The following is a 72,089-nucleotide window of genomic DNA, read 5'->3' on the forward strand; positions in this document are numbered from 1 at the left end:
AGTCGGCAGTTTCTAGTCCTATTTGGAAGGCAAATAATGCTCTAGGAGTTTTCATGATTTAGTTCAAATACTACATCCTTCAGATTTGGACGCCAAAACTATCTCTCGAAACAGGCACTAAGTACCATGAGCAAGACATGTTTTTCAAGGCGTAGGGTTTATTAATATTTTCATTGTTGAATCGACAGCTATATATCATCGCCATTATTTTTGCAGCTTTGCTGGGAAGCATCGCAAGCTAAAAAGAAATTGACACAGATAATAAATCAATAAATACAGGGCACCTGTCTACTTCATTGTTCAGCCCAGCTACTTCTTTTGTTGCCTTTTTTTCCCAAGTTCAATAGTTACTTTCAACACAACCCTCTATATATAGGTGCCTCTATTTAATCCTCATGTGCTAGTTACCCATGCGTATATGGACGTGTTGTGTCATATAGTCACCTCATATTCTTAGCCTAGCTTGCTTGCAAGAAGTGGAAGAATAACACTTGAATTTTGTTGCATGCAGATCACATGATCAGGTGCTTCCTGATGTTTACAGTACAATATTTATCTCTGAGAGAGCGAGCGACTTAGTAGGATTTGGAGGCAGAGGGAAACTTAACATGTTTTAGCAGATAGTAGCACGAACAATGATAGGGCTATGCACTCCTGGGTCTATGGTTTCAAGGCACTATGCTAGTAGTGCTTAAATCTGATTCAAGGAACTATGCTAGTTGTTTAAACTGGAATGAAAGAGCTTTGGATGAATTTTGGTTCCAACAATTAGTGGAGATACTACTATTCATCACTCTTCAGGAAGATACTACTATTTACTACATGGACTTGGATCAATAACTTCTCACTTACATTTCTGAATTGGCAAATTACATGGTATACATGGACGCAGCAATACAATAATGTATGATCAGCATCCTGGTAGTGGAAAAGAGTAGCTTATTAGTTCCAACTGTCTGCTATGTCACATGTTCTTTTCGGTGAGTGCTGAGACAATTATGCCAATGTTATTCAAATAATACATCATTTCGGAGCAATTGTTGCACCAGCAATGATTGGTTGATCAATCTATGTTTGTTTATTAACCTAACCCAATGCAAACTGGCCATGGATCAAACAGCTTGTTTGGCACTTTGGCCTAAAAGTTGGCAGTTCCAGTCCTGTTTGGAGGGCAACAAAATGGTCAAAGAATTTTCATGATTTAGTTCAAAATTGGTACTAGATCCTAAGTGTTTGGATACCAAAACAATCTTTCGAAACATATATGTTTTTCAGGGGCATATGGTTTATTAATATTTTCAGTGTCGAATTGACAGTTGTCGTCGCATTTAATTTGCAGCTTCACTAGTAAGCATCGCAAGACAAAAAGAAATTAACACAGATAAATCAATAAATACAGTGCACCTGCCTGCTTCATTGTTCAGCCTATTTCTCTTATTGTTTTCTTTTCCTAAGTTTAATAGTTACTTTCAACTCAGCCATCTATATATATAAGTTCCTCTCTTCAATCCTCATGTGCTAGCTCGAAACGCATGCGTATATAGACGTGATGTGTAATAGTCACCTCAGATTTCTCTGTCCTAGCTAGCTTGCAAGAAGTGGAAGCATAACACTCGAATTTTGTTGTATGCAGAACACATGATCAGGTGCTTCCTGATCTTGACAATACAATATTTATCTCTGAGAGAGAGCAACTTAGTAGGATTTGGAGGCACGGTGGAATTTAACATGTTTAGTACGGACAATGATAGGGCTATGCACTCTGGGAAATATGGTTTCAAGGCATTGTGCTAGTAGTGATTGAACCAGAATTGATGAACATCGGATGAATTTCGGTTTCAACACATGAATTTAGTTGCTTCCACTACCAAAGTGTCAATCATCCTTCTCTAGTATCATAGTATCTCATCACTAATTTAGTCTCGCATATTCGTACTACTGTCTACCAGTATTAAAGCATTTGGTTTAATAATCTGTTTGAAGGACCTTAATACTGCTCTAACTTCAAACTATTGGAATTAACTGTATGACAGAGAAATGCAGCCATATTATTCTTATGTAATTTTTTATTAATATAACTAGCCATATGTGATTGTAAGACTAGATTCAGAAAATGTTACACACTTTTTCGATATAACTAGAATCTTAAATGTGATTAATTCAAATATACTTTGTATCTTCAACAGATTTTATTTAGAGCATCAAATGACAACTTTGTTAAAACTATTCACTGTGTCCTAGAATATAGCTATGTCTATCATTTCCATGTTGATTAAGAAGTGTTAAAAGGGCCAAGTGTTTGTACCTAATCCCCTTTATTCGAATCCTTGTCTGACACAGAGTATGCTGGCATGCTGCCATCTTACATGCATAGGAGAGTATATGACAATTCAATGGAAAAGGTGCACGCATCAGTGCGCAACTGCACATGGGTAAATTTGTCATTTCACCTTTCCAATCTCCCTTTAGTAGGAAGTAAGAAGCAGTTATATTTTCAGAAAAAGTTCAAACGCCAAACATAGATCCACTCTGTGATAGACGAATACACCTCTTTTTTTCATTACTGAAGCAGTTTTTTGGTTGATGTGGAATTCAATATTTGGCTGAACTTGTTATGAAATTTTGTCAAACTGTGTGCAGTTTTGGGATGCAACTTTCAGCTCAAAGATGTTACCCCAACATGCCAAACAAGGTGTACAACAAAGCCAAGTCCAATTAATTATTGCACCTCATGTACAAGTTTAAGTTGATCAAGGAATAAGGAGTCCAAATCATTAGTTTTCTTGTCCCAATATTGGCCCTGAAGGCATTGTTTGGATGCTATCTACATGTGTTGAAGTGGATTTAGGTGCAAAATTAACTAATTTCACTCTAATCCACTCCAACACATATAAATACAAATGTATCTAAACAAGCACAAAGGGATGGTATTCCTGCTACAAGGATGGTTAGGACTTGGACATTCGTTGAGCTGCGTATGTGTACCAAGTCAAAACATAACAGGAGTCACATTATAATAGGTTGGCTGGTTGTGGTTCAATCTTTCATATCTCATTAGCTTTGATGAAAAAAAAAACAATTCCGGGAATTTTCTTTTAGGGTGGTGCTGCATGTAAGATGATTTCCGCATCTCATTTCTGTTTCTATTCCTGGGGGCTAGGTACATTCAATCCAGTAATTCCACATATTATCAAACTTCCTTCAAGCTGGAATTGCAATCTGATTTCGCTCATATGAAAAAATAATGAATATAGTAATGTGATTTCTTTCTTCATTGCACCTATGAAATTTGTAACGCGTTCTATAAATACAAACAATGGATCAATTACTTCATTACACATGATATTACCTCATTACACGTGATGAGTGTTCATACAGAAATAGTATTGAATTTTGCGGATCAAGCTAACAACTCCCAGATCTTCAGAAGTACATGCATGTGGGTATACCAAGAGCCGAAGATATGTCAGTTATTTCATTATTTGGTCACTAAGATATCCAACAACTTTGTCAACATAAATTCATTCCAAACTATCCTATAAATTCTCTCCCCGCTTCTCTCCAGCACTACAAAGCTCAGCTGCTTGTTTCCTTTCCATCGTCATCGAATTGGCAGTGCAATTTGATATAGATGTGAAAACATATCCACAGTAGTCTATAGAATGTGCAAACTGGTGGAAGGACATTTTCAAGTCACTTGCAACAAAATTTCAACAAAGGTAAAGGATATTTTCTTGCTTTACTAGCTAACTACTGAAAGTCTCTGATGCACTAGAAACCTCCCTTGATGGGACCCTTGATGGCACCAAAATTGAAACATTGTTAGATTTTTATAGGGCCATCAATTTTGGCATGAGAGGCATCAGCAGTAGCCGCATGATTATTTGAACAATAGCAAGGCTTCCAGCTTATCATCAAGCAGCATGATCCGACAAATGCATACGAATGACGTCAATTGCAAGCAGGGTGCTGAAAAAAGGTTGGGGATGCACCAAGAATTCATAGAGACATTCATGTTCAAATAACAAAAGAAAAAAAATAAAACACTACAAAATTTAACTAAATGCAAGTCATTCGGGGGTGGACAATATATGACATTGGTAGATAGGAAAAGAGTAACTTTTCACCGATTAAAGCTCAGTTGGATCTAGGAACATTATCAAAATTTTAAGAGTTACAAGTATATAACTTGCTGAACACGCAGCAAGCCTTTTGTTGCAGGTGTCAAAGTTTCACAATATAGAAAAACTTATAAAGAAATTAATTATGTTATTCATCAATAAAGAAGTGTTAATAAAGTGAAGAAGCAAGGTACAACAACAAATTAAATAAGCCAAGTTCTTAAGGAAGCATTTAGTACAGATGCTCATGTAACTGCATACAAACGTCTAAGACTTACAGTATGCTACTTGGTGCGCTTCACTGCCTTCTCATACTCTTCCTTCTGGAACTCGTTGAACCCCTGAGTGTCGGCTGTCAACAGCTCTGTGTACTTCTCGTAGAGCATTGTTTCTTTCTTGTCCTTCGCTTCCGACTGCTTTAGCCTGGCCAACTCAAGCTTCTCCTTCGAGAGACGCAATTGTACCTCTGACATCTTCTCACGATCCTTCTGAAGCATGGCCTGCAGATCCATTGCACGTTTAATGTCTTCCTGCACTTCCATCGGAGAAGATGATAAGTTGCCTTTACGTTTCCGTTTGCCCATTGCCACTATGCAACCTCGCTGGGTTGTCTCTTGCTCAGGAACATCACCATTCACTGTTCTTGCATGCTCTACTATGTTGCAACCTTGTGGATGTATTTTATTTTCAGGCATATCTACCCGCACTGCACTTTCATGCTGAAGCTGTAACTCAGTCATCTCCTTTTGATTGTCCTTAAGCAAGTCTTGAGGATCCACTGCACATTGAGTGGCTTCTTGCAACACCAATGAGTGAGACGACGTCTTGCCTTGACCATCCTGTTTCTTAGCAGTCATGCAACCTTGTTGGCTTGCTTCTTTTTCAGCCGCATCTTCGTCATCTTCAGATGATGACGTACAGTCCCCAGACTCAGACAACTTGGTCCTCTTGGAGATGTACCTTAACCATTTGGGTTGGTCCCAAACAGCTTTCCAGAAATGGCTGAAGGCGAAATGATGTTTTGCTTCCTCAAGATACATTTCCCTTGCTTCCTCATAGTACATCGCCCAAGTTTGATCCATAAGTTGCATGCAGTCAGACTGGACCATGGCATATTTTTCCTTGACTCGGCACCAACAGTTATAGAACTGGGCAATCTTCTTATTGGTCTTTGACCAGTGGCTCTTCAAGTGATTTGCTTCCCTCCTCCGATCACTTGGAGTGCTTTTGTTATACGCCTGTGTAACATACCCCCAACACACCTCCTTCCTTTTCAAATTCTTCAGCTTTGGACAGTTTAACCAAGCACTAATCTGCAGTTCCAACACAAATATATAAGAAAGCAATGCAATGTCTAAACAACACTACAAAAACAAAATATGCTTACTAATCTTAAGTCCTCCTCTTCCATCCACATCAATCGCTTAGCAGCCTTATCAGGATCGTTCTCATCATTGTCCCCACTAACAGTGTCTTGTTCATCCGGACCAGTTACGGAATGTGGAGTTCCTGAATCTGGCACTGTCATAAATGGCATCACCCCAGCAGGTCCTGGCACTGTCATAAATGGCATCGCCCCAGCGGGTGGTGGCTGTGGAAGGGCCACTGCTGGTGATGGCATAACTCCAGCAGGTGGAGGTGGTCGTGTTGGCATAATCCCAACTGGTGGATGTGGTGGTTGTGGTAGTGAAAAAGGAGCATATTGTGGTTGGACAACAACATAATGGACATTTTGTGGATATAGGTGTGGCTGTGGAAATTGCTGGTGCAGGAAATTCATGGCATACGATGGATGTGAAAATGAAACATGCTGTGGAAACTGCTGGTGGTGGAAGTTCATAGGATTTAGTATTCCTGGTGGCTCATTTGGATAGCTCTTACAATGCGAGAAATGACTGGGAGGACGAGGATCCATTGTAAATGAAAAGAGCAGTTTGTACTAGCTTTGTGAATTTGGAGTCATCATTATAGGGGAATCCAGAGTAAAATGGTTAGTGAGGAATGTTTGCACCTTGAACTCTGATGATATCTCAATGAAGATATAATGAATATATATGATTTGGCTGCAAATCTGAACAAGTTGTTTTTCACCCCCTAAGTTTTCTTTCACGGCTTTTGGAACCCACCTCAGACTGCCCACAGGAAAAAGTGAATTATCAAACAAAAATGTAGATGTTTGCCTAATGCTTTACTTCGGATGAAGCAGTGTTACATACAGAGTTTGGTACACCTTCCTTTCACAAACCTAACAAATAGCCATCAGGAATAGGATGGCAAATATAGTAAACAAGCAAGGTGAAGCACTGAGGCTTCACTACACTCTTCGGAAATGCATATTTTTTAGGCCAGATTATAGATAAGCTTAGACTTGATTGCAGCTGTTCCAGAAATAACTATGAATTCTAAACAACTACCATTCATTACATTGTAATAATGCAGTCTGCCAGTCTCATTTAGTGCTGTTTTAATATTTCCCAATGAGTTGTATCATTAGCTATGTAGGCTGCAGCATACAAGCTGAAACAAAGAATAGTCTCCTAAGCTAACTCCTCCAGCATAAATCTGACAATAACAACACCAGCTGTACTAAAAAGAGAGGAGAAAGTTCCTCTTTTTTTTTCCTAGTAAAATGTAGCACATAAGTGACTGGCGAACTGCTAGGGAGTGTGGAAAACATGGCAAGTGCTCTATTATTTCAAAAAAAATAAAAATAACATGTTCTATAATTTCAGTAGACAAAAGAGAAACATCAATAGAAGCAGTAGTGCATCCATCTATTGCAGCGGGCTGTTATAGAGGGAATGCTGGGATGGGAAAACACCGAACTAGTCGAGGGGGAAACGAATGGACTGCCCATTCTTGCCTCCAGGTCTCGACTGTTAGGATTGATCTCCCACCACGGCCTAACTGGGCCTTGTCCTCGCGTCCTGATCGGGGGCGCCCAACCCTACATGGTTGGTGGGCCCCTGTCGCACAGCGTTATAGAGGAAAGGTGGGGGCCGGGGCTCGCAGTACGAGGTTCACCGCGCCGCCAGTCACCCCACCGACATCCTAACCCTAGACCCGATCGAAAGTAGGGGCGCTGCCAACGACGGGAAGCACCACCGACGCCGGCAACGCCACCCGACGCACACGCCGCCGCCGAGGACGCCACAGCGCCGACTCCCTCTCCACCGATCGTCACTGCCGGCGCGCAGATGGCGTCCGTCAACGAAACCCCAGCCGGAGCTTCAACAACTACGGCATTTGATGGTTTGCAACCTATCACCCCTCTCTCTCTCTCTCTGTGAAATCCGAATACTCTATTCCTATGCAATACATCCCGATCTGATGAATACACCTAAGAACTCTAACCTAACAATGGTACCGGAGCCACGGTTCGACAAGAAATCAGATGCGGACCGGGAAAGAAAGTAGAAAACCGAACCCTAAGACCTAACCCTAATTCCCAAATCAAATCTGAAGAAGGGATTGAAGAAGGGAAAAGGGGAGGGTCGGATTCTGAGAACCCTAGATGCAAATCCGAAAGAGAGAAAAGAGGAAGAAGAAAGAAGAAGGGTCGAACCCTAACCCTAATCCCATTTTTTTTCCATTCGGATGAATGAAAAGAAAGAAATAAAAAGCAAAGAAAACGAATCGGCAAGAACAAACCCTAACCCGAATCGGCAAGAACAAACCCTAACCCGAAAAGAACAACTCAAAGAAAGAAAGGGGAAAGAAGGGGTAGGGTTAGGGTGCGTCGGATGAACTCTCACCGGCGCGGAAGAAGAAGAGCCGAACCGGTTTTTCGCCGGCGCCGGAGATGAAGCCGAGCCGGGGCGCGGGCTCGCCGGGCTCGGCCAAGGAAGCGCCGTGGCCAGGCCGCTCGACGGCGGCGTGCTCACCCGTTGGGGAGCACGCGCGCCGGCGAGGGGGCCGGCGACGGCGCAAAGGACCGCTCGCTCGTCGCTCCTTCGCTCTCGGTTGCGGCTCGCTGCTGCAGCTGAAGAGAGAAGAGAGAAAGAGCGAAGAGAGAGAAAGGGCGAAGCCGAATGAGCTAGGGTTTTCAGCCTCCCGCGCGGCGTCGGGTTTTATTCGAGCGAAGGAATCGTCCGATCAGATCCAGCGGCCACGGATGCTCGGGCCGTCGCCGGCCCAGGCGGGCGTGAGCACGCGCGGAGCTTTGCCGACCCAGGCCCAGGTTGCGGCCTGGGTGCGGCCTGTGCGCGCGAGGACGAGCTGGGCCGAGCCGTTTTGGGCGAGCTGGGCCGCGCTAGGCTGAAAATGAAAAAAAGAAAAAGAAGAAGATTTTTCTTATTATTTTCCAGGAGCAATTTTAAATGCATATTTTGCTGAATTTGAATGATTTTGATACAATTTTCTGTGCAAATTTTATCCAACGATACTTTGCTCAGAAAACAATGAATTTTTTAGTGCTTCTGGAAAATAATAATATGAAAAGATTATTAATGTTTCCGCTGTGCATGATAATTATTGTTCTCTTTGATTAAATTTGAACCAACGGGATAATTTAATTTTAAGAGAAATGAATTTCTGATAATTTTGATGCGATTATGATACTGTTATTTTCTGACCAACGTTGTTAATAACAATATTATAATTTTTGATCCATGAGAAATTATGCATTAATTTTACTTCTGCCCAACGGTGATGTAAAATGTTTGCATGGATGAATTATAAGTTTTAATTTGACCAACGTTGAGTTAAAGCATAGAATTTTACGTATAAATGTTTCTTACTTACTCTGGTGTGATTTCAGGAAGCAAATGCATTGTGAACATTGCCAACATCCCGACACTCAACGGAACCAATCACCGTGTGTGGCAGGAGAAATATGAATTGGAACTTGCGTTGGGAGAGGTCGATTTTGCCATCACCTCACCGTGTCCTACTGAGCCTGAGGACCCGGTGAAAGGTGACAATGAATCTGACGCTGATTTCGCTTCTCGAAAGCGTGATCATGCTGAAATAAGAATGAAATATGACCTTGAACATAGGCAATGGACTCTCTCCAACCACAAGTGCCTGTTGGTAGCCAAAGCCACCATAGAAGAACAGATAAGGGGCTCAATCCCTGAATGTGCTACTGCCAAAGAATATCTTGAGAAAATCAAGAGTCAGTTTACTGGGTCTACCAAGGCCACAGCAAGTTCACTGATTAAGAAGCTTGTGAATGAGAAATTCACTGGTGGTAGCATAAGAGAGCGCATTTTGAAGATGAACACTACGGCATCCAAGCTAAAAGAAATGAATTTGAAGGAGGAGGATTTCCTGATTCATTTGATTTTTGCTTCTTTGCCGAAAGAATATGACACCTTCATTGTGAACTACAATATGCAGCCTGAAAGATGGGGCATAGAAAGACTCATCTCAATGTGTGCTCAAAAAGAGGAGGATAAAGTCCTCACAAGGTGAATCTGCTCATTTTGTGAAGGACAACAAAAGAAAGAACTTTAATGGCAAGAATTCTAAACCACAAGGGAAACCTAAGTGGGATAAGACCTCTTCCTCCAGTTCACAGGGAAAGAAACCCCAGGATTCTGATAATCAGCAGTATGGTGGAGCAGAAAAAGATCAGTGCAAGCACTGCTTCAAGAAGGGACACTACAAGAGGGATTGTCCAGACTTTCTGAAATCTCTGCTAAAGAAAGGTGATGAATTTATTACATTTGTAGATGAATCCCTGTATTTATGTTATGACAAATCCACTTGGTGGGTTGATTCAGGAGCAACTACTCATGTTGCAAATTCTTTACAGGGGTTAAGTGGGACGAGAACCTTGCAAAGAGGAGAAAGAACGATTAAAGTTGCGAATGGAGTGCAAGCCAATGTTGAAGCCATTGAAGATTTTTCTTTAGAATTGAATAATGGTTTTGTACTTAGACTTAAAGAAGTACTTTATGTTCCCTCTTTGCGTAGAAATTTGATAAGTGTTTCGAAACTTGATGATGATAGAATTGATTGTCATTTTGGTGATGGCAAGTGTAAGATACTGGTTAATAATAAATGTGTTGGTCTTGCCTTCCGATAAGACAAGCTTTATTTATTATCTCTTGCTGAGAATGCGAACAATGTATGCGATGAGAATGTGAATGATTCCCCATCTGCGAATGTAACTAAGAAGCGGAAGAGAATTGATACTATCTCTTCGAAATTATGGCATTGTCGCTTGGGCCATATTTCGAGGGGGAGAATGGAACGATTGATTAAGGAATCAATTCTCCCGCGCTTAGAATTTTCAGATTTAGAACAATGTATTGATTGCATTAAAGGAAAGTATGTCAAGAAAATTAAGAAAGATGCCAAACGAAGCACAGGAATTTTAGAAATAATCCACACAGATATATGTGGTCATTTTCCTGTGAAAAGTGTGGATGGTTATGACTCGTTTATAACATTCACAGACGACTACTCTCATTATGGCAATATTTATCCAATTAAAGAAAGATCGGAAGCATTGGATAAATTCAAAATATTTAAAGCTGAAGTTGAAAATCAGTACAATAAGAAAATCAAGATAGTACGATCAGACCGAGGTGAAGAGTACTATGGGCGACATACCCCATATGGCCAAATTCCTGGACCATTCGCAAGGTTCCTACAGAAAAATGGCATAGTTGCTCAGTACTCCATACCGGGGGAGCCTCAGCAGAATGGAGTGGCTGAAAGACGTAACCGTACCTTAATGGATATGGTAAGAAGCATGATGAGTTACTCCACATTACCGATTAGTTTATGGATGGAGGCACTGAAAACCGCCATTCACATACTTAATCGAGTACCAAGTAAATCGGTGCCTAAAACACCGTATGAATTATGGACAGGAAGGGAACCTTCACTTAACCATTTGCGTGTGTGGGGCTGTCCAGCTGAGGCAAAAGTGTTTAACCCAAACATAGGAAAGTTAGACTCCAAGACAATCAGCTGCCATTTTATTGGCTATCCAGAAAGATCGAAAAGATATCGCTTCTATTGTCCTGACAGACATACGAAGATTGTAGAAACAAGACACGCTGTGTTCTTGGAGGATAACATGATCAGGGGGAGCATGGTAGCACGAGAAATCAGCCTACAGGAGAAGCGGGTACATGTACCCACTCCGATGGTTGAAGAACCATTCTTCACGCTACCTGCTGCTGTTGCACCGACAGTGCAGGACACTGTAGTGCCAACACCTGTTGCAAGTTCTCCCGTGGCGACAATGAATGAACATGAGGAACCTGTCCTTTAGGAACCTATCCTTGAGGAAACTATAGAACCAAATGTTGCACATAAGGAAGAACAACAACAACCCAATGTGGAACAAGTGCTGGAGGCACCTAGAAGGTCTCAAAGAATAAGACGATCAGCTATTACTGATGACTATGAAGTTTATGAAACTAAAGAATGTCAGATGGGGGATGATCCCACCTCATTTGAAGAAGCCATGAGAAGCGACCACTCATCAAAGTGGCTTAAGGCCATGGAAGATGAATTGAAATCAATGAGTACCAATAAAATTTGGGACTTAGAAAATATTCTTAAAGGAGCCAAAACAGTAGGCTGTAAATGGATCTATAAAACGAAATATGACTCCCAAGGGAATATAGAAAGATTTAAAGCGCGACTTGTGGCGAAAGACTTCACACAAAGAGAAGGGATTGATTACAATGAGACGTTTTCTCCAGTCTCATGTAAAGATTCCTTTAGAATAATAATGGCACTTGTAGCCCACTATGATTTGGAGTTACATCAAATGGATGTAAAGACGGCTTTCCTAAACGAGGATTTGGAAGAAAATGTTTATATGGCACAACCGAAAGGTTTTGTCGTAAAAGGAAAGGAAAATATGGGATGCCGCCTGAAGAAATCAATCTACGGATTGAAACAAGCTTCAAGACAGTGGTATTTGAAGTTTGATAGAACGATAAAAGGTTTTGGGTTTAAAAAAAATGTTGAGGACAATTGCGTTTATGCAAAGATCAGGAATGGAAAGTACATATTCCTAATTTTATATGTGGATGATATCTTGCTTGCTAGTAGTGATATCAATCTACTAATGGAAACGAAGAAATTCTTGTCCTCAAACTTTGATATGAAAGATCTCGGTGAGGTCTCGTTCGTTTTGAGAATAGAGATTCACCGAGACAGGAGAAAAGAGGTTCTAGGATTATCGCAAAAGACATACATAGAAAAGGTCCTGAAGAAATTTAGTATGCATGCGTGCAGTCCTTCACCTGCTCCTATAGTCAAGGGCAATAGATTTGGAGAACATCAGTGTCCCAAGAACCAATATGAAATTGACTGAATGAAAACGGTACTGTATGCTTCAGCTGTTGGAAGTTTACAATATGCTCAAGTGTGTACACGCCCTGACTTAGCTTTTGTTACCGGATTACTTGGCAGATATCAAAAGAATCCAGGAATTGAACATTGGAAATTAGTGAAGAAAGTCCTGCGTTATTTGCAGGGTACGAAAGACCTCATGCTTATGTATAGAAGATCTGATTCCCTGCAGATAGAGGGGTATTCAGATTCTGATTATGCGGGAGATGAAAGAAAATCCACGTCATGATATGTATTTACTCTCGCAGGAGGGGCTATATCGTGGAAAAGCTCCAAACAAACCGTAACTACATCCTCGACAATGTATGCCGAGTTTATAGCATGCTATGAGGCAACGGGGCAGGTGAATTGGCTGAATAAATTCATACCCGGATTGAAAGTGATTGATGATATAAATGAACCACTGAGATTGTATTGTGATAACAATCCAGCGGTACAGTACGCTCACAACAATAGGTCAAGTGGTGCTGCCAAACACATTGACATAAAGTACTATGTTGTGAAAGATAAAGTTCGGGATCATATAATAAATCTTGAGCATATAAGTACAGAGAAAATGCTCGCGAATCCGCTTACAAAGGGCTTACCACCCAACGTGTTCAGAGAACACGTAGCCGGCATGGGTTTAAGGGAAAGCCTATGATTCCCGAACATACGAAGGGCCCAAAGAAAGTTTACATTTCAAAACGGAGAAATGTATTGTGGCTGTTAGTCTAACGGCACTAATTGCTGTGACGATGGGACAGTTCTATGCACTAATCTGTGATGAAATAGGATGAAAGCAAGAAAAATATGAATTGAAAGTTTTAAGTATGAAATTAAAGAACGAAGAATAGATGAGAGATCAAGGGGGAGAATGTTAGGATTGATCTCCCACCAGTTAGGCCCAACGGCCTAACTGGGCCTTGTCCTCGCGCCCTGATCGGGGGCGCCCAACCCTACATGGTTGGTGGGCCCCCGTCGCACAGCGCTATAAAGGAAAGGTGGGGGCCGGGGCTCGCAGTACGAGGTTCACCGCGCCGCCAGTCACCCCACCGACATCCTAACCCTAGACCCGATCGAAAGTAGGGGCGCTGCCAGCGACGGGAAGCACCACCGACGCCGCCAACATCACCCGATGCACACGCCGCCGCCGAGGACGCCACAGCGCCGACTCCCTCTCCACCGACCGTCGCTGTCGGCGCGCAGATGGCGTCCGTCAATGAAACCCCGGCCAAAGCTTCAACAACTACGGCATTCGATGGTTTGCAAGCTATCACCCCTCTCTCTCTGTGAAATCCGAATACTCTATTCCTATGCAATACATCCCGATCTGATGAATATACCTGAGAACTCTAACCTAACATCGACACCTCCTGAGGCAAAGTTTTCAACTCCTATAACATTACAACTCACTGGATCAAATAATTGATACTAGTTATGACGAAACAAACAATAGCCCTGGCACAGTTGGCCCCCGATTTCTGCAATCTGGGCGCAAAATCATACAGAAATTCGGCACACGGAAAGAAAACACATCTGGCTTTTTCAACACTGAAACGAGAAACCGAATGGCGAGCTGAAGGCCGTACCGTCACACGGGTGGATAGACGCGGAAGGGGAACCCCGTCCCGGCTCCCCAATTTCGGGAGCGAGCACTGGAGGCAGGGGATCCGATTAGGGAGCCGCGAAAGCAAAGAACAGACGCACAGTGCCTCCGCCGTCGGGTCGGAGAGTGGCCTGCACTCACTCAGCGATGGGTTGCTGGAGACGACGCCGGTGCCGGGAGTGATTTCTTGGTGGTTTCTCCGGTGGATCTTGTTGGGCTGGGCTGGGGTGGTTGCGGTTGCCCAGTGCTGTTTGGGCCGGGATTGGGTCAGGACGTGGTGGTGGCCTGGTGGGGCGATGCTTTTTTTTAATATCTTCTGAATTTCTTTATTTACAGCAATAAATGCCCCTGCAAAAAAAATAGCAAACCTGTACTTACATCGGCCGTCTCATATTTCGGTATTTATGTTTCGCCAAAGAACATTGTAAATCGTCATTTCAAACGGCAAAAATATAAAAAGTCATTTGAATTGGCATTATATAAAGATAGGAGAAGACTGCTTTTAACTATTGCCTAAGTTTATTTTGGATATGTAAAATTTAAAACTAAAAATATTTGACCACCAATCTGTCAGTATCGGACAAATTTGCTAGGTTTCGGACATAGTTTTGCATTTTCTAAAATATGAAACTAGTATTAAATTATAACAAATTCATAACGAATTCATTTTAAATTATACAATATGAAGAGGTATATGCAGGGGTCGGAAGTCACTAAGGATCAAGGTTTTATAATAACAAAAACTGATAAGGAAGAGTATATGCTTATTTAAGGGTAAAAATGATGTAGCTGCTCAATGTTCCAGGCGTTGGTGAAGACCTCGCCGTTGATGGTTTTCAACCTGTAGGCGCCCGGGCGAAGTACTTCCGTGACAATGTAGGGCCCCTCCTAGGGCGGTGAGAGTTTGTGGCGGTCCTTGTTGCTCTGCACAAGGCGGAGGACGAGGTCCCTGATGTTGAAGGCTCGACCCCGCACCCGTCGGCTGTGGTACCATCGCAACGCCTGCTGGTACTTAGCCGAACGGAGGAGGGCGATCTCGCGGGCTTCATCTAGCTGGTCCATGGCGCCTTGGTGAGATGCCTCGGCCCCCTATTCGTCATATGCTCTGATTCTTGGTGCTCCATAGTCGAGGTCCGTTGGGAGAACGGCCTCGAAATCATAGACCATGAAGAAGGGTGTGTAGCCGGTGGCCCGGCTAGGAGTTGTCCTTAGACTCTAGAGCACGGCTGGGAGCTCAGCGAGCCAGCACGCGCCGAACTTGTTCAACTGATTGAAAATTCTGGGCTTGAGGCCTTGAAGGAGCATGCCATTTGCGCGCTCAACCTGCCCATTCGTCCGGGGGTGTGCGACGGCTGCCCAATCGATCTGGATGTGTTGTTCATCGTAGAATCGAACGAATTTCCTACCGGTGAACTGTGTGCCGTTGTCTGTGATGATAGAGTTCGGTACTCCAAAGCGATGGATGATGTCGAGGAAGAATAGCACAGCTTGCTCGGATTTGATCGTGGAGATCGGGCGAGCTTCAATCCATTTTGTAAACTTGTCTATCGTGACAAGTAGGTGGGTGAAGCCCCCGAGCGCCTTTTTGAGTGGCCCAACCAGGTCGAGCCCCCAGACCGCGAAGGGCTAGGTGATGGGGATCATCTGGAGTACCTAGGCCGGGAGGTGAGTTTGTCGAGCGTAGTACTGACACCCTTCGCAGGTGCATACAATTTGCTCGGCATCGGCTACTGCGGTGGGCCAGTAGAAGCCTTGTCGGAATGTATTCCCAACCAAGGTTCTTGGTGCGGCATGATAACCGCAGACTCCACCGTGGATATCGCCCAGCAGGAGTTTTCCCTGTTTGCCAGGGATACAGAGCTGCAGGATCCCAATGTGACTCCGTTTGTAGAGTTCGCCCTCTACAAGAACGAAGGACTTGGCGCGACGTGCGAGCCGTCGGGCTTCTGTCTTGTCCGCTGGTAGTATGTCGCGGAGGAGGTAGTCGAGGTAAAGTATTCTCCAGTCGTCGGGAGGGTCGGACTCTACTGCTGGGTCCTCTTCAAGCTCCATAACCTTAGGGTCGGGCGGAGCAGTTGGTGGATCGACCCTTGGGGTCGGACTAGATGGGCCATCGTCGGCTTGTTTTGACCCCGCGTAGCGTACCGAGGGTTTGTGTTGATCGCTGGCAAAGACGCCTGTCGAGACTGGTTCTCGGTCGGACGCTGCTTTCGCGAGCATGTCGGCTGCTTTGTTAGGGTGCTTTGGGATGTGATTGAGTTCAAGGCCATCGAATCTGTCCTCTAGTCGTTGGACTTCTTGACAGTATGCCTCCATCTTGGCGTCATGACAACATGACTCCTTCATGACCTAGTTGATGACCAGCTGGGAGTCACCCCTGACGTCGAGGCGTCGGATGCCTAGCTCGATGGCGATTCGTAGGCCGTTGATGAGCACTTCGTATTCTGCAGTATTGTTTGATGAGGGGAAATGGAGCCGAACCATGTACCTCATGCGGACCTCGAGGGGAGATACAAAAACTAGTCCTGCTCCGGCGCCCTTCTTCATCAGTGATCCATCGAAGTATATTGTCTAGTACTCTTGATCGACGACTGCTGGTGGCATCTGGACCTTGGTCCACTCCACGATGAAGTCAGCCAGTACCTGGGATTTGATCGCTGTTCGGGGGGCATAAGAAATGCCTTGATCCATTAGCTCGAGTGCCCACTTCACGGTTCTTCCCGTAGCGTCCTGGCTACGGACGACCTCGCCGAGGGGGAATGATGTCACTACTGTCACAGGGTGTGACTCGAAGTAGTGGCGTAGCTTCCTCTTGGTGATGAGGACGGTGTATAGGAGTTTTTGGATTTGGGAGTAGCGGATTTTGGAGTCGGATAATACCTCGCTGATGAAATATATGGGACGCTGTACCTTGAAGGCGTGCCCTTCTTCCTCTTGCTCTACCACTAAGGCGGAGCTGACCACTTGTGTGGTGGCTGATATATACAGTAGGAGGGATTCTTCGTTGCATGGAGGAACTAGGACCGGAGGTTTAGTTAGAAATTGCTTAACCATGTCAAGCGCCTCTTGAGCTTTGGCTGTCCACTCGAAGCGGTCAGATTTCTTCAGGAGTCGATAAAGGGGGAGTCCTCGTTCGCCGAGGCGTGAAATGAATCGGCTGAGGGCGGCAAGGCACCCTGTGATCCGCTGAACCCCCTTTATGTTTTGGATCGGGCCCATCCTTGTGATGGCTGATATCTTCTCTGGGTTGGCTTCGATGCCGCGCTCGAAGATGATAAAGCCGAGTAGCATGCCCCTCGGGACCCCGAAAACACATTTTTCAGGATTGAGTTTGATGCCGTTTGCCCGGAGTTTCGCAAAGGTTTGTTCAAGGTCGGCGACAAGGTGGGTAGCTCACTTGGACTTGACTACGATGTCGTTGACATATGCCTCAACGGTCCGCCCGATGAGGTCCCCAAAGCAACTGAGCATACAGTGCTGGTAAGTTGCCCCAGTGTTATTTAGACCGAACGGCATTGAAATGTAGCAGAACGATCTAAAGGGGGTGATAAAAGACGTCGCGAGCTGGTCGGACTCCTTCATCGCGATCTGGTGGTAACCAGAGTATGCGTCAAGGAAGCAGAGGGTTTCACACCCCGAGGTGGAATCGACTATTTGGTCTATTCGTGGCAAAGGAAACAGATCCTTTAGACACGCCTTGTTGAGGCCTGTGTAATCGACACACATTCTCCATTTCCCGCTCTTTTTTTTGCACAAGAATAGGATTTGCTAACCACTCTGGGTGGTGTACTTCCCTGATGAACCCAGCAGCTAACAATTTTGCTATCTCTTCATCGATGGCTCGGCGTTTTTCCTCGTCAAAGCGGCGCAGGCATTGCTTCACTAGCTTGGAGCCTAGGAGGATCTAGAGAGTATGCTCGGCAACCTCCCTCAGGATGCCCGGCATATCCGAGGGTTTCCACGCAAAGATGTCTTTGTTATCGCGGAGGAAGTCGACGAGCGCGCTTTCCTATTCGGAGGAGAGCGTGGTCCCGATACAGACTTTTTTGCCCTCGGAGTTGCTGGGGTCCAAGGGGACCTCCCTGGAGCCTTCTGCTGATTTGAACGACCCAGTTGATTTCTTGGCGTCGGGTGCTTCTTCAACGACCTCCTCCCTGAGGGTGGCGAGCTCTTCGGAGGCGATGACTGCGGATACATGTCCGCAGCATTCGACTTCGCACTCATAAGCGCACTAGAAGAAGGTGCCGATGGTGATGACCCCGCGAGGGCCCAACATCTTCAGCTTAAGGTACGTATAATTGGGGATGGCCATGAACTTCGCGTAGCATGGTCATCCCAGGATGGCATGGAAAGTCCCCGAGAACCCCACTACATCGAAGGTGAGGATCTCAGTCCGGTAATTGGACCGATCCCCGAAAGTGACGGGCAGATCGATCTGCCCCAGTGGCATGGCTTGCCTACTAGGCACGACACCATGGAAAGGCGCTCGGATGGGACAGAGGTTCGTTCGGTCGACGCCCATCTCATCAAGCGTCTTGGCGTACATGATGTTGAGGCCGCTGTCTCCGTCCATTAGTACTTTCGTGAGCCTCTTTGGACCGACGATCGGATCGACGACAAGTAGGTACCTTCCTGGGTGTGGGACGGCATCCGGATGGTCGGTCCGGTCAAAGGTTATGGTGGATTCCGACCACCGAAGGAAGGCAGGCGTGGCCAGTCTGGCTGTATAGACCTCGCGGAGCGCAACCTTCTGGTGGCGCTTGGAGTCGTAGGCCGTTGATCCTCCAAAGATCATGAGGGCGCTGGTCGGCGTCGGGAAGGCGTCGTCCTTCTCCTCTGCGTCGTCTATGGCAGGAATAAGTTCCTTCCCCTGCTCCCCTTTGTTAAGGCCCCCGGACAAGTATTTGCGCATGAGGCCGCAATCCTTGTATAGATGCTTGGTCGGGAAGGCATGGTTTGGGCATGGCCCCTCGAGCATTTTCTTGAAGTGGTTTGGAGTGCCCTCCACGGGCTTCCGGCCACCTTTGCGGTCGGCAGCGGCCATGAGCGAGTTGTCACGCTGTTGCTTCTTATTTTTCCTTTTGGCGGGACGGTTGGAGGCGCCTTCGCTGGCGTCCTCGTCCTGCCTCGTCTTTCCGTCGGAGCGGTCGAAGATGGCTCTGACCGCCTCCTCTCTAGAGGCGTAACTGGTGGCGATGTCTAGGAGTTCCTTGGTAGTTCGCGGGCCCCTTCGTCCTAGCTTGTGGACTAGGGATTCGCAGGTTGTCTCGGATAGGAAGGCTCCTATCATGTCGGCGTCGGTGACGTTAGGGAGCTCGTTGCACTGCCGAGAGAAGCGCCGGATGTACCCGCGGAGGGTTTCATCGGCCTTCTGGCGATAGTTCTTGAGGTCCCACGGGTTTCCAGGGCATTTGTACGTGCCCTAGAAGTTGCCCACGAAGATCTCCGTCAGATCCGCCCAACTTTGAATGGCGTTGGACGGTAGGTGCTCTAGCCATGCTCGCGCTGAATCGGCCAAGAACAGCGGGAGATTACGAATAATGAAATCGTCATCACTCGCACCACCGACCTGACATGTAAGCCGATAGTCTTCGAGCCAAAGCCCGGGATTTGTTTTACCGGAATATTTAGGGATGTTGGTAGGCGGTCGATACCTTAGTGGGAATGCAGCGTTGAGGATGTGTCGGCCGAAGGCCTGAGGGCCTGGCAGGCCGAGGCTCGGGCTTCGGTCCTCGTTGCTGTCGTAGCGTCCGCCACATCGGGGATGGTAGCCGCGGCGTGCTGCCTCTCCATGGTCGTCGTGGGCACGTTTGCGAGCGTCGATGATGCTGCGTACGTCACAGTCATGGCCGGGGCGTTGAAGCACCGGGACGGCGGAGGGCTACCTGCCGCCTGTCGGTGTTTGGTGAACGGACGCATCCTTGGTGGGACGCACTGAGGGCGTTCGCTGGCTGGTGTTGGGCTCGTGTCGTCGGGACAATGAACTTTCTGCCTGCTACGCCGCCGCTCGCTCGAGTAATGTGTGGATTTCTCGGTGGGCGCGGTGATCCTCAGACGTCGCGGCCTCCGGTAGGCCATGCAGCAAGGCGGTTGCTGTAGCGATGTTTTGGCTTGCTCGGGCGAAGTGAGGAAGGGTCCCATCGTCGGTGAGGATCCTTTGGTGTACGGTGCGGGCCGTGGCGCGCGCGCACCCCCCGTCTTTGCATCGTTCAATCTCATGATTGATGTCCGCATACTCCCGGACGAGCCCTTGCCCAACCTCATCAATCTCTAGCTGACGGGCCCTCAGCTGCTCCATCCTTAGGCGAGATGGGGCTGTCGTCTCTTCCCCAGATCTACCGTCAGGGTTGTTTGTCGGGGTGACCTCTTCCTCGGAGACACTTTCGACGTGCCCCTCAGGGGTCTACGCCATGAAGCATTCCCGGGAAGGGTGGTGGCTCCCCCTACTGGAGTCCGAGTTGGAGAACGATCCTGGCTCCTCATTGAGGAGCCCATAGAGAGTCTTCGTATCATGCTCAATCGTCCCCATGAACTCGCTGTTCGTGGGTGGCTGAACCATACGTAGTGCCAGAAGGTGGCCAGCGGTCGCCGCAGCGTTGTGGAGACCGAACGGAAACGCTATCGGGGCGCTCCGTACGGGGCCTTCCGAAAACAGGGCGACGTTGCGCGAGGCCTCCCTGGATAACTGGGGTCCAAGGGAGTTGCCCGGCGGGCCCTCAAGCCTCGGACGGCTGAGGTTGATGGAAGGGAGAGACTGGGCGGCCGTGTGTCTCAGCGCCAGTTCTCCTCCTAGTGTGACGATGAAATCTAGGTCGCTGAAATGCACGTGTGCGCCCAGGGCCCAGCTGATTGCGTGGGTGGCCATCCAAAGCCTGATTTGGAACGCGCAAGTCCCCTACCTGGCGCGCCAACTGTCGGTGTTTCGTACAAGCATCGGCAAGTAAATTTATAGTAATGTGCATTAGGCTCGGATGGTGCGCTAAAGGACACAAGATTTATACTGGTTCGGGCTGAATATCCATATGTCCAGTTTGTTGCTGCTCGTGTTATTAGCACCGTGAATGGTTCGTAGTAGGGGATACAAACGATCGAGAGAGGGACAGGTCCCAAGTCTCTGATCGAAGGGTCAAAAGGAGGCCAAGAGCTTGGTAGCAGCTTGACTGTGTGTGCGTGTGTCTTGTGTCGTTCCGTCCCCATTTGTTGAAGGAAGTGCATCCCCTTTTATAGATGAAGGGGACGGCTTTACAAGGGTGAGGACTTAGGATGCGTACTCCACCTAGCCTTGTGGCTTACGTCTACCCAGCTCGGTTACCTATTCTGATGGGTGTGAAAGGATGATAAGCGCCTATAATATTATCGATGCCCCTATAGAATGTTAGGATGTTTGCAGAATACTGCCCTGCGCAGGGTATGGGCTGCAGTACAGTGGTTTTGACTTATGAATCTTGCCCAGCCTTGCTCCGCACGCCTTCTGGCTCCTATGAGTCTCTGTCGGAGGGACGCGGGGTCGGGGTCCGGAGTAGCGCTGTGGGCAAGGTCCTTTGATTTGGTGGACCCGAGGGGTCGGGAAGTGGGTGCCACTCCCTTGGGTCCATAACGTGGTGACGGCATGTCTTCCCTTCGTGGAGATCACAAATCCTTTTCTGGAGTGTAGTGGTTGTCGTATATCTTCGTCGGGTTCCATGTCCCAGAGCTGAAGGCGGCGCCTACAACTCTACAGTGCTAGGAGCACGCGCCTGCAATACCTTTTGGGCTCTGCGGCGTCCGGAAGGGTCTAAAGCACCCGTCCAGTCGTTCCCTGGCAGTACCTTTCCTGCCGGGACGCAGGGTATGGTCCTTGAAGCCATGGTTGACCCGAACGTCTTGTCTTGCTCTGTACCCATCATCATGAGGGAACGAAGGAGAAGTTATCAGGTAAGATGAAACCAGTCTTTGGACATCGAACGGGGCGAGGTTCGTCCTCGGTCGTCGGGCGAGACAGAGTCCAGTCCTTATCCCTTGGGTGTGACTGAGCCCACCCCTCGGGGGTCGGGCGAGGCAACCCTCGGGCGAGGCGGAGCTGTCCCGATGGCGTCGGGTGAGGCGGAGACTAGCCTTCAACCCTCGGGCGAGGCGGAGCTGTCCCAAAGGCGTCGGGTGAGGCGGAGACTAGCCTTCAGCCCTTGGGCGAGGCGGAGCTGTCCCGAAGGCGTCGGGCGGAACGGAGGCCAGCCCTTAGCCCTCGGGCGAGGCGAGGCTGACCCAAAGACGTCAGGTGAGGCGGAGACTAGCCCTTAGCCCTCGGGCGAGGCGGGGCTAGCCTAAAGGCGTTGGACGAAACGGAACCAAACTTCCGTCATTCGGGCAAGGAACGTAGCGGCGCCCTTGTCCATCCAGAAGTTTTTAACGCTCGATGGTTATTGATTCCACCTCCTGGGGTACCCCAGTATTAGGTCCCCGACAGTCATGCGTAGAAATATGTGCTAAAACAATACTCTATTGGAGCAAAATTAAAGGAAACCTTCATAACACACACCCCAGACCAAGAAGACTTCCAAGCTGGGTATGAAAGAAAAAAAATATAGTAGTAGTGCAGTACGAACATAAGAACAAATTAAAAGCGTGTAGGTTCCCAGAATAATTGGGTTTGACCTAATTCATTATCATAACACCATTGCTAATAAGTGGGCACCAATGAAGTACATTACATAGAGATTATCAGTGTTCTTTACGGAACATTGTAAAATGACCTGATCTAATTACAATGTGTAATACACATTTAACATATTTATATTGTATTATTTGCAATATCTCTGACGACCATGAAGCAGAATGTTTTTTATCACTGCCACTATTCGGCCGTTGCTAATAAGTGGATATGGATTGTTTTATTTATTGGTGGCAAGCATCATGGCTGCTACCCATACTAACGATAATTAATCTGTTTCATGACAACAAAGAATCATGCATGTGCACAAGCAAAAGAAAACAAAAATCATCCGCTGCAGTAGTTTGATCTATTACATTGATATAGTATAATGGTCAGGCAATGTTATCTATCCATACTAGCTAACTCAGTTGACTGGCAGCATGACTCTACCTTCTGGTATATATAGGATCACATCAATGTGCATCTACGAAGTATCAATCTTCCTTTTGCACAACCTTTGCCCCCTTCCCAGTCACTTCTTATATTGGGCCAGCTCAACTAACCCAGCCAGTGGTGCTTGGTTAAGTCCATGCATGAGGCAAGCTTTGGCCTACTTCTTTAGTTCTTTATATATAGGCATATAGCTCCGATCCGCATCATGCCATCCCCTGCTCTCTCTCTCTCTATATATATATATCTATATATCTATATATATATATATATATATATATATAAAACAGCTTCATTTTTACTATACGAGCTCTTACTATCGAGAGGATGATATAATTAAAAGGTTAAGGGATCAATATCATTTGAATCCGTTTGCTGATGCGGTATTTATTGATCATCATGATGATCAGATATAATAAGTCAAAGCAGTGAAGTACAGCACTGTTGAGTAGCATTATTGGACTGGGAGACATCAGCAAATAGCGGATCGCCGATGTAGGGCATCAACTTGCTACTTTCTGGCCAAAGTGCACATAGAGCCATAGAGGATCCACATGATTATCAGTCGGAGTTTTCAGAAGGCCAAACTAAGCTTTGCTAGAATGGTCTCTGCCGAATAGTCTCTGCCGAAGGTTTGGTTGATAAATTGCAGCACTCGCTGAGCACAGATGATGTCACTTATGAGCTTCTTGTGTTATGATCGATCTGCTTCAGCCCTGCTAATGAACTCCTTGACTCTTCTTTAAGTCATGATGACATAGATGGCCTTCATGACCCAATGTCCTAAATAGCCCTTTGAAGTTCAACATAAAGTCTTGTATAAAAACTCCTATGGCTCTTTGAAGATGCAGCTAACTTGTCATTCGAAGGGTAGTTTGTTGTAAGAAATTCCAGTTGACCTTGTCATAATCTTTCTCGAAATCAATCTTAAAAATTATCCCATTTCTTTGTATGGAGCTCATGTATAGTTTCATGTAAAATAACCGCTCCTTCCATGATACTTCTCTCAACGATAAAGGCGGTTTGTGGTGGTTTAATAATCCTATGTGCTATTTTAACTAGTATATTACCTGTGCTAACGCTACGGTAACATTTAGGGTAACATAATTAAACAACTAAAATGGTGTATATGCTTTGGTGATTTTGAAAAATCATCGATCACATATTATAATATTAGATAGAATAAAAAAACATGATTCCGATGACAACTTGATACCAAATAAAGATTACTTGCATGACAAAAATGATATCAGAATATTGTGGATCCATACACAACCTTCCATTTTTTTACAAACAACAAAAATAGTTTGGCAAACATCGAGAATTTACATGTGTAGCCTGAGTGACAGGTAACCTCGATGGTGCTTTAGATTTTACTCCGCACTTGACAATCAAAATTCCACTTCACGAACAAATAAGCAAAAAGAACATTCCAAGGCTTGTAATTAATCCCAAGGGCTTGCAAAACTACCTGGATGATGAAATGACCTTGGATAGACTTTGCACGGAAGATATCTACCCCTTGACCACATTCTCTGCACAGATCTGTCTCACGTTCTAACAGTTCCATATCCTTTGATATTTTCAAATATTGCCAGCTCATGCAATCATACTCCATTTGATGTGATATGTTATCATACCTACTGGCAATGTAACAAAGTAGGGTCAAGTTCTAGCCTGGCATATTAGATACACAATTTGAAAAATACCGTGCATTCTCACCAACACACATGATCTTAGAAGCAGAAATTAGCATCCTTGTAGTTCAGGCACATGATAATTTATTTTTGATAAAAAATATGTTCAATCTGTTGGGAGTTTTTTCTTGCCATAGCAAGAGATACAGGAATCAGTTCACATTACCTGAAGATTATTTGTGCAGCCCACAATTTCACGATGGTCATCCTTGCACAAGAAGGTTCCAGCAGTGAACCAAGGTCGAGTGAATATACCAGGCTATTTGCTCGGAGCTTCAGATGAAACAAAGAAAGAAAACCATTTAATAAATGATGAAGGTTTCTTCTATATTAGTATCAGAGAGAAATTAAATAAGTCAATGAGTGCTTACAGATTTAGCAGACCATGTCCTACTACAAGATGTGATATCCCACAAGTTCACTTCATGGCCTAACTAACAGGGATAATATATAAGTAAAAAAATAGCACTGGGAATTGAAGGTACCTCTAGGAGTACCCCAATTCTGCATTAGGAGTTCCAGGTTCAGAGAATATCTGCTAGCCTATCGTGATGAGAGCACTCTTCTCCAACTCACAACAACAGTTATGTGGTTGTGATACTTCCATTACTGGCTTCCTGGTGCCGGCAATCCATCAAACACCTTAGGAGCATGGATGTCTCCATGTATAGAACACATAAGCATCAGTGTAGTTTGTACTCCGGCGCTCAGAACGGATCAAGTGTGTGTTTGTTTTCGCTCTGTTGTCTCCTCCTAGGCAGGGCATAGCCTGTCCACACTGCAAATTGGAGAAGCATCATGATTGGATGGGGCAATTTTAGTCAAGAAAGGGGAACAGTTCATATCCATAGTGGAACGAGCAACACAAAGCCTATAGAACAATGCAAAAATCAAGTAGAGAACAATGGTACAATTTGGGATAGAAGAAAATTAGTTGAAACAGAATAAATGAATTAAAAATCTGGAGCTTCTAGTGATGGTCTCTACCTGCTGCCGACGCCGCCTGGGTCAGTCGACACTTAACTCAGAGTCCTCCACATCTGCTGCGCCTCTGCATTCAACGACCTCAACATAGCCGCATCTGCTGCGCCTGCGCATCCTATGCATTCAACGGCCTCAAGGTTGCCGCATCTGCTGCGCCTGCGCCTCCGTCCATGGGAGCAAGAAGTCGAGCTCACGGCGCAAGCAAGGGAACTGCGCGGCAGGCATTGTGGCGAATCGAGCGAGAGTGGCCGCAGGGGAGGGAGGGTTGCGAGCCCAGATCCGGGGCCTAGGCAGATCGCACCTCAGGAGACATTGGTGGTCCTATCCTTGATGACGGTGACCTCGTCGATGGTGGCGACCTCGTGAGCGCAGGTCCGCCTTGGTCATGTGGTGTCCATGGGCGCCGGCTTGCGGGCCGATGCGCCGCCTCGCCGGTGGCGGCCACTGTCAGGCCCCGCCGCCGCCCTCATCCACGCGTTGGATTAGATCAGAGAGAGAAGGGGCACACACCAATGGCAGAAGAGGAGGAGACGCAACTGCAGGGGAGGGCGCGGGCGATTGGAATGTTTCAACGTCGAACGGCGCGGGGGTGGCTTGGAAGGTTTTGAACGCGTTTTTTTTATTCGATGATGATTGGCTTTGAGCGTTAAATCGCAGTCGCGGCGGGTCGCGGCGTGCAGCGTGCGAGGAGGGCGTGGGGGTGAGAAGCCTGGCATCCCACATCTAATCGTGGTCATCGGATTTAGTTTAGGTGTCTTATTAGCCTTGATTTTAATGTAGATGAATTACTATGTGCATTTTCCTGGGTGCACAATGGTTGGAGGCGGGGGACTTTTTCCTAGGGAGACCTAGTACAATTTTGATTGATCCGTTATAGTAGAGATAATTATGTTGGCGGACCTTTGTGAAGATTTTAAAACTAAATTTTAGCAAATAGATTTGTCTGTATTGCTTTTTTTGCATCAATCTTCTTTGAAGTCCCAAAGTTGAGGCAAGACCCTTCACGGAACTCCATTAACATGGCCATTAGGTCGTCCTTTACTATATTCCAAAAGACCTGATAAACTTCAGGTGGGAAATCATCTTGACACGATACCATGTTACGTTTCATTCTAAAAATTGCTTTTGTAACATCCTCTTTAGAGAGAGGTGAAACAAGGATTTCATTTTCATGGGCAAATACTTGATGGATATCATCATGGTGTGATTCATCCAAAGACAACAAGTTATTCTCTGATGGCCCAAACAAATACTTGTAATACTTGGTGATGTATTTCTTAAGTTCTACATCACCACATATTACATCCTCCTCCTGCTCCAACTTGAACGTAAGTGTTTTCCTATGTTTCCCATTGGCCACCAGTTGAAAATACTTGGTATTAACATCACCTTTATTTTAATGATTTTATACCTTTGCTCTTTGATACCATTTTAATTCCTCTTTTCTCAGCAATTGAGCTAGTCTATCATTCAAAACATGCTTTAAATTTAATTCATTATCCTTAACTGTGACAATTAAGCCATTTTATCTAATTCATCTAACTTGTTCAATATTATCTATATATTTCTCTCTTTTGTAAACACCGCTTACATTTTAAGCCTACCCCCTTAGGTATTGGCGCAAGCATCTAATTTTTACCTGCCACCTTTCTAACGGTGTGTGGCCTTCATGCACATCCATCCAAAATTCTTTAACAAGATAAAAAAACCATCACGCAGCCATCCCAATTCAAACTTGAAGGGAGCACTATATAACATAGCAGGCTCACTCTTATTAAGAAAAGAGGAGTGTGATCTAAATCTCTCTGGATAGTGCTTGTACCGTGGTTCGCAGGAATTTTAACTCCCAATCTATTGTACAAAGGACCCTGTCTAACTTTTCATAGGGACTTGAAAATTATTAGCCTAAGTAAAATGTCTCCCAAAGAGTTCAAGTTTCTCAGGTTTGCTGTATCTATTATCACATTATATAGGAATGGCCAATGGTCATTATAATTAGCACTATTCTTCTCCACCGCTCTAGCCTATCTGCACTCCGACACTCACTCTACCCCGACGCCGCACTCCGCCTCCACATGAGCAACTGGACCAGCTCCGCATTGAGGATGGCGTTGCTCTAGCCCGACGGTGCTTCCAACCTCCGCATCAGGGGACGGCACCGGCTCTGATGTAGACTAGGCCCGATCTTCCAAAAGGTATGATAGCGTCGATTGGTGGAGACTCAACGTTCACGATCTAGGCTTTGAACCAAGACTGATTCGGACCCCGCAACCGTTACACCACTGCTCCGTTGGTTATCAACCACGCGGACGCGATTGACCTCGCCGAGAAGGCTTTCCTGTAAGCGAATCGAGAACACAAGCAAGAACGAGATAAACGCAATATAAAATTGCAAATAAATATGAGGCTTATGATAATGAGAAAGAGTTCAAGTCTTTATTCAAAAGGACTAATCGCCACAGGCGAATAAGATCAAGAACTGGGGCCCTGGTTCACAGCAAGCGGCCTTGGCAGCGACAGTTGCAGCAAAACAACGTCTGTTTCACTAGGAAATCAAGAACTAAACAAAACCCAAACCATAAGGAGAGTGACGACTGGCATTTATAGAGTCTTGGGCGTCACCCCCCTAGACACGATACACAGTTCAACGGACCAAAAGACGATACACGGTCCAACGGACTAAAAGACGGTGTCGCAGCACCCTGATAGATTCTGGACGCTGACTTGTTTCGACGATTCCCATTGATTCCGAAGGTCTTTTGACGTGAAACCACTTGGATTGGTTTCCTTATCAAATTAGCTTTCCATCCATATGTGGAGCGTCGAAAATGGAGTCCGGATGCATCCTGGGTGACCAGTTTAAGGCAGACTGGTCCTAGAGGCCGAGGCAGACTCGAACTTGAGTTGCTTTGGGCCTCTACCTCGGGGATTCGAACCGAATTAGCCTCGGACCTCCTTCTTGACTTGGACACCCTGCTGGCCTCCTACCCCTCCATACCATGTGCCAAACATGGTCATATGCGTGGGTGTCATGGCCTCATCATCCTCCCCTTCTTAACAAAAAGCTGTCCTCAGCGTCGATTGTGCTTGAAACTGATCCTGCACAACATAAAGGAGAACGGGGTTACGAAAACAAAGGGAACTAAAATAATTGTGAGAAGGAACATGATCATGTTTTCAAGTTTGTAGCATGTCATCTCGCATAAAAATTTCAGCAAGCATGTAGACTCCATGATCCTAACGCACACGATATATGTCAACACTATCCTACAAAAGATTAGAACTAACCAAAGACAATACAGGAATAGATGATCTAGCAGACATAGATGGCAACCAACAATGCTCCCCTTCTTGGAAGTGAACTTGTTTCTTTGAGGAACATAAGAAAATGTTTGTATTTTTATGGCTAACCTCTAAACGATCATAATCTTATACAACAAAAAGAGAATTCATATTACTGCGAATGTATACGCGATGTATCATATATTGTCCCTTGTTATTATATTTGTCAATAACATGATATGTATGTTTAGAAAACCAAGGCAAATCAACATATTTAAATAGGCTCTCCTCCAAATAATCTAGGTTACACAAAACATCAAATTCAATGTAACCCAAAGTATGTAAATAAGACAACAGTTTGAACTCATCAATTTTAGTAGCAATATGAATAACATGTTTATTTTCAGCGCAAGTGGTTGGTTCCAAAACATGTAAAACTGAAGCATCATCAACCAATTCATCTTTATCACAAGGAACATCAAGCAAATCATCATGGGACAAAGATAAATCAAAAGAGGGTTTCACTAACAATTGCTCTATGATAGCATGGTGTGTGGAAGAATTTAGTATATTAAAACAATTCTCACCTTCTGTGAGTATAGCACCATGGGCATTACCTGTGTTTTCAGCAGGAGTAATAGGTGCATTGTGAAGTGATGGTTCTGAATTTGCATATGAGGTTGTGAGCTCCTCATTTTCTTCCATGTCATCCTCTCGCTTATGTACATTATCCTGCAGAAGGTTAGTCATAGCAAGAAGAATAACAATAGACTCTTTATCTAAATGGTACACCTCATCATATGAAGTCAAAACAGGAGTTGGATTAACAAAGATTTCTCGCATAAGAAATTTCATATCATTCAAAGTTTGAGGTTTATTAGAAGAATCTAAAGACTCCCACCAAGATTAAGCAGAATGTCATAAAACACTAGCTGTATTTTTTTTACCTTCCTCCTTGGACACATAAAGCGAGTAACAAAAATGTTATCAATGACAATTTTCCACTCCATGTACTCATCAGCACCTATACCATCATAAGTCGGTGGATACGAACAACTTATCATTGTTAGAAGACAGCAAAAGATAACACAAAAGTATTATCCCTACCAACTACTTAGGTTGTGGACAAGGAAAAACAGGGCACTCAACTCTCAAGCGTCTTACCATAGTCTTACAAGTGTTCTTACCAAAGCAACAGGCGGTGCAATCGGTCGATGACTGTGATACCGTTGTAGCTTGAGTGTAACAGTTGCAAGGCGAACCTGTACTTAGTTAGAAGAAAGTGGAGCTTGGACAGGCACAATATAGTAGCAAGGAATAACAAAATTCGCAACTGAATACCAAAGCTGAATAAGTATCCCAAGTACTTGTCTTAGTTGCTGGCCTACTCACGTTCTAAGTACCAGATGTATCAAGTGATGTGAACAGCAAGAATATGATTAGAAACAAGGTAGAAATCAGCACACACAAACACAGCTCAAATGACGCTCTCTATGTGCTCCTCTAGATATTGTTCCTCTTTTGCCCCTCTTTTTTTCTCTATTTTTGGGCTGTCGTTGCTTTTTTGAGAAATTTTGACTTTTTCTTTTTTTTTGATATTTTTTCTTCACTTAGGAGCACAAAAGAAGTAACCACAGAAAATATGAGCTTAAACAAGTGAAAGACGTGGCCTGTGGAATTTCCAGAAGACGTGCTCGAAATCAACAAAAACCTTGTGACCACGAAAATAGGATCTTGTGACCACTTTTTTGACCAAAATAAAAATCTCCGACCCCAGCAAAGCTAGGGATGGACGGATCCGAATTTTTTTCTGATCGATTTTGATATATGGAACGTCGAAATCCGAGTTCGTATGCGAAAACTAGACCAGTTTTAAGAACGGACTCCGAATTAGAGGACAAAACGGAAACAATGTGCGCAAAATTGGTCACGGCAGCAAGGATTTGATGAAAACAGTGAAGACAAGTGTAACAAATAAGCTGGCGTGGACTAGGGTTTGATGGATACAAAGGAAACTCAACAAGACTTAGAGATGTTCACGGATTAGGATGAAAAACAAAGAGAAAAACACAAACTAGACTAAAAAATGATCTAAAACCAGCAACCAGAACTTGATCTAGGGCACAAACTCAACAACGTGAAACAGAGACGAAATTGCACGGCACAATGAGGCTATAGGACAGGGAATATGTGACGATGTATATTTTTTTGCCTTTTTGTGGACTATAGGTAATGCAAAAATAGTAACAATCTAAAGGGGAAAACAAAGTTATACCTAACGGGCAACAAGGTCTCTGATACCACTTGATGTAGACTAGGTCCGATCTTCTGAAATGTATGATAGCGTCGATTAGTGGAGACTCGACGTTCACGATCTAGGCTTCGAACCAAGACTGATTCGGACCCCCGCAACTGTTACACCATTGCTCCGTTGGTTATCAACCACGCGAACGTGATTGACCTCGTCGAGAAGGCTTTCCTGCAAGCGAATCGAGAACACAAGCAAGAACGAGATAAACGCAATTTGAAATTGCAAATAAATATGAGGCTTATGATAATGAGAAAGAGTTCAAGTCTTTATTCGAAATGACTAATCGCCACAGGCGAACAAGATCAAGAACTGGGGCCCTGGTTCACAGCAAGCGGCCTTGGCGGCGACAGTTACAGCAAAACAATATCTGTTTCACGAGGAAATCAAGAACTAAACAAAACCCAAACCCTAAGGAGAGCGACGACTGGTATTTATAGAGTTTTGGGCGTCACCCCCCTGGACACGCCCCCTAATGGGCTCAAACACGATACACGGTCCAACGGACCAAAAGACGGTGTCGCAGCACCCTGACAGATTCTGGACGCTGACTTGTTTCAACGATTTCTGTTGATTCCGAAGGTCTTTTGACGTGAAACCACTTAGATTGGCTTCCTTATTAAATTAGCTTTCCAACCATATGTGGATTGTCGAAAACGGAGTCCGGATGCGTCCTGGGTGACCAGTTTAAGATAGACTGGTCCTGTAGGCCGAGGCAGACTCGAACTTGAGTTGCTTTGGGCCTCCAAGAGTATTTGTAGATGTGGAACCCTTCAAGAGGGAGGTCTGGAGGTATCTTAGTAGGGGTTAGAAATGAATGGTATGATGTAGGTTCCTTCAAACAAGGTGATTACATGTTGCAGTTGAACTTATGGGATAAAATCCTTAAAGTCAAGTGGAACCTTTTGGTGGTTTATGGTGCTGCTCAAGAAGAGCATAAATCTGCCTTCTTAGATGACTTGTCTAGTTTCTGTTCCACAAATTCTGAGCCTATTTTGATTGGTGGTGATTTCAATATAATTAGATTTGCTAACGAAACGAATAAAGTAGATGGGGTTCACAGACATATATCTCTGTTTAATTCTTTGATACAGTTCTATGAGCTTAAAGAAATTGTTTTGTGTGGTGGCCTATACACTTGGTCAAATAATCAAGAAAATCCCACTTTGGTTAAATTGGATAGAGTTTTGGTTTCTCAAGATTGGGAAGATCTTTTTCCTCAAGTTGTAGTTAATAGACTTCCTAGAGAAGTTTCTGATCACAATCCTTTGTTTATTACTGTTAACAAAAGCACTGCCTTACCTTTTATTCAATTCAAATTTGATCTTGGCTGGTTAAAAAATCCTGATTTCTTTAAGGAAGTTGAGAGAATTTGGTTGCAACCTTGTAGAGCTAAATCTGCTTTGGATAAAATTCAACAGAAACTTAAACTTGTTAAGCAATTGTTTAAGCGCTGGGGGTTCAATTTGCAAGGAGAGCTGAGAAAACAGAGGAAAATTAATTCTGAGAAACTTTCTGAACTGGAGAGAATTGAGGAAGTTTGGGGTTTAGATGCTGATCAATCTATGAGAAAATATGGTTGTTATGTGAAAATTATAAGAGTTTAGGACAAGAGGAATTACATTGGTTTGAGAGGAGTCATGAATCATGGTTACTGAAAGGTGATCTTAATACAAATTTTTTTCACAAATATGCAAGTGGTAGAAAAAAGAAAAACACTATTCTAAACCTTGAAAAAGATGGAGTTATGATTGAAGGGGAAGAAAATTTACTTAAACATGCTTCAGAGTATTATGCTGATTTGTTTGGTCCTACACAAGAGTTTGGAGTCAACTCCGCCTATGGTGGGGCGCCTTTGGTGTCCCAGCATAGCAGGTCCCAAGCCCTGGTAAAGGAGGAGGGTTGTGTTAGGTGTGGCGAGCCAATGTAAAAACCTAGCCACTTAAATGGAGATGAAACCCGAAAGAAAATCGTTGGGGCGTAACCCTCTTAGCGACGCGCCATATCGGAACCCGGGTATGGTGTTAAATGGGCAAGGGCCGGGTCGTCACCCCCGTGACGCGCCGTGTCGTGATCTGGGCATGGTGTCAAGTAACCAAGGATCGGGTCGTCGCTTCCTTAGTGGCGCGCTACATCGGCGCCCGGGTGTAGTGAAAAATGAGCAAGGGTCTTTGCATCAGAGTCGACGGGTGCGAAGGGTAAGGAAGCTAGTCGAACCAACTAGGATCCGTTTAGGTAGTTGGAATGTAGGGTCACTTACAGGTAAGTTAAGAGAATTAGTTGATACCGCGACTAGGAGGCGTGTAAATATATTATGCGTTCAAGAGACTAAATGGAAGGGTCAGAAGGTGAAGGAGGTGGACAATACAGGTTTCAAGCTTTGGTACACAGGGACAGTTGCGAATAGAAATGGAGTAGGAGTTTTGATTGATAAGAGCCTCAAGAATGGTGTGGTGGGAGTGAGAAGGCAAGGAGATAGGATTATCTTAGTCAAGCTTGTCGTTGGTGATATGGTCTTGAACATAATTAGTGCGTATGCCCCCCAAGTAGGCCTCGACGAGAGTGCTAAGATACAGTTCTGGGAAGACTTAGATGGTCTGGTTAGAGCTATACCTAGTAGTGAGAAGCTTTTTATAGGAGGAGATCTTAATGGGCATGTAGGTACTACAAGCATAGGTTTCGAGGCAGTTCATGGAGGTTTTGGGTATGGTAGTAGGAATCAGGAGGGGGAGGAAGTTCTGGACTTCGCGGTAGCTTTTGACTTGATGATAGCCAACACTTTCTTTAGAAAGAGAGAATCTCATCTAGTGACCTTCAGTAGCGGACAACACTGTAGCCAGATTGACTTTGTCCTCGCAAGAAGAAAGGACAAACGAGCATGCTTGGATTGCAAGGTGATACCAGGGGAGTGTGTTGTTTCTCAACATAAGCTTTTGGTGGCAGATTTTTGTTTTCAGGTGCGTGCCCGTAGGGATAAACAAGCTAAGATTGAAAGAACAAAGTGGTGGAAACTGAAAGGGGAGACGTCAGAGGTATTTAGGGAAAGGGTTATCAAAGAGGGCTCTTGGAAGGAAGAAGACGACATAAACAATATGTGGGACAAGATGGCAACCAACATTCGGAAGGTAGCCTCAGAGGTGTGTGGAGTAACCAAAGGAAGGGGACGCGAGGCTAAAGATACTTGGTGGTGGAACGAGGAAGTCCAAAGGGCTATTAAGGAGAAGAAAGAATGCTATAGACGCTTGTACCATGACAGGAGTGTGGACAACATAGAGAAGTACAAGGTGGCAAAGAAGACTACAAAGCGAGCTGTAAGTGTGGCAAAGGGTAGAGTGTACGAGGATCTTTACCAACATTTGAGTACGAAGGAAGGAGAGAAGGACATTTATAGGATGGCTAGGGTTCGTGAGAGAAAGACACGGGACTTCAACCAAGTTAAGTGCATTAAGGATGAAAGGGAGCATCTCTTGGTAAAGGAGGATGAGATCCGACATCGATGGCAAGAGTATTTTGACAAATTGTTCAATGGTGAGAATATGGACACAACCTTTCAGTTGGATGACTCTTTTGATGACACCAATAGGCGCTTTGTGCGGAGAATCCAAGAATCTGAGGTCAGAGAGGTGTTGAAAAGGATGAAAGGAGGTAAGGCGATGGGACCGGATGGTATCCCAATCGAGGTGTGGAGATGCCTCGGGGACATAGCTGTAGTATGGTTAACCAAGCTGTTCAACCATATTTTTCGATCGCACAAGATGCCTGATGAGTGGAGGAGAAGTATATTGGTACCGATCTACAAGAATAAAGGAGATATTCAAAGTTGTACAAATTACCGGGGAATTAAGTTGATGAGCCATACTATGAAGCTATGGGAGAGAATTATCGAGCATCGCTTAAGAGCAATAACGCGGGTCTCTATGAACCAATTTGGTTTCATGCCCGGAAGGTCAACCATGGAAGCCATTTTCTTAATAAGACAAGTTATGGAGCGGTATAGGGAGAAGAAGAAGGACCTACATATGGTTTTTATTGACTTGGAGAAGGCTTATGATAAAATACCAAGGAATGTTATGTGGTGGGCTTTGGACAAACATAAAGTCCCAACGAAGTACGTCGGGCTCATTAAGGACATGTACAGCAATGTTGTGACTAGAGTTCGAACAAGCGATGGAGACACGGATGACTTCCCGATTAAGATAGGACTACATCAAGGGTCAGCTTTGAGCCCTTATTTGTTTGCTTTAGTGATGGATGAGGTCACAAGGGACATACAAGGGGACATCCCTTGGTGTATGCTTTTCGCGGACGATGTAGTGCTAGTTGATGAAAGCCGGACAGGAGTGAATCAGAAACTGGAGTTATGGCGGGAGACCTTGGAGTCCAAAGGTTTTAGACTTAGTAGAACTAAAACTGAGTATATGAGATGTGACTTCGGCACTACTACTCGGGAGGAGGAAGATGTTAGTTTGGAAGGTCAAGTAGTGCCTAGGAAGGATACCTTTCGATATTTAGGATCAATGCTACAGAGGGACAGAGATATTGATGAAGATGTTAGCCATAGAATCAAAGCAGGGTGGATGAAGTGGCGGCAAGCGTCTGGTGTCCTATGTGACAAAAGGGTACCACAGAAGCTAAAAGGCAAGTTTTATAGGACGGCGATTAGACCTGCTATGTTGTATGGTGCAGAATGTTGGCCTACGAAAAGACGACATATTCAACAGCTAAGTGTCGTGGAAATGCGTATGTTGCGTTGGATTTGCGGTTATACAAGAAGGGATCGAGTTTGGAACGATGATATACGTGAGAGATTAGGGGTAGCACCAATTGAAGAAAAGCTTGTCCAACACCAGTTGAGATGGTTTGGACATGTGCAACGGAGATCTCCAGATGCACCGGTGCGTAGTGGAATCCTAAGTCAGGATAGTAACGTGAAGAGAGGCAGAGGAAGACCGAAGTTGACTTGGGTAGAGGCAATAAAAGGAGACTTAAAAGGATGGAATATACCCAAAGACTTAGCCTTAGATAGGAGTGCTTGGAAGACAGCTATTCACGTGCCTGAACCTTGATTGCTTCTGTTGGGTTTCAACTCTAGCCTACCCCAACTTGTTTGGGACTTAAAGGCTTTGTTGTTGTTGTTGTTGTTGTTGCTGCACAAGAGTTTGGAGTTCAGATGGATCCTAGTGTTTGGGATAGTTTGCCCCAACTATCAGATGAACAAAATGATATGTTATGTAGTCCTTTTACTAAAACAGAAATCAGGGATGCTTTATTTCAGATGGAAAAGAACAAGGCTACAGGGCCTGATAAAATCCCCATTGAATTCTATCAAAGTTGTTGGAATATAGTTAAAAATGATATAGTTCAATTCTTTGATGATTTTCACAAGAATAGAGTGGACATTAGTAGAATAAATTATGGTATTATTACTTTGCTGCCAAAAATCAAAGAAGCCAGTAGAATACAACAGTTCAGACCCATATGCCTTTTGAATTGTTTGTACAAGTTAGTTACCAAGACTCTGACCATTAGGATTGAGAAGGTGGCAGATATGTTAATACATAACACCCAGACTGCTTTCATGAAAGGCAGGAATATCATGTCTGGCATTTTGTGCCTACATGAAATCTTGCATGAAACAAAGAGAAGAAAAGAAGTTGGAGTCATTTTAAAATTGGATTTTGAAAAAGCATATGACAAGGTGAACTGGAAATTGTTATTTGAGTGCTTGGAAAAAAAGAGGTTTCAGGAATCAATGGTGTGAGTGGATTAGACAAGTGGTAACTGGTGGGACCATTAGTGTTAAACTAAATAATAGTATTGGTCCTTATATCAAGAGTTACAAAGGGGTGAGACAAGGTGATCCTCTATAACCCATCCTTTTTAATTTAGTTGCGGATTGCTTAACTAGAATGGTTCACACTGCTCAACAGAATAAACTTGTAGTAGGCCTAATTGATCATGTCATTCCAAATGGAGTGGCAATATTACAGTATGCCGATGATACCATTGTGTGCTTAAAAAATGATGTTCAAGGTGCTCTACACATGAAGTTTGTTCTATTTTTGTATGAAATGTTGGTTGGATTGAAAATCAACTTCAGTAAAAGCGAAATCTTGATGATAAATGATGAAGAAAGTTTGGGTCAGACCTTTGCAGAAATTTTTAACTATCAGATTTCCACTTAAATACTTCGGTGTTCTTGTGAGTCCCAGCAGATTTCATATTTGTGATTGGGCTCCTTTGATTGAAAAAAGCAGCAAAAAGTTGGATGTGTGGAAGGGAGGTAACATGTCAATAGCTGGGAGGACCACTTTAATTGGTGCTAGTCTTAATAACTCTCCTATATATCATATGTCTGTGTACTTACTGCAAGAAACAACAATTCAGTGTCTAGATAAGATTAGAAGAAGATTTTTTTGGCAGGGAGGGGGTACTAAGAAAAAGTACCATCTTATTAGATGGGAGAAAATTTGTAAAAGCAAGAAAAAAGGTGGCTTAGGCATTAAACATTTGAGGAAAATGAATATAAGTTTGCTTTGTAAGTGGTGGTGGAAGTTAGAAAAAGAAGACGGTTTATGGCAAAAGATTGTTAAATATAAGTACTTGAGAACCAACACTGTCCACACTGTTAGTCATAAATTGAATGATTCTCATATGTGGTATGATTTGTTAAAAATTAAGCACATTTATATGCAAGGTAGAACTGTTTCTATCAAAAATGGTGAGAATGTAAGATTTTGGTTGGATCCTTGGTTATATGACATTTCTCTCAAAGAATGTGCTCCTGTTTTGTTTGAGCTTAGTGAAAATAAGAATGTATTTGTGGCACAAGTTAAGAATGGTGTCATTTAACTACAATTTAGAAGATGGTTACATGGTGACCTGGCTCTATGTTGGGATAAAATCTGGAGTAATGTGGAAAATTTTTCTTTAACAAATGATTCAGATTGCATTTCGTGGAAATTGGAAAAAAATGGAAAATTTTTGGTTAAATCTTTATACAATGGTTTGACTAGGAATGAATCAGGTTTGTATCATAAAAGAATATGGAAGGGGAAGATTCCTCCCAAGATCAAGATTTTCTTGTTGTTACTGACAAATGATGCTATCTTGACTAGAGATAATTTGATCAGAAGAAAATGGAATGGGGATCCCAAATGCTTGTTCTGTGATGCTGATGAAATCATTACACACCTTTTCTTTCAATGCCCTATGGCCAAAGTCATTTGGTCTGTTGTAGCGGTTTGCTTAGGTGCCAACAATATCTCAAGTAATTTAGATCAATGCTGGAAATGGTGTGAATCATGGCTGCCATATGGTAAAAAGTTTCACCCTTGGGGGTTGTTGCCTTCTGCGATCTGGAAGAAACGTAATAAAGCATGTTTTGAAGGGAAAATTATCAAGAATCCTTTAGAGATATTTTGTTATGCCTGCGCCCTTATGAATTTCTGGGCAGGTCTGCTTGCTGATAGTGAGAAGAAGCAGTTGGAAGACGGTGTCACTACTATGCTGAAGATTGCAAACGAGTTACTGGCTGTTCAGCGGGGGAGTGAAGACCTCAGGGTCGTCCTCAACCCAACCGCCCTGGTCATCCGCGTTGCGACCGTGTTCCCCGCGCCGACCAACCCAAACGGCGACGGGCACTATTTCGTCACCGCCATCACCCTCGGTCCGCACAAGGCCGCGGTGTGGCAGCCTAGAATGGAGCGGTGAATTCCACCGGAGGCGGACCAAGACTTATTGTTCAGTGCAGCCTTGGAGGGGGACGAGAACCTGGTCATGTTCGAAGAGTTGGAGGACGTGTATGGTTTTAAATATCCGGCTATAGCCTGTTATAGCTGTTTGAGGATGATCAAGCTATTTGTGCTTACGTACAACTTAGCGGCTATAGCCCGCTATAACTCATTTAGCCTCCGCTATAGCTGTTTTATGGGCCATCCGCTAGATACCTTTAGTCGGAGATTTAAAACCAGCTGCGAGGTGCACGAGGGCTTCTTCTTCCTCACGTCGGAGGAGCACCTCATGGTGTTCGACCCGGGGAACGAGGACGGCCACATCACCGGCGACTTGGACGACTACCTCTTCCCCGACGAAACTATGGCCTCGCCCCCGGAAGCCGGCCATGTGGTCGCCGCCCGCTACCTCGTCGAATCGGAGGGGAGGCTGCTCATAGTTAAGATGTTCGTCTCTCTAGAGCAGGGGCAACAGGGCACGGTGTCTTTCCAGGTCTTCACGCTCGAGTGGGATGGCGAAACCCCTCGCTGGGAGAGCTCCTCCCCCTCCTCCGCCGCCCTGATCGGGAAAATGCTCTTCATTGGGCGAGGCTGCTCCAGGGCCATCCGAACCGGACGTTCTGGCCCGGCCTTCATCTACTTCTTGGACGACTGAAAGGTCCTAATGGCTAGAGGGGGGGGGGTGAATAGCCTATTAAAAATTTCTACAACAACACTTAACAAACCGGTTAGACAATTATGAGGCGAAGTAAGTGTTGCGCTAGCCTACTAAAAAGCAAGCCACATACCACAATTCTAGTTTATATAGTGTTGGGTACCACGAGAAGGGGTCCCCTAAGCAACAATCGAAAAAATCGCTTAGACCTCGTCAAAGTCAAAGCCAAGGGACAACTATCGGCCAAACCCCGGCCATGTCCGAAGCCACCTACTCTCTGCCTCGCTAGAGGCCTCGCACGTACAGCCTCGGACGGCCTACCGAATCTCCGCCTCGCTAGAGGCCTCACACGGAAGGCCTCGGATGGCCTACCGATTTTCCGCCTCGCTCGAGGCCTCGCGCGAAAGGCCTTGGCCGGGGAACCGATTCTCCGTCTCGCCCGAGGCCCCGCGCGTACAGCCTCAGACGAGACGCTGATTCTCCGCCCCGCTCAAGGCTGGCTCGGTAAGGCAACCCTGCCGCCCCCGCCTTGACCAACTTCTCGGACAAGATGTCACGTCCGCCCGGCACGTACGACCGCTCCCGCGATATCAGCCGAACGATGGCTCGACACAGCGGCGTGGCCGACTAGACGCCAGTCACATCGAAGCCATGCCGTCCAGGACAGGACAGGGCGGGGGTTACCGGCCACTATGCTCGGTGCTATGCCCACGACCGGCGCCCGTACTGCGCTGTGCTACCTAACTCCTGCTCCAGGGACAACGCAGCGTGCAGAGTCAGGTCCAGGTTACTATAGCCTCGGAATCAATGTACAAGACCAACTGCTCCCTCCATGCCTCGGCAGTCTACTTTAGGGTCTCGACAACCTCGGGATTCATGTCCGCTGAGCCACCCATGATGGCTCGGCCTCGGCACCAACTGAGCCTCGTCTCTTTTCACTATCAGCACACAGCAACCGACACATCATCCACCATGCCCTATGTCAGGCTATCACTGGAGCTCCCACGTCGCATAGGATCGGGCGTGGCCGGCGCGTTGCTCCAGTGCATCAAGGACAGGACTGCTCCGTCAACCATACCGCCACAGTAATAGGCTACAGGGCTCAGACATGCCGCCTCTATTCATAGGACGCCACATAGCGAACGCATGTATCACCCCTGACCCCCCTTCAACTATAAAAGGGAGGGACCGGGGCCGTTTCGAAAAAGAGTTCGGGACCCGAGCGCACGAGGTAGACAAACACACACTCAAGACTCTGTAACACGCACGTTTCCCCGCCACCTGAGATCAACATCTCAAGCAATCCATGCCGCTCCACGCAGAGACCTGAGGCTAGCTCCCTCTCTCACCTTGCTTGTAACCCCCTACTACGAGTATTTTGGTGCAAGGACTATAAGATCGATCTCTCAGACTGGACGTAGGGCACCCATTGCCCGAACCAGTATAAACCTTATGTCTCTTTGCATCACCATCCAAGATTAGGGGCACGCAGTACATTTTTACTAGTTGGTTAATGGCCCGCCGGTCCGAAACACCGACATATAGTTTCTATCCACACAATAGTTATGACACTACACTAAGTTAGTGTGCTCTCAAAAGTTAACTAAAGAGCCACACTAACCAAACTAACAAGCTCTCACAACTAGCTACACTAAAGAGCTTGACAACTAGTTTGCGGTAAAGTAAAGAGAGTGAGCAAGAAGGTTATACCGCCATGTCGAGGAAGGAGCCAATCAATCACAAGAATGAATAACAATGAAGACCAATCACCTCGGAATCAAATGATGACACAATGATTTTTTACCAAGGTTTACTTGCTTGCCGGTAAGCTAGTCCTCGTTGTGGCGATTCACTCACTTGGAGGTTCACGCACTAATTGGCATCACACGCCAAACCCTCAATAGGGTGCCACATAACCAACATAAGATGAGGATCACACAAGCCACGAGCAATCCACTAGAGTACCTTTTAGCTCTCCGCCAGGGGAAGGTCAAGAACCCCTCATAATCACCACAATCGGAGCCGGAGACAATCACCACCCTCCGCTCGATGATCCTTACTGCTCCAAGCCGTCTAGGTGGCAGCAACCACCAAGAGTGACAAGCGAATCCCGCAGCAAAACACGAACACCAAGTACCTCTAGATGCAAATACTCAAGCAATGCACTTAGATTCACTCCCAATCTCACAAAGATGAATCAATGATGGAGATGAGTGGGAGGGCTTTGGCTAAGCTCACAAGGTTGCTATGTCAATGCAAATGGCCAAGAGAGTGAGCTAGAGCCGGCCATGGGGCTTAAATAGAAGCCCCCACGAAATAGAGCCGTTGTGCCCCTTCACTGGGCACAACACGGGGTGACCAGTCGCTCCGGTCATATCGACCGGACGCAGGACCCCAGCGTCCGGTCGTGCAATGCACGCCACGTGTCCCCTCTCTTCAAATACTGAGCGCCTGATCCCAACGGAAGTGACCGGACGCGCTGCTGTGAAGTGACCGAACGCTGAGCCTCGGCGTCCGGTTGTTTCCAGTAAGCATCCAGAAACGAAAAATCATGACCGGACGTGCTCGATCGGACACACCCAACGTCTGGTCACTCGACGTCTCCTCTGTGCGTTGCCTCGTCAGCAGGACTAGATGCACCCCGTCAGTGTCCGGTCGAAGACCGACGCCAGCATCTTCACACTACCACTGACCGGACGCGCCGGTCCTACCGAGGCCAACGGCCGGTCACTTACAGTGACCTTCGTCTTTTCTATATAGGGCGCCGGTGGCACCGTCGGTCTGTCCGTACTCTACGGGTGGACACTCCACCGGTGAAATTCCTAACCCTTGCTCAAATGTGCCAACCACCAAGTGTATCACCTTGTGCACATGTGTTAGCATATTTTCACAAAACATTTTCAAGGGTGTTAGCACTCCACTAGATCCTAAATGCTTATGCAATGAGTTAGAGCATCTAGTGGTACTCTGATAACCGCATTTCGATACGAGTTTCACCCCTCTTAATAGTATGGCTATCGAACCTAAATATGATCACACTCTCTAAGTGTCTTGATCACCAAAATAAAATAGCTCCTACCATTTATACCTTTGCCTTGAGCCTTTTATTTTTCTCTTTCTTCTTTTCAAGTCCAAGCGCTTGGTCATCACCATGGCATCACCATCATCATGATCTCCACAATTGCTTCATCACTTGGAGTAGTGCCACCTATCTCATAATCACTTTGATAAACTAGGTTAGCACTTAGGGTTTCATCAATTCACCAAAACCAAACTAGAGCTTTCAACGACGCAGATGGTTCCCCTGAGGAGTTGCTGTCCATTATTGTCAGCACCGACAAGGAGTACCGCTGCAACGACATCGACTGGTGCCGCTACAACCCGCAGTACGTTGGAAAGAATTGGCGCCAAGGGTCCCTGGCAAACTGCTCGCCATGGATTTGGCTCTACCATTGATCGCTATCCATTTTGTTGGAGCAAATTTTGTCTGATGCAAATATGCAATGTAAGTGACACATGCACTTTCTTAGTTCCTTTCGTTGTCTGAAACTAATTGGAAATGTTGATGTTGAGGGACAAATGATTCGGACCTGCTACTGGTAAGGTGGGTGCATGGAGCTTTAATTGGTACTGACTACTGAGTACTCTACTTACTGAATTTGTAATAGCTGCCTTGCTGAAAATGGAATGGGTGTGAAAAGTATCTGGTCTGCACTTTGTTTTGGCACTGGATGAGATCTCCGTGTGGCACTTCAGTGTTTCCCTGATTCATTAGCTAATGTTCTGTTTTAATGTTTGCGGACTAGTAACAGTTCCGACTGTCATTGTAGTAAATAGTTCAATAACAGTATGTCACTATTGTGTGCTTAGTGATTCAAGTTTCAATGTTCTTTTTCAATTGTTGCTGCCACACATTGTCTAATTTGAGAAATGCTGCTGCCACAACTGCATGATGTTAATTCAGACCTGAACATAGATAGTATGTATGACTGAAGAATTCCACATATAACAGGAGTGGCCATCTTTCGATGTTTTTCGATTGCTCACAAGAAAATGAGTCATATGTTATCTTGTGCTATATTGTACATAGGAATCCACCTTCAGTCATATTTGATTATTTGAGTTTTGATGAATTTGACCTTGAGATTGTGTCAAATCTTACTGGAAAATAGTTATATGAGTTGTTTGATGGAGTACTAGTGGACGGAAATGGATGGTCTGCTGCCGATTTTTTATCAACTAACAGTAGATTTTCAGTTTAATTATATACATGCATCTGAGTAGATGATTTGTTGTGATGTCATGATACTCTCTTATTGAGCTTCTTTGCTAGTAGAATTTTCATGTCAATAAATATGGTGTGAAGAACTTTTGTACCTAGTACTGAAATTGAAGATAGACCTTGTATTGAGAGTATCATGCATGTGCCTGTGATATCAGTTTGCAGTAGATACCGCTAACTACTAGAACGGTATATCCGTTTTTGTTGGAGCATTTTTTTTCTGATGTAATGTAAGTGACGCATGCACTTCCTTCTTCCATAGTCTGAAACTAGTAGGAAATGTTAATGTTGAGGCACGAATGATTCGAACCTGCTACTGGTAAGGTGGGTGCATGAAACTTTAATTGGTACTGAGTACACTACTCACTGAATTTGTAATTGCTGCCTTGCTGAAAATGGAATGGGTGTGAGAAGTCTCTGGTCTGAATTTCGTTTTGGCACTGGATGAGATCCCCCTATGGCACTTCAGTGTTTTTTTTTATTTATTAGCTAATGCTCTGTTTTAAAGTTTGCGGACTATTAGCTGCTTTGACTGTCAATGTAGTAAATAGTTCAATAATTAACAATACATGACTATTGATCCAGTTTCAATGTTTTTGTTCGATTGTTGCTACCGCACATTGTCTAATTTGAGAAATACTGCTGCCACAACTTGCATGCTGTTAACTCAGAGCTGAACATAGCTAGACAGTATCTATGACTGAAGAAATTCCACATTTATCCATATTCCAAATTGCCCAGGTTTTCGACTGCTCACAAGAAAATGAGTCATATATATTGTGCTATATTATATTGTAATCAGGAATCCAGTTTGAGTCACATTTCACTATTTGAGTTGTCATGAGTTTGATCTTGGGATTGCGTCAAATCTTACTGGAAAACAGAAATATGAATTGTTTGAGACTAATGGGCTGAAATGAATTGTCGGCCCAATTGTTTATTGACTAACAGTAGTACATTTTCAGTCTATATACATGCAGTTGAGTAGATGATTTGTTATGATGTCATGGTAACTCTCTTACCTGAGCTGCTTTGCTAGTACATCAAATTTTCATGTCAATATGGTGTGAATAATTCTGCACCTAGTAATGAATATTGAAGATAGACCTTGTATTGATAGCATCATGCATGTGCCTGTGATATCAGTTTGCAGTAGATACTGCTAACTGCTAGAACGGTATAACCTTCAACAGGATTAGCTCTGAATATTTGATGCCTTGTTCCCTTTTAGTTCTTGTGTGCGCCTAAGACATTCCAAATGATGAAATAACAATAATGCTGGCTAGGTTTATCAGTAAGAAATTTCTAACCACGTACAACTAGTGTGTTGGTGTCTGTGCTTTACTTTTTGCCTGATAACTTTTTCAGGCCGTGAAGCTAACATGTTTGCTTTCAAGTTTCCTTGTGCCGTCACATAATCTGACATGATTGTTTCAACTTCTGTTTCACCCTAATAGCATATAAATTCTTCTTAGGATTGGCTGCACAATAAGTTACTAATTTCGTTCCTGTACTGTACATTTTTTTAAAAAAATTGGCAGGCTGCCCTTCCATTAAGATTGGGAATAGAAAAGGTGTTTATATACATCAGAAACAAACAGCCCATCCGGGGCAGCAGCGAAATGGAACACAAAGCAATAAATACCCCCCTATCGAAACGCTCTCCTTCTTTGCTCTATGTCATCTTTAATTCTCGCAGCCACCTACATCATCATTTCATATGTGTTGCTGAAGATTCTTCTGTTCCTCTCTTTCTAGAGGTTCTAGAAGATATAAATGACCATGCCATTGAACCGTCTTCGTTCCGGGCGAGGCACTTTGCTTGAGGCGTTCTCCCACCACTGCCTAATATTTGAGGGGGTCCTTCTGTTGCTGTCCTATTAGTCCGTCGAAATGTTCCCAAGCTAGAATTTGACTCCAAACCGCCTTAGCAAATGGGCAGCATAAGCATAGGTGCAGCCCGGTCTCCAAGAGTCCATTGCATAGCACACAATGTTCCTGGTATGGCCAACCCCTTTTTTCCAAATTGTCTGCCATTAGTAGTTTCCTGTGTATTAGGATCCAGCCGAAGACCTTGCACTTATTTTCTGTAAGTGCTCTCCAAATGAGGCCCCTTCGAAATTTTATGAAAGAGCCTCTGAATTGGGGGTATGCTGAGCAGGTGGAGTAATTACCGTCTGGCGTCCATTTCCAGGTGATGGAGTCTTTGACACCTTGGGTGAGATGCACATCCTAGATTCAGATCCAGAGGGAGACAAATTCCTCAATATGGGTGGCGGTGGTGATATGACGCAGCAGGGAGTGCATCCAATTGTCGCTATGGAGTTCCCGCTGAACTGTTCTATTCTTCCTCGTGGCTAATTGGAAGAGATTTGGAGCCTGATACTTGGGTGCTTCTCCCTCAAGCCAATTGTTGTGCCACAAGCGAGCCTTTGCACCGTCTCCTATGGTGACTATGGTTGAGGCATTGAACAATAGCCGATCAGCATCATTGCAAGGAAGGTCCATCCCAATCCATGGTTTGGAGTCTTCCGTCCAATCCTGCGACAACCAATGAAGTCGGAGTGCACGGCCAAATCTCTCTAGGTCAGGTACCCCTAGCCTTCCCAAATCCTTTGGCCGGGTGACCGTTGGCCAATTCATCAAATAGTGTCCTCCATTTGCATTTTTCTCCCCTTTCCATAAGAAAGATCTCCTAATTTTGTCAATTCTCTTTTTTTGCCCAAGCCGCCAAGGGAAATACTATGAGGTGATAAGTTGGCATGGCCGAGAGAACTGAAGAGACAAGCGTTAGGCGCCCACCCTGTTAAGCCATCTTCCTTTCCATCTAGGTAGTTGTTGCCCAATACGCTCAATGAGCGGTTGTACGTGGATTTTCTGTAGTGACCTGATATGCAGCTGTAGGCCTAGGTATTTGCATGGGAAGGTGCCTCTGGTACCTATGAACGGGGACAACACCGAGTCAAGATCAACTTCTTCACATCTGATCGGGTGGATGGAGCTTTTTTGTAAGTTTATATGGAGACCTGAGAAATTTCCAAATGCTTCAAGGATTGTTTTGATCGCATCGACATCATCTCTTAGCGGGTTGATGAAAATTGCCACGTCATGTGCATACATGGAGGTTCTCCATTTAGATGCTACCGAAGGCAGGGGGTTATGATTCCTTGCTGGGTTGCCAAGTCAGGTAGGCGCTGCAAGGGATCCATGGCCAAGATAAAAAGCATGGGTGAGAGGGTCCCCTTGACGGACGCCTCTGGCATGGCTAAAGCAGAGCCCTTTTTGACCATTAAGTAGTGTGCACGAGGAGGCCGTTTGGAAGAGGATAGAGACCCATTCGCGCCAGCGCGGCCCAAAACCAAGAGCTTGCAGTATCTCCAACAAGTAGCCCCAACTAACAGTATCAAATGCCTTGTGGATGTCCAGCTTCATGAATGGAGTCGGCAACTTCAGCTTGTGAAATCCACGCACTGCGCCTTGGACATATAAGAAATTGTCGTGGATGCTTCTCCTTTTGATGAATGCACTTTGGCGGTTGGAGACCATGGAGTTCAAATGTGGGGCTAATCTGTTGACCAGCAACTTTGAGAAGATTTTCGCAATGCTATGTATGAGGTTGATAGGTCTGAAGTCAGTGACCCTTGACGCTTCCAATTTTTTTGGTAGCATGACGATATTTGCCGAATTCAACGGCCCCGTTCGGTTTACCCCATATTCGGTTTGTTTGGCTTCTTTTTTCAGCCGGAACAGTATTTTTCTCTCACAACAATTCAGTCAGAATAGTGTTTTTCAGCCAGTTTCAGCCAAAATTCTGCCAGCCGAACGGGGCCAACATCTCAAATCCTTGAGAGTTTAGTGTGAACAGGCCATGCAAGGCGGCCATAACATCCTCTTTTATGATCCCCAGCATGCCTTGAAGAAAGCACCCGTGAAGCCATCCGGACCTGGGGTTATCTGGCGGCATGGATTTAATAGTACATCAAGGTAGCCTGGTAGTAGTCATGGCATCGTGATATGTTACCACAATATATACATCAAGGTAGTCATGGCAGTATGCTAATGACGAGTGGGTGACTGTAATAAGGAGAGAGCAATGGCGTGCAGCACCCGCCACTGCCGCAAATGCACACATGGAATGGAATTAGTGGATCTGGTTCCATTTATTAAGGTCTCAGATTTTTTTGGGTCTTTAGGCATAGGCTTGTCATAGCGTAGGAAAGGATTAGGTAAACAATTTTGCACAGCATATCCATTAGTAGCAACATTTATGAATGCAAAATGCACTAAAGTAACCCAGCTACTTCTGTTAAACTTTCAATTGCGGTGCTCAAATCTCTGAGATCTTGTTTCCACTATTTACTGTATTGTCAGCATGTTGGAATGCGTATTTGATATTTGATTAAAACTCAAGCAGAAAATAAGATTTGAAAACATATATTGAATGAATATTATCAAAACACAACAAATTAAAACTCATTAAAGTTCGGTTCAACAACTCACCCACTGTCGTCGTTAACACTGGTGTGTGGTTTTGATGCAGGTGTAGCAAAATATTCCCACGATAATATTTATGAGGCAAACATGAGGAAATGAAAATGGATCCCATAGACTTAATTACTCAACAATTCTTGATTAATTATTACATGCTCACTTGATGACTCAAATAATCGAACGTCCAGTTTTGGCATGGGAGGAACCTGGAAACACTATGTCGCAGTAGGTAGAGGCGTAGAGCCAATGGTGGTGCAGTTTCAGATCATGGGCAAAGGACATGCTTTATTTGCATATACTTCTCTCTGTTGTAATCAGCAAGGGCATGAGCCATAGCTCACCACCAGCTCGACATGCCATCCGATTTTATACTCCTAGAAGGCTAGAAGTTTTGTTGTTGAGAACCCAATTACTAGCTTGTCCTAGCTTTAGCTTGAATAGTACAATTAAACTAAGATACCTCCATCCTTTGCTACCATTTGTCTAATAACCACATTGCTCCCTTAGCCTATGAACATTTTTTATTAAAAGAACTCCTTGTTGGTTATATAGGACAAGGTGGAAACAAGGGTTTTTGGTATTCCTAACTTCTCAACCAGGCAGGCAGGGTATATATGGTGTTCAGTTTTCTCCTCTCTCTCTCTCTCTCTCTCTCTCTCTCTCTCTCTCTCTCTCTCTCTCTCCACTTGCATAATGTACACTCCGGCTGATTGTTACTGCAAATGAATACACGAACTGGATTATAGATGGGAGTTTCCAGACCAAAAACGAAGGGAAGCCTATGAATTATCAACCTACAAAATAAAAACGAAGCTCCTCTCATCAAACACATCTGCACAAATTTTAGAATGAACTGCATCTGCATGCCTTGGCTCAAGCTCAAGCTGATTCGGTATGTTCATTATCCAGAATTCCAGATGGCCCAAATACCCCATGCATCCTCTGAAAGAGAGGCCTTTTTAGGCGGCATGCCACATGACAACATTGACCACTTCAAAAGAATTGCATGTTGTAAAGTGGGAGATGGATCAACTGTTTTTTCTCCGGTCTCCAGAATGGTGTGTGGAATGACAATTATGTCACTGATCAATTGCCAACATTATCCTTTCCAACGAATGAAAGCATCTCACTGCCAGAAACACATGCAAGATGACTTAGTTCACAGAAATATTTACATTCCCTTAACAGAAACAAGCTTCTCAACAGTCAAGTGATTTTTATCTTTGCCTATGTACATTGTTTTCACCTCTGTCTATATATTTATTATACCACAGCAGGGGTTTCCTGTACCCTTGCCTCATTTCTAGCACTAATGTTCAAGGGCAAAATGCATAGGTCAGTAGTTTTGTATAAATCGTCAAATATAGGTAGATGATGGAGCATTTCCATATGGCATGCAACAAGACCATCGTCAGTTTCCTCTGTTGAACAAGTACTTTATGCATAAATGTTGGCCAGGTAACACACAAACTGGATTCAGATTTGATCTGCCAGAGGGCAGCTTGGTCTTAGCTGCTTATTCTCATTATATAGAGAGAGCAAACTTGAGATACAAGGAAGTTCCCAACCACTACAGCATAATCTAACTGCATAAAGCAGATGCTACTTAGATGCTTAAGTAACCAGCTGAAAACAGCATTACTAGGAATAGTAAATAGCTAAGTAATTAACTAGATACATATAGCAGCACTAGGCTTAACTCTCAATAAAAACATCCCAACCACTATATCCAATACCAATTCATTCCTAACCGATTTCCTTTTTCCTCTATGCTTCCCTTCCCTCGGCTACTTGATCTCTTTATCATCGATAAAGCTCTCTTTCTTAGGTCTTTTACTTTTGGCTCCACTGTCACCAATCTTGGTATTCAACTTTCGGTACAGATGTAGTAAGCCTACAATTCCACTATAACGTTTCAATCGACAGTTTGAAGATAAGATGCTGTTGTATTCTATAGGGCCATAAATTTTGGCATGAGATGCACCAGTAATGACTGCGTGGTTGATTGATCTGTGGAGATGCTTTCTGTTCATGGTCAGGAAATAAGAATTAACTGGCAGCTTTCAGATTAAACAGGATGAACACCTGTACTATGAAGCACCGTACCTCCTCTTGCCACTTATTATGTACAGAACTAGTGTTTCAGAACATATGACAAGTATCTTTAAACCCACGTTTTCCTTTTCCACTCTCGTGTTTCGCATAGATTTATTTGTTCTCAACTCCATTACAGATTAGCAAACAGGTAGACATATGAAGACATTACCAGAAGCAATTCGATCCATTTTTCTGAAAGTGAACACGTACAGTTATAGCTGTCAAAGCCGTTTATCGCACAGATAGAAACTAACTGTAGCACACTGTTAACCAAGAAGATAGGTTCTAAGGATAGCACCTCAGTAAAAGTTATCAACGAAACTGACAAGTATAAGCACCAATAGTACATTTCGAGCGTTCACTATATACAAAAGGAGGTGCCCTACTAAAAGAAACTTACTTACCATCTTTACCAAATAGCATCACACCCATGCACTTCACTGCCTTTTGATGCTCTTCCTTCTGAAAATCGTTGAACCTCCGAGTGTCAGCCATCAATAGCTCGGTGTACTTCTCATAGAGTGTTGTTTCCTTCTTTTCCTTTGCTTCCTCGTGCTTTAGTCTTGCCATCTCAAGCTTCTCTTTTGAGAGTTGGATTTGTACCTCCGACATCTTCTCACGATCCTTCTGAAGCATTCTCTGTAGATCCATTGCACGTTTAATGTCTTCCTGCACCTCCGAGGAAGGACATGATAAGTTCCCTTTACGTTTCCGCTTGGCCTTTTCCATCTTGGAACTTTGTGGGTCTGTTTCTTTTTCTGGAGCACATCTCACCGTCATTGCATGTTCCAGTCCTTTGCAATCTTGTGGATGTCTTCCCTTTTCAGGCACGTCTTCCCTAACTGAATTTCCATGGTGAAGTTCATTGAAACTCAAAGTGCCAGCCATCAATTTCTCCTTCTCGGGCTGAAACTCACAGAGCCTCGAAGTGTCTGCCACTAAATTATTCTTCTCAAGCACGTTTTGAGGACCCACTGAGCTTTGAATGCCTTGTTGCAACTGTATTGAAGGAGATGACATTTTGCTTTTGCCTTCCCGTTTCTTCTTTGCAGACATGCTATCTTTGTCATCCATTTCTTTTTCTGATACATCATTGGCATCTTCAGAGGATGACGTGCAGTCCCCCGACTCAGATAATTTGGTACCCTTGGAATATAATGAAGAGATGTAGCTTTTCCACTTGGGTTGGTCCCAGACAGCTTTCCAAAGATGGCCCAACGTGAAATGATGTTTTGCTTCCTCAAGGTACATCGCCCTTGCTTCCTCGTCATACTTTACCCATGTTTTGTCCATCAGTTGCATTTTATCAGATTGCACGCTCGAATATTTCTTCTCGATTTGGCACCAACAGTCATAGAAGTGGGCCATCTTCATGGTAATCTTGTGCCAGTGGAGCTTCAATTGATTTCGTGGCCTTCTCCGATCTTTTGGAGTGCTGCTATTGTACAGCTTTGTGACATTTCCCCAGTGCACACCATTCTTCCTGGAACTATTCAGCTTGAAACTATTCAACCAAGCGTTAATCTGCAGTTCCAACACAAACATGTAAGAGAAAAGAAATGCAGAGCCCTAACATCATGAAATGAGTAAAAAAATCTCACCAGTCTTAAAGACTCCAATTCTTTCCAATTCAATCGCAATCGCCTAGAAGTCCTATCAGGTTGAGCATTCTCTTCATTGTCTACACTAACAGTGTCTTGTAAATCTGGACCAGTTACAGAGTGTGGGGTGCCTGAGTATGACACAGACATAAATGGCACTGCTCCAGCAATTGGAGGTTGAAGTGGCAGTGCAGGCAGTGGCATAGTTCCAGCTGATGCAGGCGGTGGCATTGACATAGTCCCAGCAGGTTGAGGTGGTAGTTGTGGCAGTGAGAATGGAGCATATTGTGGTTGAACAACAACATACTGGACATTTTGTGGATATAGGTGTTGCTGGGGAAATTGCTGGTGGGGAGCACTCATGGTATACGATGGATGCGAAAATGAGATTTGCTGTGGAAACTGCGAATGCAAATTCACCGGATTGGGCTTTCCCGGTGGTTCACTTGGACAACTCTTACCATTTGAGAACCCAATGGGAGGACGGGGATCCATTGGAACCAAATAGAAATGACACGTTGGGAGGAACTTGGTGTGATCAAATGGTACAGCAATCCAGGATAAATAAGGAAGATAAGATTATTTGCATCTTAGATTCTGTGGATCTTTCTATAACAAGATATAAATGAAATGTTACAAATTGCATTTTTCAAGGGAGGGTTTTCACTTCCATATTTCCTGTTTGTGACATTGAACCCCACAATAAGACTGTCAACAATTCCATAATTGATGTTCCGCTAAACCAAAGGAGCTCGAGCTAACAGTACTATTGCTAGTAACTGTGTGTTGGTAGATGTTACCCTCCTGAGAGAAAATAAATTGTCAAACAAGGATGTTGAATTTTGTAACAATATTGGATTGGTTAGTAGGAGATAGCAAAGAAGTTGTATCACAATAACTTGAAAAAGCTCTTCTGAGATATAAAAAACTAGATTGACAAATTACGACTCATCTTTTGGATTAGTATTCCTAGAGCTGTTTGAAGTTAGGCAACATACTAAATTAAACATGTTTTCTTGGACAACCACTGACCTCAAAATTTCCCAGCAAAATGGAGCAACACAGAGCACTAAAATAAATTATCTCAGATCTAGGGGATGGAAAATTAATACAATAAGAATGGACCTAATCACATTTTTTTACTTTTTTCATATTTGTGAAAGATTTACCAAATCCTTTAATTTGAGCAGTATCATTGTATGCCACAGATGCTGGTATAGCTTTCTGGGACAAAGCCAACTAACATGCATTATTAAGGAATGACAAGTGGTAAAAGAAGGTAGACAATCATAGTGTACTTCTGAAGCTTCATTATATCTTTGCTAATGCCTTTCTAAGATCAGAAGAACTGATTTGAAGCTGGTGCTGCAGAACTAATGGTTTTGAAGAACAGTAGCCCAATTAGAGCAGTCTCTTTTAGCCGTGTTGTAAAAAAAAAATCAATATCAGGTTCTTGCAGAACATTTCTGAAGCATTTTAATCTAATCATTGATATAGTAAAATAATATGGGGTTAACAACAAAAAACAAGATCTAGGTCAACTACTTTGAAGAACATAACGAGTAAAGGTAACTGGTTCCTCATGTCATAGCACTATACATGTTACATGCAATGCAAATAATCATCTCATAAACTAGATTTTTCAAATCTAAATGTGGCCACATTAGATCAGATATAAAGGACCGATGAGAAGCATCATCTGTTCTAATTAGTTGGAGAAAGCCAGCAGTAAAGCTTCAAATTCTAAAAATGATTGGCAGTGTGACCATATCTGCATCATTGAATCAATTCAGTTGAACATTGTCCAATATATCTATGAATGGCTAGTCTGCTTTTACCCTTCATGTCAACACATCATTAAGGATAGTGCAAGTCCAACAGCATGGTAAATGCTACTCCCTCCATCTCCATTTCAAATTGTGAGTAGTTCTGGCTTTTCTACATATCTAGACATAATGTATATCTAGGTGCGTAGAAAAACCAGAAGGACTTACAATTTGGAACTGAGGGAGTGCCATTTTCACTGAAGTGCGAGATAAGAGAGCCAAGATTGCAGGGTACAACTGTAGAACATGTACAGTCTCCAAGCATCCGAACAGGAGGGACGAAACTTTCCTAGTGACTCCTACAAGATCGTTTGCTCAAGGTAATGGGTCGATGTCTAATAACACTGCGATTCCTACTGTACAAATTCATCCACGCGCCTGCAATTCCCGAATACAATTTCTCCCCAATTCCTCCAATCCGGAGATCCCGGAAAGCCTAATGGTATTAGGATACCAACATTCAACAGAGCGGTTCTGTTTATTCCAACTTCTAAAGGTAAATCAAATCAAGTAAATTGGTATGCGCAGGCTGGGTCAACAGCCAAGAATCGTACCGCAGCCGGGATGTTGCGAGGGGGAATGCCGCGACCGGAGAAGCAGGGCACCGTGCCAGCGGCGGCAGTTTGCGCTGCGTCGCCAGACTGTGAGAGGCCTGCGCGAGCGGCGCGGTCAAGGCGGTTGGGCCGGAGGAGGGTCGGTCCGGTGCTGGCGGAGGGCGGCGGCGAGGGTTTGGGGGTGGGGGTGGGGGGTGGGGGGGGGGGGGGGGGGGGGGGGGGGGTGTTTGGCTGTTTGGGGTGAGAAGGGGATGGCGGAATGCGTGGGCGCGACACCGTGGCAAGTAATAAAGAGAGAGAGAGAGAAAAAAAGAAATCGTTTATTCCTGATAAACCATTTTGGCCCGACGTTTTTGTCGTTGGAGGCGTAGGTGGTTTCCACCGATGCGTAGGTGCGGATAAAGACCGAGCCAAGCGCGTGGTTAGTTCTAACCCCAGTCTTAAAAAGTGTTATAGTACCTGTCACATTGAATCTTACGATACGTGCATAAAACATTAAATATAGACGAAAAAAAATTAATTGCACAGTTTGGTTGGAAATTACGATATGAATGTTTTGAGCCTAATTAGTCCATGATTGAACACTAATTGCCAAATAAAAACGAAAATATCACAGTAGCCCAAATTCTCAAATTCACCAAACTAAACATGCGCCAACTCTACTTTTTTCTTCGATTTTTCTGTAAAATTGATATAATCTCATTTATTAGGGTCTCTTGAGTTATTTGAGATCCAAAACTTCATAACGAGCTGAGCCAAATGAACAGTCGAAAGTCACGCAAAATCAACTCATTTTTATTAAAAAAAAAGTTTCGGAATGAGCCATTGAGCCAGCTCAACAAGCTTTTTTGTCCGACCCTGTCGATATGTTTTGTGCAGCCCACGCATTCTTCTGAACCAACACTCATGTACTATGACATTGCACATTCGCCACAACCGTTCACTGGCGATGGGCCCCATCTAGTTGCGCCTCTGTCCATGGTCGCCCCCCCCCCCCCCCCGCATCTACATCGGTAGCTTTCCCTAGCTTGTGCTACGAGTTGAGCTTGGTTCATCAAGGCAGGCAGCAACGCCACCTTCCCCACGGACCACCGCAGGGCGGCTATTCCTCCTTCGCATGAGTTGGTCAGCCGCTCCTTATAACTGCCACTAGCCATGGTTCTTTCTCCGCATGAGCTGGTTGTTGACGCCGAGCTTTGCTCCGCCAATGCTCGTGGTGCACCTTCACACTGCTGGTGCCTATATTGTAGTCATGAAGGGACGCCACCTTTTGTCACATCTTCGTATACCTAATAGATTGGATCGGAATATGGGTTGTTGTGTTGGTTCCGGACAAGACTCTTGTAGGTACCTTCGGTCGCACTTACCCGACAGTGTGAAGGCTCATGGTCGGCGAAGGCACCATTGCTGAAGGACTGGAGCACACTGAAGCGTGATGCGCAGTGGGTGTCATGGAGACCAGTGGGGGGAATGCACGACGGTTCAACATGGGAATCAGTGAAGTCCGGCGGAGGTCAAGCCTTCGCCGCTCGAAGACAAGGCTCTCAAAGAAGGCACGCTCCACGTGCGTGTTGGGCCTCCAGCGGGCTAAGGGCAAGGCCCATGAAGTAATGCAGTTAGAAGGGAGAAGGCCTAAGATACCCCTGAAGGGTTGTAGTTGTACGGGTATATCCTCAGAATATGCTCCGTCGGTTGGAGGGCATAGATGTAAAGAACTTTGCATTATACAGTGACCTATAAAAGGGGGAAGCAAACCACATGTAAGAGATAGACCAATGAATGAATGAAACCCTAATTGAGCTTTGTGTCTTCCTGTTTACATGTAGCCTTCGCCTGAGCAGAGACCCTTAAGTACTTAGTCTGCTTGGATACTGCTTTCCCAACAAAATCTGCAGACGCTTTAGCGGCCTATGGGTTTAGAAGGTCTAGTGGTTCCTAGGTCTTGTGGGATGATGTGCCTCAATTCATAGAGGCTTCGTTGATCAACAATTTAGCTGAATCAGATGAGTAATGAAATCTGGATTACTTCAACAAATTTGAAAACCAACATTGCTAGATTAAAAATTGGCCTCGGCAATTTCTTTGCAAAAGCTACTAACTCGGTTGTTTCTCTTCCTCTAAACTTGATGAGCCAAGATTAGTGGTTGGAGGCTGTTGCTTATTCATGTAATCCTAGATACTAAATTGATAAGGGTATTCAACGATGACATTCAAATTAATATATTTTGGTCAATAATGATTTTATCGACTTATTCCCGAGTACTTGCTTTTGAGATGCTTGAATTCAAGATGCCAGTAACTATTTGATGCTCGCTATTTTAAGAAGTTGATGGTAGCTATCTATGGAGTTAGCCGACTGAGAGCTTGGCCCTTGTGATGGCTTCCTTGCGAGGGGCTCCAACGAGGACTAGAGTGAAGCTTGCACGCTTCTCGATGATTCAACCTCTCGCCGACCCTCAACTGATGTTTATCATGTGGATCATGTTTTAGAAACTAAATACAACCATATAATTTGGGGCAATACCACCAATGTATTGCGATGAAATTCAAGATTATCACAAGGCATAAACATACATGACAATAATATCAACTTATAACAACCATTTTAACAATGGTGGCAATTACACCGACCTCTTGTAAAGAAATTTAAGATTATCTCAACGCAAGAAATTAGTGGCAACAATGTTGACATAGCGCAATGTTTTTTTCTGTCAAAAAAAAGCGCAATGTTTTTTTTTTGCAAACTATGGAAATAACACCAACCTATTACCACAAATTTAATGCAATTGCAATGCGCTCCGTGACATTAGGGTCATTTTCCCGTAGTGGTCATTTGGACTCAAAACTAGATCATCCACTTGTCTAGCTGGACTATATCGACCAATGCTTTGTGACAGTGAAGTCCATTCTGTCAATGGAGCCACACCTTCAAAACCATAGTCTGTTTTCTGGAAATGCTCAAATGAAACGTACACCATGTAAATACAATAAAATATCTAACTTGTCACTAGTGTTGACACTTGTCGAGGTTATAACCCTGGGGTGTCTCAAGACACAGATTAAGTAGTAGGCTGAGCGGCCCATGACACATCAACTAGCGAAAGCCCGAACAACCGAGGCCTAGCTAGGCAAAATGAACCAGACCAGACGCTAAGGCTAAAGACAGCCATGACACTTTCCTCTTTGTAAGGAAAATAGACCCTAGGCCCATTTATTTTAGATTTTGGTATTTAATGACCAACACAATCAAATTGGACTAATGAATTTGCAAGTGATTGTTTTGTAGTTCAATAGGATGCAAGACATGACTTGGACGAAGGCGACGTGATGATCCAATGATCAACACCATAAGCAAGACCCTAAGAGCACAAGAGAAGACCCAAGATATCAAGCAAAGTCCAAGCACGAAGATAGAAACCAAGCCATACGCAAGATCGCGAAGAAATGAGTTCACAGAGGTGACCGGACGCTTCGATCAAGAGGCTCGGCAACAGGCATGACCGGACGCCGACGGCAGATCGACCGGACATAGAACAATAGAGTCTGGTCGAGTACAGAGAGGTTCCAGAGCGATGAAACTACGACCGGACGCGTCCGGTGGTAGGTGACCAGACGCTGGCAGCGTCCGATTAGTTGTTCGTGGCTTCAACGGTCAGGACGACCGGACATGTCCGGTCAGGACGTGATCAGCGTCCGGCCATTTGAGTATAGTGGAGCTAAGGAAACATACCAAGGGTGTTGATAAATCATTTTAGTGATCTCCACTTGCATAGTGCTTAATGATTCATTAGGTGATTAGTGTAGGTGATTAGTGTAGGTGCTTTGCAAAGTGCTTAGGTTGATTAAACCACCGCTTATGCGCTTGCTCTAGGTTTAGGCCTAGTGTTTAGTGAGGTTTGCATACCTCTTACCACTCGATACTTGCGTGCACTATTGTTGTACATCAAAGGGGCTTATAGTCTTGTGAGATCACACCAACCGTGGCTGTGGTGTGGTCGCCACCGTGTACCGGAGGGAACAAGGTCAGCGGCGTTTTGGCCAGAAGCTTGATAGTGAAGACGACGGGGAGCATCTGGGAGAGGCTTGCCAGAAGGCACATCAAAGACCCACTTGGGTGTGGGGAAGGCCCGAGGCTATCCACGGAGTTACCCGACCGAGAGCTTGGCCCTTGCGAGGGGCTCCAACAAGGACTAGGGGGAAGCTTGCGCGCTTCTCGATACCTTAGTAAAAATACCGGAGCCGTCGATGGGAGTTTGCATATCTCTACCTTGCTCTTTAGCTTCCGCATTTACATTGATTGTATTACTATTTTTGCAGTAGAGATAGCAACACACTAGCAAAATCGTAGTTGCACATTTAGATAGTTTATCTTTTGCATAGGTTTTGCTAAGGTTAGAAAAAGAGGCCATAATTTAGAGTTAGAATTTTAAGTTGCCTAATTCACCCCCTCTTAGGCGTCACGGTCCCCTTTCACTCCTGCCTTAGCCGAACGGCGCTCGGGAGATGCACGACCTCTCCACCGTCACGACCCCTAGGAGGAACGGGGAGAGGTCGAGCCCAGTCAAGTTTGCCTACTTTGACAAGAACAAGCACGCCACACTGACCCTATAAGGACCGAGGGGACTGCAGTCACCTTAGTCTAGTTAAATACCATCCCTATGCCACGTAGCTCAGACAAGACAATACTACCCAAGGCGGTGATGGCTAGTATAGAGCCCACCAGCCAGATATGACCCAACAAGATGCATGTACAATTCTACCCACTACAGGATGGGATCCATGACGAGGACCTTGACTTAGAGGCCATTCAGTCTAGCGGGAGCTAGACCCCATCGATCGGGATGGTGTCCCTCAACTCCTCAAGCCAGCACGACAACCGATGACCCAGGGGTGGCTACCAACTCCTATACAACGCCCTAGGAAACTAGGAGGTGATGACGAAGACCACAATAGAGATCACATCACGTAGGATGGCTGGCGAACCACCATCGTGCCTACAGTGCCGCCACGGCCGACATAGTAGCACCATGTCACACCAATCCATGATGTGGACCATGACGACAACCACGCCCAAATGTGCACCACATGATGGCGTAGCTTGTAAGCCAAGTTAGCTAGGACCTCCCTCAGGCTCATGACTCTTCGATCAGGAGAACCTTCTTCTTTGTATACGCCCTGGCCCCAAACTCTATATAAGGGCAGCTGGGGCACCCATTTTGAGGATCCAAACTGATTCTCTCATTCTTACTCCATAGTAGGGCTCCTGAAGCTTCCCTTCGAGCAACCCATCTCATAGATCTAGCTCTCCTACCTCTTCCACCATTCTTGCACCCCATTGTAAGAACTTCAGAGCATTCAAGTGAGGAACATGCACTTGATCATCTCTAAGACTAGACATAGGGCTCTGACCTGAACTAGAATAAATCCTTGTGTTTTTTGGATGCTACCATCGTCTTCCTAGAGCAGCACGATAATCGTATAAGTTTACTAGTTCGGTTTATGAAACACCGATAGTTGGCACGCTAGGTAGGGGACAGTCATGCACTCTCAATTGTTGAGAAGGAAGCGATGGCTCCTCACACCATCGGTGAACTCGCTCATGGAATGGCCCATGACTGCCACATTCGCCACAAGAACTATGAGTTCATTAGTGTCAAAGGGCTAGTGCCCGCGTCCACCTTTAGCCATGGCCTAGACCTCCACCCTAGAGATCTAGATCCCATGGCTCACGATGGACACACTCTCAGAACTACCCCTAGTGGCAGCATCCTAGAGTTCACCTACATAAAGGGGCTTGTACCCTCTCTCGTCACCAGTTATGGCCAAGTCTTCCACCTAGGACGCTAGAGGTCCATGGCTCATGGTGGACTCACCCAAGGAATGGCCTCAATCGGTCACATCCTTCTGGGAAATCATGAGACTATCCATATCGATGGGTCAACGCCCATCACCAACTTCTACCTTGTTTAGGCTGATCACGTGGGAAGCCTGGGTCTGGTAGCAGAACCATGCCCCGAGCAGCGTCTCTGCTACCAGCGGAATGTAGCATGTCAGGACATGCATGAATGACGAAATCCCTCACCGCCATGCTACATTGTCGTTAGCAATTAGGTGGCTACCCGGCATCATGCCTCACATGATCAAGCCTAGAACCAGGGCTTGGTCTTGCTTAGCGAATGAGCCGCCCGTCCCATCTCAGTGGACTATTAGCCATCACTCGAAGGCGCGTGCATCTGAGAAAGTGGGCTCCCTGCATGCACCGCATGTCGCATTGAGCAGGCCAAACCGCGTTGCAGTCAGAACCTACTTCCACAGCAATAGGGCGCGCTGACTCTTCATCGAGAGTGGCAATCGCGCCCAGAGATGGGGATGCGACGACCACAGTGTCGTCGCGCCACAAAGGCTCAAGCATCAGAATACACAGGCCTACCCGGCTAGAAGCTACAATAGGTCAAATGCAAATAAATCATCCCTAGAGGCTCACAAGTCCGCCGAGGGCATCAAACCAGCAAAGATCGACCCAGAGCCATCTAAGAGGTTGATCTGCACCAGTTGCGACCATCCCAAGCACTGAAGAAATGCCCTCATCAGCTTGTGGCTCGAAGACCGTAATGGCTTCATCATGAGAAGATGCTCAGGGGCTCACCGCACCCCAAGCAATGGCAACTAGTCCCACGACAACTTCTGGTACATCGGTTAGTCATATCCACTTTGACCCTAGCTTCTATGCCTAAACACGTCCACATACACGTACAAGTCTACCAACAATTGTAGAAACTCAGGGCCGACCCATAGACCAAACCAGATAGCATGAAGCCCATACATTTTGTCCTAGTAGTGCTTAACTTCCGAGTGACTCGATCCAACTCACGCTCGCGTGAAAGCTCTAGTTTGGTTTTGGTGAATTTGATGAGACCCTAAGTGCTAACCTAGTTTATCAAAGTGACCATGAGATAGGTAGCACTATTCCAAGTGGTAGAGCTATGGTGAAGATCATGATGATGCTGTGACCATGGAGTTGATCAAGTGCTCGGCTTGGTAAAGAAGAAAGAGAAAAACAAAAGGCTCAAGGCAAAGGTGAAACTTGATATGAGCTTTTTATTTTGGTGATTGAGACACTTAGCGAGTGTGATCACATTTAGGATCGATAACCGTACTATTAAGAGGGGTGAAACTCATATCGAAATGTGGTTATCAAAGTGCCACTAGATGTTCTAACTCATTGTATATGCATTTAGATTCTAGTGAGTGCAAACACCCTTGAAAATGTTTGTGAAAATATGCTAATACACGTGCACAAGGTGATACACTTGGTGGTTGGCATATTTGATCAAGGGTGGCGAAGTTGGTCAAGTCGGGGAGCTCACTAGAGCTGACTGGATGAAGGATCAGACGTAGGACCTACATGTTTGGTTAGTGGTGGCTCAGTGGTGCTGCTCTTGACCTATGACCGAACTCAGGCAAGGGCAAGCGATTGGACATGACGGTCTTTCAAAGTTGACATATGGTGACGTAAGTGCTGAGAAGAGGAAGGATTGAGCGAACGCTGGCGTGGGTCTGGTCTCATTGACTAGGCACATGAGGTCACGAAAATCCCACTCGAGGAGCTTACTGGAAATGACCTGAAGCGCGTTGGTGCAACATTAGGTGATCCAACAGCACGTTCGATCAGGTGCTCGTGCATGCATGTGACCTGACGCCAGGTTGGTGTGTCTGATCGGCACATGGAGCGTCCAGTCATGGATTAAGTAGGGGCGTGAGTGAGTTGACCGTTGAAGATCTATGGCTCATGTTTGAAGGTGGGGCCACGTGGCGCTCATCGGGCAACTAGATGCTAGTGGCATGCGTCCGGTCACCTCTAACTGGCATGTGCGATCATCCCGCAATGACTTGCTCGTGGTGCCCAATGGCTCTATTTCATGGGGGCTCCTATTTAAACCCCATGGCTGGCTCAAGTTCACTCTCTTGGCCATTTGCATTGACATAGCAACCTTGTGAGCTTAGCCAAAGCCCTCCCACTCATCTCCATCATAGATTCTTCATCTTTGTGAGATTGGGAGTGAATCCAAGTGCATTGCTTGAGTGATTGCATCTAGATGCACTTGGTGTTCGTGTTTCACTACAGGATTCACTTGTTACTCTTGGTGGTTGCTGCCACCTAGACGGCTTGGTGCTGTGAGGATCATCGAGCGGAGGTTGGTGATTGTCTCTGGCTCCGATCATGGTGATTGTGAGTGGTTCTTGACCTTTCCCCAGCGAAGAGCCAAAAGGTACTCTAGTGGATTGCTCATGGCTTGTGTGATCCTCATCTTGTGTTGGTTGTGCGGCACCCAGTTGCGGGTTTGGCGTGTGATGCCAATTAGTGCATGAACCTCCAAGTAAGTGAATCACCACAATGAGGACTAGCTTACCGGCAAGCAAGTGAACCTTAGTAAAAAATGTTATGTCATCATTGTCCGAGGATTTCTTGGTATTCATTGTGATTGGTTGTGATCATATTATGATTGGCTCAATTCCTCGACACAGCGGTATAACCATCACATCCCCTCTCTTTCATTTACTTTTCTAGTGTTGCTTCGCTCTTTAGTGTAATTAGTTTTGAGAGCAAGCTTGTGTTGAGTCTAGTGGTTAGTGAAGCTCTTTAGTTAGTCTTTGAGAGCACACTAACTTAGTGTAGTGACATAGCCTTTGTGTGCTTAGAGATCATAGTCACTAGAATTATAGTAGGTGGCTTGTATTTTTAGTAGGCTAGCGCAACACTTGCTTCACCATTTAATTGTCTAACATCTTTGCTAAGTGTTGTTGTAGAAATTTTCAAAAGGCTATTCACCCCCTCTAGTCATTAGGACCTTTCATCACGGCCAGACATGACTCACTCGTGGGGGCTACACACATAGGTACATACACACGTTCCATAGTGTAGCACTACTTGTCATTGTCCCACTGATCGATTCGTTCTCGAGTTCTTTCCGATTGTGCCTCGAAGAACTAGCGACCCAAATCCTGATTTCTTGCTCGCACCAAAAGGGTCACTCAGCCAAGCCTCATGGACTAGCTCTAGGGCAAGGCTAGGCACCTACGCATGGGTTTGAAAGGAAACGGGGAACCCATTCGCTCTAAGGAGATAGGAACAAAAGGAAAAGAAAACTCTAGTTGCTCTCTCGTTTGCTTTCTTCTTGCATCGCACTAGATCTACGATGTTTCCCGACATCTTGCCACGCAATCGGGTCACACACCTTTCAGCCCCGTGGGCCAACCCACAGGATAAAACACACCCACATGCATAGGATGGAGGGGATCGCATACATTCCTAGCTCGAATAAGAAAAAAATGAGGAAATGATAAAATGGCAAATGAATGCGCCGATCACATGCCATACACACATAAACATGACCATCATAGCCAGATCATCCATACAACACCAGACATCCACATCAAAAACTCAAATGTCGAAAGACCGGCACTAGCGGCGAATGCTGGCAGCTGATATCTTGCTTGCAAGGACCTCCACACCTCAAGCAGCGATGCTGCTAATGGCGAGAACATCATTCTCGAACTCTCCGATGTGCATCCTTGTCCAACAGCGTCAAAATTGATGCTACCATAGTGCGAGCCGATCGACGTTAGGGCGATGAGAGCACCACGATGAACTCCCTCAGAAAGCAGGGAGTCCATGTGGAGGCGGGCCTCATCAAGGCGAGGCGTCAGCTGGGCACTACCCTAGCTGGCGCCGAGCACGATGTCACAAAGAGCCTGTTCAGAGGAGGTTAGCTCTACCAGTAGGGTGTCCATCTTCAACACCTTCTGGCTCATGGCCGCCTTCTCCTCTTGATTCAAGAGTGCCCTTGTGTGCAACCCTATAAAGAAATAGCGGGTTCGTGACCAAATGCAATGGCAGAACAGAGACATAATGCAAAATCGATGAAAACTCATGGTTACAGGCGGAGCGTGGTTTCTTAGATTCAGCTTTGAGGCGCTAATGCCCCTCCTCGGCCGAGATGAGCTCTGTCTCTTAGGTGGCCATCAAGTCCTTGAGGCTGGTCATCTAGGAGCCTCAATTTGGGACTAAGCTTGCGCCTCCCAGTGGGTTAGCTCATCCCTTGACCTCTGGGAAGATTCCAACTCCTCATGCAAGCGCTACGCCTCCTGGTCGGTGGCACCCCCTATGTGCACCTAATAAGCTAGACACAGGAACCGAGACTTCTCCTCTAAAATCTTCATCAACCCCTGTAGAAAGGAGGAACACTTAAATGATCGCAACAAGAACAAAACGAGTACTGTGGAATCAGAAGGATGGAAAGTCCACCTACGCCTAGACCACCACGTCGTCAGTCATCAGACGACAAGCCTCAGCTCTAGATGGGTGACCATGGTGATTGCATAACCCATCCTAGCCAAGGCTGTCTGGACCCCCTCGCAGATCTAGGAGGCAACCTTCCTCGTGGCTTGCTTAGCCACATCATCCACCACGAATAGCGCCACGTTGGGGCGCATGGGATGGGGCCACCCAAAGGAGTCCTTGCCCAGGTCAAGCAACTCCTCAAGGGGTGAAAGCAGGGCCACAATAGAAAGGAGCCTGGCCATCATCCCTAGGGCAATGCTATCGCCCAACAACTCTAGCCGCATAGAAGGGCATGCACCGCTCCCCGAAGGCCTCATGACTGAAGTTCCTGGGATGGGTTCTCTGCACCACAAAGACCGGTGAAGATCAGACAACCAAGTATTATCAACAAGCACAATGAGGAAGAGAGCGAAGAATGGCGTACCTAGTTGAGCGTTCCATAAAAGTCACGATGATTTGCCTTTCCATGAGCAACTCAGCAGAAAAGGTCACGGACGAAAGAGCCAATGTCGATGCCTCCGGACTAGAGGCCGATGACGCATCCTCGATAGCATTGGCGGCACTAGTATCCTCTATGCCACAATCCCCACCGACCCCCACATACCTAGGCTCAGACCCTATGAGAAGTGCTGGGGACGCAGGGTTCCCAACCACCATGTCGACAAGAAGGTGCTGGAGGAAGTCTTGGTCCTCTCCCATAGGCATATCCAAAGAAGGGCGGTGGACCTTGCTGTCCACCCTAGCTGTAGCGCTCGTCTCCATCGCACCTTCGACGCCTCCTCCCTAAATGGGAACCTCGGGCCCCATTGGGAAGGGGGCGACAGAAGCCACGCACAAGTCATCCTGGCCGCCATCGATGGCTACGCAAGGATGCTTCAGCCTTGGCCCCTTTAGCGACGATGAAGCTGCCCGCTTCCGAGTAGAACCCTCCTTGATCATGACACTCATTGGGTGACTAGCATCGCTTGGTCCGGCACCATTGCTGGATCCGCGTGAGACATCGAGGGCGCTCTAAAGGACCGCCAACTCCTCATCCTCTCCCTCAGAGCCCTCCTCATCATCATAGTCTAACTATGAAGCCCTATGCTTTTGACGCTCCATGTGTTTCATCGCCTTTTCCCACCTAAGGTGCTTCCTCTCCTTAGCGTTTGCCTATTCCTGGGTGGCGCGTTTGGTGCCCTTGGACGATGAAGATGGAAATGGTTGTTAATGTCAATCATAAACCATTAATATACTCTACATATACACTTAATTCCATCGTCGAACATATGTATAGGGTTTTAAACTAATGAATTCCTTAAGTTTTGGTGAATATTTGGATGCAGGAAGATTTATCTAGAAAACAGCTCCAGAGACCACTATCATACACTCTAAATAGGTAAACCGACATCAACAAGTGAGTCAACTCACAAAACTTGGAAAACACGACTCAAGATGGAGGCTAGGACCCACCAACCAAAGAGGAAGCCCACCTACTATAGTAGCAGGCCGGCCGGCCCAGTGGTGAGGCTGGCCGGCCCATTATGGAGGCCCCTCGCCCTCACCACCTCATATGCCTTCCTAAGATCCGGACCCTTGATTTTAAGGTGGTTTTAGGTCGGTTTATCCAACGGTGATCGAGGGAGTTGACGTGGATCGATGACGTGGTGATTCCTTGGCCCCTACTCCACCTTGGCCTATATAAAAATGCCTAGACCCCCTTCAGGAGGCACACATCTACACATGCTACACTCCAGAGCTTCATTATTTCATACCCTAATTGTAGTAGTGTCCCTTTAGATGATTCTCATCTAGTTGAATTATAGAAAATAGGGAGAGAGGAGAGGAGAGAGATCCGAGGAGAAGCTAGATCTATCAGATTCTTCTTGACTTTGTACCTCTATAGATCTGATTCATCTTTAAGTTACATCCATGTTCTTCTATTGGTACTTCTAAGTTCTCTATTTAATTAAATTAAGTCCTTACATTATTTTACTTATGGGAACTCTGCTTGCATCGAGTGCTCTAATTATAGATCCTAATTAGAGTAGTAAATGCTAGCATAGACATGGTGTCTAGGCTAGAGTTTACCTGAGTTTTTGCCTAATCTCATGGTTAGTTGTAGTAGCCCTAGAGGTGACAGCTTTGTCAGGCCGTTGCAATCCACCATGTTAGGATTGGTGTTTCGTAGAGCTTGGCAGCCTTCCCCCGACTACTTTTTCTCACCTCCTTCGAGAGTCAGAAAGGTATTGTTGCTCTAAAGTAAGTAAAGTATAGTAAGCCTAATCCTTAGTTATCTAGTATAAGCCATAGAAAATCCCTCTCTACCCGCAAAAATACTTTTCAATTCTTTACATTTAGATGATCTTGATTCATACTAGAACACTTGCGGATTTTTTGCTCGTGGAAATCAATACTCTTGAATACTCGTAGGTGAAAGCTACATTGGTATCCATGCACTTGCGGATTTTTTCTGTGTGCGTTAACAAATACCAACAAGCTTTCTAATGCCATTGCCGGGGAACGATAGCTGTGCTAGTTTAGAACCAAGTTTGTCCATATATCCCTTAATCTTTTTCAACCACCCCTACCACATGGATTCAACACTATCATTCAACTTTCAGCTCCGAAGGGCGAATTATTGTAGCCTCCACTATCTTCACACCCCATTCTTACCGATGGCTATGAGCTTCATCCTGCTTTTATAGCCATGGTTTGGGAGTAATCCTTCTCTGGCATGGAAGACGAAAATCCTTACACCCACCTTCGGGAATTTAAGCAATTGTGTTCTTTCCTGACTATTGCTAGGATGACACAAGAGACCATTAAATGGAAATTGTTTTCATTCTCCCTTTTGGGTACAGAGAAACAATGGTATGCTCATAATGTAGGAGGCATAAAAGGAAATTGGGATGAACTTTGAGACAAATTTTGTCTTGCTTTCTTCTCTATCTCTTGAATCGTTGCTCTGCGAATAGAAGTTCTTACCTTTCAATAGAAGGAGAAGGAGACATTAGGAGCAGCCTAGGCTAGGTTCATAAGCCTTATTAACTCTAGTCCAAACCTCTCTTTGCCTGACCACATCCTTTTGCATCACTTCCATCTTGGTCTTAGCAAAGAAGTTGCTCTCCACCTCGACATATCTTCAGGAGGTTTGTTCTTGCACAAAACCATTAGTGAAGGGAAAGCCATTCTAGAGAAAATCCTTGAAAACACCCCCTACACTAGTGTTTTTGATGAGTTTCCTGAAGAAGAAGAAGAAGTTGAGCCAAGCCCTGACCAACAAGAGGAGGCACACACAACCGAATCCGAAATTCCTTCGAATTCTTCTCATGATTTGGTTGCCAAAGAACCTCCCACTATGGGAACACAACACATTTCGGAGGATGACGAACCCCATCCTTCCATGTTCCCCTTTGTTATTGAGGAATATCTTTTTGAAGATTTTGGAAATGCCTCAAATTTACCAGTCCACCTCGAATTTACACTTTGCACCGTTTGAGGATGATGATGGTCCACACAATGATTCCTTCTTAATGGAATAAATCAAAGGGCTCTCAGCCATCATGAGCCATTAGTGGTTGGCAGAAATGGAGTTATCCACTGAGGTAGCCTGAATCATTGCCCCCTTAGATGTTCTAACTTGCATCCCAAAGAAAACAACCATAGAGGCTCACTATGGTCCTACCATTGGGATGAATATCATTTCAAAGGCTTTGGCTGAAAAACTTTGCCCCAACGAGTCCTTGATCCCATCTCATAAGCTTTTGAGAATTCCTTCTAGAGTTACTCTTGAAAGCTATGGGGTCATAAGGTCTATTCCTTTGTGCATAAGAGGCTCCGAGTACCGTCTAGATTTTCACATCTATAACATCTCGAACATGTCCATTTTGATTAGAGTACCTTTAGGGACACTCTTTCAAGAGAGACCAAAACAAGGTCTCTTGAATTTAAAGTTGGGAAAGTGTCCTATCGTCATATCGCTTGCACGGTCAAATAACGTGATAGTAGAACCCAAGCCCGAATAAGACCCTTTTGAAGATGTCTTAATGGCATCTCTAGAAGACATGGCAAAACTAGCTCTCGATGATGAACATTTCATTCAAGTAGAGGAAGAGCTGGCAGAGCCTGTTGAGCTAGACCCAATGGAGGTACCATCACTATAACAGAACCATCCAATTTATAAGAGCACAAGTACAATAGCAATTACCGAAGCGATCAAACTATCATACTTGAGCCCATATAAACCTGGTAGTCCGATGAAATCACAAAGGATCTAAAACCAACCAACATACAAACCAAGATCATACATGATTCAACATAACAAGTCACATGTTACATCATAGTTCACAAATAGTTCACAAGTATCTCACATACATCAGAGTTCACATAGTTATTACAAACCAAGTTCAAATAGCGGAAGCAAAGTAGTTTGACATCAACCTCACACTTAGTTCAAATACATTCTAGTACCACGGTCATTTCTAGCAAAAGCAGAACAGAGAGGATATCTTAGGAGTACCATGCCCCATGGTTTAGTCCTCATCCACGGCAAGATGAAGGCAGTTCTTACAGTACCCATGATACATCATATCATCTACAACAAGAGGAAGTAAACCCTAAGTACGAGAATGTACTCAGCTAGACTCACCTGTCATAAACTAGAAATAATATGACACCAAGGAGTATGCAAGGCTTTATCGGTGGAGTTAGCTTGACAACATTTTGCATAAAAGCTTAAGTAACATAACTTGGGGATTTAATATCTTTAGCATCAAATTGAATACCTATTCAATTAAGCATCTCTAGATTAGCACCTGTACTAGAGCAATCATGTGATTAAGCTAACAAGCATTAGTAACCATATCCGGTGTATTAATTTGAGCATCATCATAACAATCAAGTTCCATCAATTAATGCTACAATGCCGCTACTCAATCAAGTTCTCACTATCCGGGAGAGACGGCGACTCGAATCGATTCCAACCAGCTGGGGAGTTATTCCTAACACAAACCCAAACTCCCCTCGTCGGGGTTGCGTCGGGTCACCTTTGGTACAATTCAGGTATAGTCACGGGTTCGAGCAGCTCCGCACCCTTAGGGATACTAATAGTTTGCTAGGAAGTTCAGGCTCAGCCTACCCTCGGACTCACACCACTGGCTCCCCACACATCCTTACTTCCTCTAGTGTGCGCACTTTCACTTACCGGGTCCTGGCCTAAGTTGAGCTACTCGGCTTTGTGGTCGGAACGACTTATTCGGCCAACTAAGTGCTAGGCATGCATTCAACATGACATGAAGACGTACAGTGAATCAGTTCTTAACCGATATAGATGGGGATAAATAGGCACCAAGACCTCCATGCCTTGTTGCTTCTCTATCACAATCCCGTCCGGTCTCCTTTTTATTCATCAACACATGGTTATTTTTATGATAGCAATTATAGCCAACCGTGACCATATATCTATCTATATCTCGCAGGTGATAGAAAATCACCCGACTTCTACCGGACTAAGCATTGCTAAGCATATATTCGATCATGGACCTACATAGGATTCAAGATATATTTGTCTAGACAAGGAAAGTATATGCAACAAGTGGTTCCAATCAACCCTTAGTACTTAATGCATCAACATAAAAGGACTCAAGTTGATATTTAGAAAACATAGGAGGCTTAGAATACTCTGGGGCTTGCCTTTCAGAAACGAGGAATGTTGATGGTCAAAACACTCAGGAAGATCTTCCATGTTGACTCATCCTTCTGCCTAAACCTCCTGCTCCTGGGCTGCCTACTGCTCCTCCTGATGCTCGGGTTCGAACTTGAGTAGCGTCACTCCTTCTAGGAAACCTATTGCATGTATTTGCACAAATGAGTATCATGAATGCATAAGAGATAAGATGACATGATAAATTGTATATGCATGAGCATGATTATCCGCAAGATGTATGATAAGTTTAACATTCGTTGACCAAGTAGATGTATAACTTTCTTCTAGTTGATCTTTACTGAGTAGGTGCATATCTTTTCTATAGTACAAGAAACATATACTGACCAAGTTCTAGTAACCTAAGGTAAAATTGTTCATCATCAGTAAGAGGCTTAGAACCTACAGCTAACAACTAATCTCAATTAACCTAAGCATCTACACAAGCATCACATAAGACAAACAATTACAATTTGACTTAGTCATTTCCTAGACTGTAAACAACATCTACTTATTTTGGCCATATATGGAGTTCTACTCAACCAAATACTATGATCTTGGACTTTATGAAAAGCTTATAAAACTTCCTACAACTTTGTTACAGTCATCTCAGGATGATTCAATGGCGATCAAGGTCAAACAAAGCAATTTCCTAGATCTATCCAGAAATTCTAGAGAATAAGCATTTCTGGAGACCAACTTCTAACAGCTATAACTCACAAACCATTTAGTCTATTGCCATGAAAATTTTACATAAGCAAGATAAGTAAGTTATCTACCACTTTTTTATTGGCAAGGTTCACAACAAATATGATTTTACCCATGCAATTTACTTAACAACAGAAACTATCCAAAACAGTCATTATAATTGAATTATAGAGCAATTAATATTTCACTACATACAAGCAATCAAATCTGGGCACAACTAATGGTACCAATAGTTCATAGATATCTTATACACTTTAGAAAATATAACGGTCAAGCCCAAATAAATTATTTAAATGCCTTTATTAATTTATTTGAACACTAAGGTGAAATAAAGAACATATCTCAAAAGTGCATAGCAAATTCTAAGAAAATTACAGTAGCCTACATATGACCCCAAATGTCTACTATACAAATTTCATGCCATTTGGATTAGTATAGCCATCTCTACAAAAATGACAAGTTACATATGCTTATTTTAGCAAAAATAGTTTAGCTAAGTGAAAAGTGTCAAACAACAGATTTCATATTTTTCTTGCTTTCATACTAGCACCATAACACTGTGTAAAAATTTGCATGATCATAAGTTATGTATTTTTACCCCATTTATTTTCACTGGAAACTAGCAATTATTTAAGATTAAATAGGAAGACCATATTTCACGCGAGGACAGTCCTACCTCTACGATGACCTAGCACAGTTCTAGAGCAAGATCTAGCCACGATGGAGCAGTGGG

The 72,089-nt window shown here is 44.7% G+C and overlaps 2 protein-coding genes and 1 pseudogene across 7 annotated transcripts; 1 reads left to right on the plus strand and 2 right to left on the minus strand.

The window, feature by feature from the left end:
- Positions 1-3,653: 3,653 nt before the first annotated feature.
- Positions 3,654-14,197, minus strand: LOC136549753 (glutathione S-transferase T3-like). 3 transcript variants are annotated; one of them, XM_066541159.1, is made up of 4 exons: positions 14,018-14,197; positions 5,509-6,253; positions 4,400-5,434; positions 3,654-3,671 (listed from the first exon to the last, which is right to left on the minus strand). In XM_066541159.1, the coding sequence occupies exons 2-3, from the start codon at positions 6,034-6,036 to the stop codon at positions 4,406-4,408; spliced, it is 1,557 nt and encodes a 518-aa protein (XP_066397256.1). In that variant the 5' UTR covers positions 6,037-6,253; positions 14,018-14,197; the 3' UTR covers positions 3,654-3,671; positions 4,400-4,405. The 3 variants fall into 3 exon arrangements, with proteins under 3 accessions (XP_066397256.1, XP_066397255.1, XP_066397254.1); XM_066541158.1 differs by lacking the exon at positions 3,654-3,671 and adding an exon at positions 3,715-3,969; XM_066541157.1 differs by lacking the exon at positions 3,654-3,671 and having other exon boundaries at positions 4,246-5,434.
- A 5,601-nt stretch (positions 14,198-19,798) lies between these two features.
- On the plus strand, positions 19,799-43,228 carry LOC136548581 (uncharacterized; annotated as a pseudogene).
- Positions 43,229-49,175: 5,947 nt separating this feature from the next.
- LOC136551609 (uncharacterized) lies at positions 49,176-54,802 on the minus strand. Of its 4 annotated transcripts, none has more exons than XM_066543163.1 (4): positions 54,624-54,802; positions 52,244-53,047; positions 51,047-52,166; positions 49,176-49,674 (listed from the first exon to the last, which is right to left on the minus strand). In XM_066543163.1, exons 2-4 carry the CDS (start codon positions 52,736-52,738, stop codon positions 49,625-49,627), a joined length of 1,665 nt encoding a protein of 554 aa, XP_066399260.1. In that variant the 5' UTR covers positions 52,739-53,047; positions 54,624-54,802; the 3' UTR covers positions 49,176-49,624. The 4 variants fall into 4 exon arrangements, with proteins under 4 accessions (XP_066399260.1, XP_066399259.1, XP_066399261.1 ...); XM_066543162.1 differs by lacking the exon at positions 49,176-49,674 and adding an exon at positions 50,107-50,439; XM_066543164.1 differs by lacking the exon at positions 49,176-49,674 and adding an exon at positions 50,323-50,450.
- Between the last annotated feature and the right edge of the window lie 17,287 nt (positions 54,803-72,089).

Source organism: Miscanthus floridulus, chromosome 4, assembly GCF_019320115.1.
Source record: "Miscanthus floridulus cultivar M001 chromosome 4, ASM1932011v1, whole genome shotgun sequence".
Classification (NCBI taxonomy): Eukaryota; Viridiplantae; Streptophyta; class Magnoliopsida; order Poales; family Poaceae; genus Miscanthus; species Miscanthus floridulus.

What these genes read in the sequence shown, in the direction of transcription:
- LOC136549753 (XM_066541159.1), bottom strand. Translation starts at nt 6,036, where the DNA reads ATGGATCCTCGTCCTCCCAGTCATTTCTCGCATTGTAAGAGCTATCCA. An exon ending in AAGAGGAGGACTTAAGATTA is followed by an intron (nt 5,435 to 5,508) that starts GTAAGCATATTT and finishes TTGGAACTGCAG; the next exon opens with ATTAGTGCTTGGTTAAACTG.
- LOC136551609 (XM_066543162.1), bottom strand. Translation starts at nt 52,738, where the DNA reads ATGGATCCCCGTCCTCCCATTGGGTTCTCAAATGGTAAGAGTTGTCCA. An exon ending in AATTGGAGTCTTTAAGACTG is followed by an intron (nt 52,167 to 52,243) that starts GTGAGATTTTTT and finishes TTGGAACTGCAG; the next exon opens with ATTAACGCTTGGTTGAATAG. An exon ending in GATGCTATTTGGTAAAGATG is followed by an intron (nt 50,440 to 51,046) that starts GTAAGTAAGTTT and finishes GTGGAATTGTAG; the next exon opens with GCTTACTACATCTGTACCGA.